The sequence below is a fragment of the Hydra vulgaris genome, chromosome 11 (assembly GCF_038396675.1).
Source record: "Hydra vulgaris chromosome 11, alternate assembly HydraT2T_AEP".
In the NCBI taxonomy this organism is placed as follows: domain Eukaryota; kingdom Metazoa; phylum Cnidaria; class Hydrozoa; order Anthoathecata; family Hydridae; genus Hydra; species Hydra vulgaris.
The window spans coordinates 31909123-31970070 of record NC_088930.1 but is presented as its reverse complement, the minus strand read 5'-3'; the positions used below and the strand labels follow the sequence as shown (position 1 = coordinate 31970070).

Here is a 60948-nt window from a genome sequence, read left to right as displayed (position 1 = left end):
ACAAACTTTAAATAAGCTTTTAAAACGAGCATGCAAATATAGTCAAAATATACGATTTTATTTACTAGAGTTCATGCTGTGAAATCTATCTTACGGTTGTTTTGAGCCCTGGTAATAAAGTTAAGCAAACAAGATGTTTTTAAGAATTAAATTTTATCCAAACTACTGATTAAAAAGTTAAAAACTTAACAACAAACCCGTTGCTATGGCGGTAACTAAGGAAGTCTGAAAACTGAGGTGCAGAGTTGTTACGACATAATATGTCTGGCAGATCTGTCGACATATTTTCAGACATATTTTCTGCCGACATAAAATATGTCCCATATATTTTCGATTGACATATTTGACATAATTTTATGTCTGAATTATTTTCTGCTGACATAAAATATGTCAGACATATTTTTTATCGACATATTTTGCAATATTTTTATGTCTGAATTATTTTCTGCTGACATAAAATATGTCAGACACATTTTCTATCGACATACTTTGACATAATTTTATGTCTGAATTATTTGCTGTTTGATATTCTTGAAGAAAAAATCAATCTAACAAATTTATTGCGCATTTCAACTTAATTTACAGAGTTAAGTAAAAATAGTTTAGCAAATTTGTTGCTTTTTTGCAATCAATTATAATTGAAGATCAACAAAAAAAAAAATTTTTTCTGGTGCCGAGCAAACAATTTGTTTTTTGGATTGCATTTCACATTTTGATTTCAAATATGCAACTCATTTTTTACCATCACGTCAAGTTGTAAAGATATTTGCGTTCAGATCTTTAATATTTGGGGTAAAGTCCCTAATATTGTTAAAAAAAAAGTTGTTCAAAAGTGTCAACTCGGGCCTCAAAAAAAGCGTATTTTAGAAGATAGTATAGAGATTTTAGAAAACATAAAAATTTTTCCTTAAAATTTTTTTGGCAAAAAAATTATTTGAAAAATGCTAAAGACTCTTAACAAAATGTCAACAAAATGTTTTTCAGCAATAATACAAAAAATACTTATTTTTATTACAACTTTTTTTTCGACAATATTAGGGACTTTACCCAAAATATTAAAGATTTGAACCCAAATATCTTTACAACTTGACATGGTGGTAAAAAATGAGTTGCATATTTGAAATCAAAATAATAAATCCTACATAAAAAACAAATTGTTTTCTTGGCACCAGAAAAAAAAATTTGTTTTTTTTGACCTGTGTTATGCTTCATAAAACTTTTATTTTAAATCTTTATACTTTAAATCTCATACTTTAAATCTTTGCAGTTTTTTCGCACATTTTTTTTTTTCGCACATTGACCATTGAACAAGCAAGACGTTTTTATAAAGCCAAAAAGTTATTTCGTATTAGATATTATTTTATTATAAAATATATAATATTATTATTTTATTATATATATATATATATATATATATATATATATATACTCGATATATTTATTATGGCAGTTACAATCGATCAAATAGAGAAAATGATGAAAAAAATGTTTAAGGAGTTTAAAAAAGAAACTGAAAGCATGATAAAACAACAAGAAAAGAATGTGTTAAACATTATAAGTAGTAGCACAAAAATATTATACGAGCGATTAGATATTGTTGAATCAAATATTAAAGAAAATTGTAAACAGATCAAAACAATAAAAAAAGAGGTTGAAGATATTAAAGTGAGTTTAAATTTTCACGAACACTTAATAGATGAAAAAATTAGGTCTGTCGTTAATTCACAAGAGAAGTGTATAACAACAAGCGCAATTCAAAGTAACGAATCAGCATTTATTAAAATTAGAGGCAAACTAAGAGAAATGGAAGATCGATCACGGTGGAACAATCTGAGAATTGACGGAGTTAAAGAAAACGATGGGGAAAGCTGGGAAGACAGCGAAATGAAGGTAAATAAAATTTTTGAAAATTATTTAGGTCTAAAAGGCATTAAAATAGAAAGAGCACACAGAACTGGCCAAAAAAACTCAGTTAAACCAAGAACAATAATAATAAAACTTCTGGACTTTAAAGATAAAATCGATATTCTTAAAAAGACCACTAAAAGGTAAAAATATCTATATAAATGAAGATTTTTGCGTTGAGACAGTGCAAATTAGGAAGAATCTACGAGAACAGATGAAAATCGAACGAGCGACAGGAAAGTTTGCAACCATCTCGTATGATAAGCTGATCATACGCGATTGGGCTTCAAAGAAAAGTAATAATTTAATATCCTAGTATTTTAATTTTTAATATCTTATTTTCGTGATTAGGAAATTATTTTATTATTTTTTCAAATTTAGCAAGTAAAATCCCAAAAAACATCACAAATTTCAAATCCTATATAAAACCAACCAATATATCTATGAAAGAAGTTAGTTTAAATATAACTGAAATGCGTAATGCGTACAATAGTCTGAAAAATAATAAATCCGCTGGCATTGATCAAAATAGCGTGAACGTAGTTAAAGCAATCTTCGATGTCATAGAACCATTTTTGTTTCATATTTTTAACCTTTCAATACAATCCGGTATTGTACCGGAGAAATTAAAAATTGCTAAAATATCACCTATTTTTAAAACTGGCGATAACACAATTATGTCGAATTATAGACCTATTTCTGTCTTACCATGCTTTTCAAAATTGTTAGAACGTATTATGCATGATAGGCTTAATAAATAATTAACCAAAAACAAAATACTGTATAATAAACAATTTGGATTCAAAAAAAAACATTCAACGGATCATTCAGTAATCGATTTAATAAATTATATATCCGATGGGTTCAATAATCATTGTTATACACTAGGAGTTTTTATTGATCTGTCAAAAGCATTTGACACAGTTGACCATGACATACTTATAGAAAAACTAAAACTCTATGGAGTATTAAACAATAACCTACTCTGGTTTAAAAATTACCTATCAAACAGGAAACAATACATAGTGTATAAAGAAAATGAAACAGGAAACAAAGTTATAACTTGTGGTGTTCCCCAGGGATCCATCCTAGGACCACTATTATTCTTGTTGTACATTAACGATTTATATTTAGCTTCAAAGACTTTAAATCTTATTTTGTTTGCTGACGACTCTAATCTTTTTTACTCAAATAAAAATATAAAAGATCTTTTTAAAATATTTAATGAAGAACTAATAAAAGTTAATGATTGAATTATTTGTAATAAACTTTCATTAAATGTACTGAAAACTAAATTTTTGTTGTTTCATAAACCTAGTAAGAGTGATCACCTCCCTCTAAAATTACCCAATCTCTTTATGAATAATTCAGTTATTAAAAGAGAATCAAATGTAAACTTCCTGGGAATAATATTAGATGAAAATATATCATGGAAATCTCATATTAAATCTATTGAAAATAAAATTTCCAAAAATATTTCTGTTCTATATAGAGTTAAACCATTTCTTAATATCAAGTCTTTAAAAATTATATATTTTTCATTTATCCATAGTTATCTATCCTATTGCAATATTGCATGGGGAAGTAGCAACTATGGAAAGCTTAAAAAAATTTATAGTAAACAAAAAATTGCATGCAAAATTATTTTTGGCGTTAAAAGAACTGCTCATGGAGAGTCTTTCTTAATGGAACTTAATGCACTCAATGTTTATAAACTTAATATATATCAAGTTATGCTGTTCATGTTTAAATCTAAACATGGTTTGTCGCCTAATATATTTCACTCTTACTTTACTAAAATTTCTCATAAGTACCCCACAAATTTTTCAAATTATAATTTTGTAGTTCCAAGATTCTATTTCAAACTCAGTTCATTCCAAATTCAATATCGTGGAGCATTTCTATGGAATGAATTTTTTCAAAAAATTAATAAAAATAACATTCTTCAAAACATATCTTTTGAACAATTCAAAATAGTATGTAAACGTTTCTTATTAGGAAAAAATTTCGATCTAAAATATTTATTTTAAAATTTGATTATAAAATAATAAAAAAATATATAAACTGAATAGGTTTTTATCTACTTTTTTTGTTTGTTTTTTTTTTGTGAAAAAGTCATAACTTATTTTTTTTTTGATCTTCTGACTTTTATTTTTCATTTAAATATGTTGTTATTGAAAACTTATGCTATTTTAATATCTTATTATAAGTTTTATAATATCTTTGTAGAAATATATATGTATATATACTTTTATGTTTAAAGTTTTTAAATTGTAATATTAACTGACGGCTTCAATGTTAACGGGGCTCGGTGATAAGACAGTATGTCTTCTTCTTGCTCCGGCCATTTATTATATATGTAAACGATTTTTCTCATTGTAAATAGTATTATACGGCAAAAAATAAATCAAAATGAATTTTTAATTTTAAATCCTATAAGCAAATATCTTTTGTTTCATAAAGGTCTTTTTCTGCCCTTTTTAGCGATGTATCATTTGATAGTAGTGACAAAGTATTTTTAGCGATGTATCATTTGAGAGTATCGACTAGTATTGATGCATCATTTGATAGTATTTGATAGTATTGATTAGTATGGATTAGTATTGGCGATTTCCCTTATTAGAATGTAAAGGCCATCTCAAGCTGAGTTTTTATTACTAAAAATGGTTTTTATTAATATGACTAAGCCTAGAATTATTCTCTTGATTAAAATAATATTTAAAAAAAACATTTTTAGTTATTTTTAATTAATAGTTGATTCGTTTAATAAATTATTCTCCATTTTTGACTTTAAACCGTAAGGAAAACGAAAAAAATAATTATTCCAATATATATTTCACTCAAAACATTTTATGCAAGTTTATGGCAGTAATTATGCTGTTATAATGCAATTGTCAATTATTTTATTGTTAAATAAATCATAACTATTATAACTAAAAGTATATTATTCGTAATTAGTTATAAATTATTACCGGTTAGTCTTCTTAATATGAATTTAATGAGCTGAATATAACTTTTGTGAAGTATTTCAAATTCTTCAGCTTAAATGAATTTAATTTGGCACGAATTTTTTGAAATTCTGTGAACCGTTTTTTTCATAGAATCTTTTGAATTCAATTTTTCATAATGAAATCTTTTTCAGGATCTACTAATAATTAAAAATAACTTTTTTATTATTATTATTTTAATCAAAGAAATGATTTTAAGTTTAGTCATACTAATAAAAACCGCTTTCAGTAATAAAAACTCAGCTTGAGATGGTTTTTATATTCTAATAAGGGAAAGCGCCAATACTAATCAATACTATCAAATACTATCAAATAATGCCTCAATACTAGTCAATATTAGTCAATACTATCAAATGATACATCGCTAAAAAGGGCAGAAAAAGACCTGATGAAACAACTGATGTTTCCTTATAGGGTTTAAAGTAAAAGTTTTATGAAGCATAATTGATTTCAAAAAAGCAACAAATTTGTTAAACTATTTTCACTTAACTCTGTAAATTAAGTTGAAATGCGCAATAAATTTGTTAGATTGATTTTTTCTTCAAGAATAACAAACAGCAAATAATTCAGATAAAAAAATATGTCAAAGTATGTCGATAGAAAATATGTCTGACTTATTTTATGTCAGCAGAAAATCATTCAGACATAAAATTATGTCAAAATATGTCGATAGAAAATATGTCTGACATATTTTATGTCAGCAGAAAATAATTCAGACATAAAAATATGTCAAAATATGTCAACAGAAAATATGTGGGACATATTTTATGTCAGCAGAAAATAATTCAGACATAAAATTATGTCAAAATATGTCGACAGAAAATATGTCTGACATATTTTATGTCAGTAGAAAATAATTCAGACATAAAAATATGTCAAAATATGTCGATAGAAAATATGTCTGACATATTTTATGTCAGCAGAAAATAATTCAGACATAAAAATATGTCAAAATATGTCGACAGAAAATATGTGGGACATATTTTATGTCAACAGAAAATCATTCAGACATAAAATTATGTCAAAATATGTCGATAGAAAATATGTCTAACATATTTTATGTCAGCAGAAAATAATTCAGACATAAAAATATGTCAAAATATGTCTACAGAAAATATGTCTGATATATTTTATGTCAGCAGAAAATAATTCAGACATAAAAATATGTCAAAATATGTCGATAGAAAATATGTCTGACATATTTTATGTCAGCAGAAAATAATTCAGACATAAAAATATGTCAAAATATGTCAACAGAAAATATGTGGGACATATTTTATGTCAGCAGAAAATAATTCAGACATAAAATTATGTCAAAATATGTCGACAGAAAATATGTCTAACATATTTTATGTCAGCAGAAAATAATTCAGACATAAAAATATGTCAAAATATGTCGACAGAAAATATGTGGGACATATTTTATGTCAACAGAAAATCATTCAGACATAAAATTATGTCAAAATATGTCGATAGAAAATATGTCTAACATATTTTATGTCAGCAGAAAATAATTCAGACATAAAAATATGTCAAAATATGTCTACAGAAAATATGTCTGATATATTTTATGTCAGCAGAAAATAATTCAGACATAAAAATATGTCAAAATATGTCGATAGAAAGTATGTCTGACATATTTTATGTCAGCAGAAAATAATTCAGAAAATAAATGTCGGCAGAAAATATGTCTCAGACATATTTGAAAGATAACAACCTTGCTGAGGTGCACTAAAACATAATTACTTAAAAAACTAAATTAAATTACAAGTAAGATTTTTCATATTACCAATCTCTGTTAAATTCTGTATCGAAATCAAATCTAAAAAATTTTTGTAAATTTTTTTGATTTTTGTGGGGTCTGCTACCTTAAACACAAAAGAATTAATTATGTTCATCTAATGGTATTCAGTTACAATATGATTTAATTAAGAATTTTCTAGCAATAGTTGTTTGAGTATTTTTTTTTGTTTGTTATTTTTTATGGATTTTCACTCACTGTGTATCATCTGAAATGCCGCTGCTGGCATTTTGTAAGCAGTCAATAGCTTGATTTTCATACGAAATGACAACAGAGTCTAGTGCACGTTGGACCGTTATTGCTTTAATCTGTTTTTTTTATGTCTGTTTTGCCTAAACTTTGAAGGAATTACAAATGAATAAAAAATCGCAGTAACTTTCATTTTTTTAAGCTTTTTTTTTCATTCGAGTACTTTTTTTTCAATTATTTTTTTTTTTATTAGAGGGTTTTTTTCAAATAGTTTTTTTTTATTAGAGGACTTTTTTTCAAGTAGGCCTCAGGAAACTACTTTTATTTTTAATTGGTATTCCGCCACTGGTTGTAGCAAAATAGTCGGCAAACTAATTAAGTAATTAATGCAACTCGCATATCGTGAATTAAAAAGTAAATAAATACAGTTTTGAAATAAGTTTTAAAAGATTTTTTGAACTGAAGATAAATTAGATTTTTAGATAAATTAGGAAATGAAAAAAAAGAATTTACTTTGTAAAACGTTGAATTTAAAAACATGAAAGTTAAAATTTAAGAAGAGTTTATCAAAATATTATTGTCTGTACTTTTATACTTCATTTTCATCGCTTTTTTTAAACCGTCAAAAGGGGTTACTTTGGCCAGCGTGGGTAACTTTGGCCACACTTCGGTAAAAAGATTATTCAGCTTATAACTCCATTAAATATATATTTTTCCCACTTTCATACATGCAAATCATAGATTACACTTTAACTTTAATTATTATGTGGGTATTTTGTTTATAATCTTTTTACCGTAGTGTGGCCAAAGTTACCCACGCTGGCCAAAGTAACCCCCTTTGACGGAATCGAAAAATGTCATTACCACCAAGGCCGTCTTGAAGGGAGAGGGCGAAGGAGTGCTCCACCTCCCCTACCTCAAAAAGCTGTTATACGTGCATTTGAGATGGCACATGGGTATACCCATGAAAATAAGGTTCCAAAAAAATAAGATCCTCGGTATTTAATATTTACCAAGTTTAAAACTTGCCAACTCAAATGCTAAATGTACCGGTACTTTTTTTTAACCTAATTTTTTTGCTGTTAATCGTTTTTGGGGCAAAAAAAAACACCCGATACCCCATCCCCATGCAAGACCTCTTCGGGATGGCCCTAATTACCACGAACATTTTGTTTTATTAAGACAAGAATCTCAATCAAACAAAATGTTTGGTGTAAAATGTTTATTGTAAAAAAACTAATGCAACAAGCGATGTTTCATTTAAAAACTTTTAACATGATTTTGTTGCGACAAATTCCGTCACAAACAAAAATGTAATTTTTAATGAATTTGTTATAATTTTCATTTAAACTGTTCAGATTTAAATACATTAAAAAGAAAATCTAAAGATTTAAAAATATTCTTTAAAAGCGGATTTTCATTGAACGACATCAATAATAAGAACATTTTTTACGATTAGTGTTATTGCGTTTTTCTTTAAATATTAGTGTTATTGCGTTTTTGCTTTTTTTTGTAAACATACGATTCAACAGCCAGCTTATAATTAACAATATTTGTACTTAGATTATTATTTATGTTTTCCATTTCATAGTGTGTCAGGTTGGCCGAGCGGTCTAAGGCGCCAGACTCAAGGTTAGAACCTTACTTTGACAAGGAGTATTCTGGTCCACGAATGTGGGCGTGGGTTCAAATCCCACATCTGACAGATATTTTAGATTTTTTTATTTATAATAGCAGTGAATAAAAAATTTACCTAAAAATTGAAATGCTTAGGCTACTTAACTTTTTGTAACGAGAGTCTTAAATAATTCTAGCCAAGAATTACATAACGATTTTTATATTCGTTTAAACGCGGTGTTTATTTTATATTATTTCGCTTAAGCGCGGTGTTTGCAAAAAAAATTAATTTTATATTTCATTTTTACAATTGCTTGAAATTCAAATTATTAGATTAGATAAAAGTTTATTAGAACAGTGATATGAGAGCAATTAAGATTTTTAAATATAAAGGATAGATCATTATTATATAACAACAATAAAGTTGGACGAAAAATGCTACCCTGTGGAACTCCACTAAGGATGCTGGTTGGATTGGATAGTGAACCTAGAACCCTTTGATATTTGTTAGATAGATGTTATTAATGCATAAGCAAAAAAAGGGAAAATCTGCTCGACCAGATGACATGTTTATGGAATCATTTACATATGGAGGACATAGACCGTCTCTATATCTAAGTATTTTTTTCAATTTATGCTTGTTGTATAGACATTTGCCATCAACATCTTGTGAAGCCACAAAAACACCTCTGGTAAAATCTAAAATTGGAGACTTAACTTAATATCTCCCGTTTGTTCTAAGTTCGATTCTTTATAATAAAATACCTTGAAGGTATCTTGAAAGAATCGAATCTCTTGAAAATGCTGATAAATCTCAGTTTGGTTTCAAGAAAAATCATTCCACAATGTCTAAAAAAGACAGTTAAATGCTATATTTCTAGGGGAAGCCATGTATTCACATGTTTTATAGATTTCAACAAAGCTTTTGATAGCGTTAATTAATGGAAACTCTTTTCTTAATTAACTGATCATGGTATTTCCAAAAATGTTGTCTGTCTACTTGCGTCTTGGTACAAGAACCAAACATTGTTTTTCAAATGGCAGAAAGTAAACCCTAATAGCTTAAACATAAGCAATGATGTACGGCAAGGTGGAATTCTTTCGCTGTTCTGGTTCATATTTTATATAAGAACACTGATTTTCAATATTACAAATATGCGTATTGGATGGAACATAGCTGGAACTTTTTTCAATCTTTTGGCATATGCTTACCTAAGCTGGATGTGAATTAGTTTTCATTGACAATTTTAAGCATGTGAGTCACATAATAGAAAATAGTTTGTTTGACAATGCTGATATAAATCGAGAGATTAAATGTCTTTCTACGCGTACAAACATATTATTCACACAATTCAAGAAATGCTCATTAAGAGTAAAAGTGCAGCTACTTAAGACCTACTGCCTTTGTTTTTATGATGTGGCTCTATAGGCTATTTTTATTGCAAATACTATGTTAAAGCTAGACTCTTGTAACAAGAAATGTGCTAAAATATTTTTTAGATATGAAAAGGATTCAAGCGCTGCAAATATGTTTATGGTACAAGGCTTGTGTAATATAGACACTTTATTGCGTAACTATAGACTTAGCCTTATAAACCAGTTAGTTTCCTGTGCAAGCAGCAATGCAGCTGTGAACAGATTAATTTTAACTTTTAATTAATTATTATTTTTTTTTTTTTATCTTAACTATGGACCTTGAACTACAGATTTTTGAAGCTTGAAAGTTGATTTAAGAAAAATTCCTAAATCAACTTTCAAAAAAGAAAACACCACCTTTATAAAGCAACAACAGATTTAACAACTTTCAAAATTTTATATATATAAAGCTTCATATGTTTCGAAACAACTTTCAAAACCCAAAACCAAAAAAAACTTTAAAAAATATCCACCACTTTCAAGTCAACTTTCAGGCTTTTTAAAAGCTTCAAAATAATAAGATAAAAAGATAATTTACAAAAACAACGACCTTTCAAAACCGTTTAAGAAAAAAAAAAACAACAACTTAAAAAACAACTAACTTTTAACTTTAAGTTTCAAAGTTAACAAAGCAACAAATAAACAATGAAGCTTCAGTATTAAGAAAGCCAAGTATTTAATTAAGCCAACTTTTATTATATCCACTTTGTTTTGCTATGTGTACGTATAACACTCAAGAAACTCAAGAGAAAATGGTAAACATAGATCTTTAATAAGAAAGATCATTACTTTCTACAATTTTCTGTAACTTATTAAAACCAAATAAAAGATATGTGGGAATTGTGCACCAGCCCTCTCATGACTCTTTTAACATGAATACGTAAGTAAAATTTAATTAAACAACCCGATTTAATATTTATATTGATTTGAAATTTTTCAAAAAACGAACCTCATTTAAAGTCAATTTGACGTTATTTATTTTATAAATAGTTTTATTGGTTTACATATTTAATTTTGTATTTAGTAGTAGAATGCAACTTTGACAGAATAGAAAACTAGAAGAATTTATCGAAAATAAAAATAAATTTTTCAAAAAAGAAAATGATTCTTTATTAAATGTATTGAAGGTTGATAATGAGAGATGAGATGATTCGAGCGAAAGTAATTGATTCATCAGCTTGCAAACATCTGAATGCACTCAAAAAAATTGCAAGTTTGATAAAAATGAAAATAAAGAAGAAAACTCTATGAAAAATTAAGTATATCCGAATCTATGTACTCCCTGAAAATTAAAGATGAATATTTGAACAGTTATGGACTCACTTCATTAAATCATGCGTTTGATTAAAGCGAGTTCGTTACTGTTTAACTATTTAGATGTCTCCTACACTTACGATGAATCTATATTTAAGCAAGACATTTACGATAGCTTCTTCATTCAAGAATTCTATGAAAATGAAGTGTTAGAAATCACTCAGACATCATACTTTTACAATTTCATAGTGGTTATTCTGTTTTCCATGTGAATAATGAAATTTAAGTTTTATGTAAATAAAGTATAAATAAATTACTTAACGTTTATACGTTTACGTAAAACATTAAACAAAAATAATAATTATTTAAACAATGTTATAATTTAAAAACTGTATATTAACCCAAAGAAAAATGATATTTTATGGCTTATAGATATATATGTTATTATAAAATTTTTAAAATGTTGTTTTTATTTAATTTTTTTACGACATATAGAAAAAAACGGAATATTTATATCAGAAGTTTTTTTTTTAGTCTAAATAGTTTCGTATATCAATAAATAAATTCAATGTACCTTTAATCGAAATGTTTCATTAATTCATTCTTGAGCAAGTATTTAATATTTCTATTCTGATTGTACAAATTTTATGCTGCTAGAACGAAATGTTAAATAAAAAATCGCCTATCTAAATAATATAATGTTAATTATGGTTTAATTTTAATGTTTTTTGTCATTCAAATCATCACTACTTAATACAAATCAACTGTAATGTTAATTCTCAGTATAATAATCACTCACTCAATTTAATTCAACTGACTTCGAATTTCCAACCAAAAAAACAGAAGCATTCAAGTGAGATGATACACTAGCCGCATTAACTGATATGATAAAATAACAATGCGTTACTCTGTATAATAATCACTCACTCAAATCAACTCAACTTACTCCGAATTCCAACCAAAAAAACAGAAGCGAACAAGGGAGATGATATACTTGCCGCATATACTGATATGATAAAATAACAATACGTTACTGAAAAAATCTCAGTCAAACATGGAGTTTCAGTCTCAACACTTAATGATCGCAAAAATAGCAACAACGAAGATTTCTACCTGCTCAAAATAAAAGTATATCAAAACTTTTTAAATCAGAATTAATTTACTAAAGAACATGATAGTTATATTTTATACTATATAAAAATTTCTAATAACAATAAGTTTTTAATTTTTTCATGTAATCCAGGAGTTTCCGTTTTAATGTTGGAGGTTGCAGCAAGAGTTTTTACTTTGAAGTCACAATTTTATTGAGACCGACGCCAATAGGGAGGCAGATGCCATTGTTGGCGGATTTTTCGACGCAAATTATTTTAGAGGCCGCTATGTGGAACTAACTAAAAATTAGGTTTTTATTAACTAAATTTGGCATAAGTACTAATATGAGGTCTGCGCTTCTTATGAAAATGATATTTTTATATTTAGTTGCTATGGATAGCTATATTTACTTAACAACAACCTATTTTTGATAGTTTGAGATTTTTATGTGTGCTATATACACTATAGTTAGTTAGCGCAATAATATGAGGTTTGCTTTTCTTATGAGGGGATTTTTTAGCTTTGGATACCTAGTTCTTTAGATTCCTAATTTGCATAGCAACAACCTATTTTGATATTTGTAGATTTTTTGCGAGTGCTATAACATTAAATTTGGTATGAGTACCAATACGACGTCGCACTTTATATTAAAGTACTGTATTAAAATAAAGTTTTTCACGTGATATTTTTATCGCGGAAAAAAATATATCATACGTTTTTGAAAAACTTCGTCCAAAAAACGCAACAAATGATTTTATGTAGGTGTCGAAGAATAAAAACCCACCCACGAAAATAAATAGGATATAAGTATATATAGATGCTATTTTTTTTAGAAAAGGCTGCACTACAATAATTTTTTTGGGGACGTCGTTTTGCTTTAGAATTGATGAAGTTATTTAATTTTAAATGTTTCAGTTTTGTTTATATACAAGTAAATTTAGCAATTCTTTCGTCCCGACATAAAAATAGATTCTGCAACTATTTATTTATTATGTCAATCAGTTTTTTATTCATTTGGTAGTCTAATATAGTGGGTGTTTTGTTTTCTAAGAGGAGATTTTTTTAAATTTCCCCCGTCTTTAGATATTTTTGAGTGCAATAGGGTAAATTTGCCGTTTCTCTTTAACTTGTCCAAAAATTTTTGCACGTGTTAAAAAGTGTGTCGGCCACTATCTAAACCTTTATGTATAACTTAAATATTTATTTCGCTGTTTTAGATGCTGTGAAAAGGCGTCAGCCGACAACATCAGTTAGTTACTTTCTGTATTCAATAGCTCAGTAGTTATTATATAGATACTATTATAATATCTATTATAATTCTATATTTATATATATATATATATATATATATATATATATATATATATATATATATATATATATATATATATATATATATATATATATATATATATATATATTGTTAATTACAAATAATTTTAAGTATGGTTTCGATTAAGAAATAGTTGCACGGTTATGTTGTGTATTGCATCTTTTATTTTTTAATATCATCTTCATCGGTTATAACGGGTAAGGTTTTTATATATATTTTCTTTCTATATGATTTTTATTTCCAAATTATTTTAAGGTTTTGCTATGTTATTTCATTTTTTCATATAAGGTTTTTCATATAAGATTATTTTATCATATATGGCTGTGCTAAAGTGTTTTATATTTTTATTTTTTAGTGCCATCATCATCTAAGCGAGTTGGTAAGGTGTAATCTGCTTTCAACATGATTGTAATTGCAAAAAAAATACAACATTTTATTTTTTATTTTAGTGCCACTCTCTTATAACCATGGATGATCATAAGAGAGTACTAATGTATCTTTTAATTTAGTGGAATATGTTTTTTACTTCTTTGTTGTTGTACTTTAAATATTCAATCAGATATTTCAAGAATTGAAACATTTTTTGATATTATGGTACTAAAACATCATCAACATATCGACAATGAGATTTACATTCATCTCCCATATTTGGTGGTTGTCTGATATGAATTTGTCTGGTATTTTATATTGTATACTAATTTTACTCATTTTAGTAAAGATATAAATATTTATAAAACCAAGTTGTTTTTGATACTAGGGTGTATCAAACCATCACCACTACACCCACCTCTATTGCCAATATACACCTCTTACATATTTTGGTGGTTTACTATAAATTTAAAACAACTTTTTTGTATATTTATATTTCTTATGTCTTTAAAAAAAACTTTTTTTCTGAAAAAAGTGTTCAGTTTCATACGGCAAAGTGGTGGTTTGGTGCCCTCTCTGTCCATCCGATACGCCCAGTGGTTAGAGTTAAACATAAAGTTGTAGCCCACTCTTACATCTATCTATGTAATATATACATACATATATATATATATATATATATATATATATATATATATATATATATATATATATATATATATATATATATATTTAAACAACTTTAAAAAGTATTCTACATAATAGAGTACTCAATGTTCTTAAAAGAACAGAGCAATTATATTAGTAGTAGTAAATCACTTAACAAAAATATTATCCATTTAACACTGTGTTTCATCAACAAAGATTCATCAGAAATGCATTTCTGATGAATCTTTGTTGATGAAACTCAGTGTAAAATGGAAAAAATTTGTGTTAAGTGATTTACTACTACTAATATATATATATATATATATATATATATATATATATATATATATATATATATATATATATATATATATATATATACACATAAGTAAAAGTCTTTGAAATAATATATTTATACATTTATTTGAAATGATGGACTGAAAATCTATATTTATTTAGATAAAATGATCAATGAAAGTATTTATGATTGGTATTTGACATTAAAAGATACATCTTATGATGCAATATATTGTAGATATTGCATGGATTTTAATGTTAAACTGTTCTGCTGCAAGAAAGCTTTAGCCAAAAAGATAAATAGATTAGTTAACACCATCAGAAAATTAAAGAAACAACCAAAACATAACAAATTAGCATTGTTATTAGGTCAGGCTTTTTTTCACCTGTGGCAAATATTTCTTATAATACAGCGAATGCATCTGAAATTCGTAAAGAAAAAAATATAATAAGCAAAAACAAAATGCTGATAAAGAAAAGAAAATTTTAAAAAGGAAAATGGAACTATGATGGATTTTAAAATGGATTATTTTACACAACTAAAAGATATTGAAGATATGTCAAACGATCTAAAATTACTTTTTTCAAAAAAACTCTCTAATTGAAGCTGAATTGAACTTTATTAAAAGGCGTTATTGTGAAAAAAAAAAAAAAGCTTATTATTATTGAAAACAAATTAGAGCTATTGAAGTCAAGAAAAAATTATTTAATATGAGAAATTTAAATTAAAAAAATAAAATATCGTGATACTCAGCTTGAAATAAAAAAGAATGAAATAAATTCGTTAAAAAATGAAACAAAATATAAAATATAATTATATAATAATTAACAAATAAAATAACAGATATTACTTCCATTCTTGAAAATTCTGATATAAACATTTCTGAATTGAAAAACAAGAAAATAAAGCTGCAAAAAAAATGAGTAGTTTAAAAATTATTTTGCAAAATAAAACCAACCATATTAATGACTACAATATCAAAAATGCTATAAGTTTAGAGAAGGAAGTTGTTTCGTTTTATATTAAGACAAACATTTTAAAAGAAGAGAATCAAGAACTTCAAAAATTGGTTTCTTTGTTGGATGATGAAGAAGTAATAAGATTTGAAGAAGGCAGATACAGTGATGATATTCGAGAAACTATCATGAAACTTTTATCAATGAACGTGAGTATGAATAGTGTCAACGGAGTCATAAAAGTAGTATTAAACAAACTCGCCAAAATGAACATATCTAGATTACCATCAGCTGCTGTAAAATGTAGGTTAATGCAGAAAGCTTTGATTTTAGGTCAATTTTAAGTTGCAGAAGCAATGCTAGAAAATAATTTGACAAATAAAAGCTCTGATATAGGAAATTGTTTGCATGGTAATGGTACTCATAAATACCATAAGTATTATCAAAACTTTCAAATTACTACAACTAGTGGGAGAACTTTCAAATTACTAAAACTAGTTGGAAAACTTTATCATTTGGTTTGTCAGAAGTGGTTGGCAAAGATGCAGCAACTGTCTTGCAAAACTTTACTAACATAGTAGATGACATTTGTGATATTGTTAGCAACTTATCTACTGAAAAAGAAATTAATTTTTAAGTTAAGTTAAAAGCATCGATTAAATCAACAATGCCTGATCTTTCTTCTGTTAATTCTTTTTTTAACTCACAGTTAAAAACATTAAGAGAAAAAATTTTGCCGATTGCAATTAATAACTGGGATTTGCTTTCTCCAAATGTCAAAGATAATATGAAGGACATCAGTTATTTTTTCTAAAAACTCTATTTGCTTGCTAATTTTGCATCTGAAAATGATAAGGTTTTGAATTCTTTTGAAAAAATTCTGCTTCAAAATGATTTTGAAACTGTTTTTGCTTTTAGTGGTAAAGAATGTGGTGCTGTAAGGTTAGTTCGTACCACATGTAAGGCATTTCATTCAAGGGGTAGTAAGGAAGCTGGTGTTTCATCATGGTTTAATTCTTTTTTTCCTCCCGTAACGATAAATCTTTTTTTGTTCCATTTATTGGAAATCGTTTTAATATTTTATATTACAATGCAGCTGCCCTATACTATCATAAGGATGCTATAACAAAATTTCTTAATGCTTGGCCTAATCCTAATAATTTATTAAAAGCGAATAAAAAAGATACCTCATATCTTGTATTCATAGCTGAAGTTTGTGCATTAGGTATTATTGACAAACTACTTACTGGTCCAATATGGCGAACTATCGAATCACTTGATAGTATTTTATTTTTAAACCCCTACCTATTTTGCTTTAAAATTAGACTTCCGTCTCTTCGTATGGATGCGTCTCTTCTTTATTGTTTGCGAATGGAAAAATTTTTGAGGATACCAATCTTCTTCATCAAGATGAGGTTTATACCAAACTTGAATGCACTCAAAATGATGAGTTTGATTCTATAACTGTGCAATCACTTGAAATTATTTTCCATACAATTCTTATTATTTTGGAGCGTCAGTGATGTAGCTGTTAAAAGCAAAAAAAAAGAATGGAAAAAATTCAGGATGCAAGACTAAACAAATTAATAGAGCAACAAAAAAACATTCCTTATCAAAGTTTGTTAATAATCCATCTGATTTCGTAGATTTTTCTATACAACATCGTGTTAGAGTAGATGATTCTCACACTGGCCCTCAACAAACTCACGAACGATAAAAATGTCAACGAAAACTGTTTGCAGATCCTTTTTATACTTTTTTTGTAGATCAAATGTCTGTTGAAATTAAAATCTTAGCTGCTCGTCCATGATTTATAACTAACTTTTAATTTAGTCATTAGTTCAAAATATATTTTTTCATCTGGCATATGGTAATAGAGAAAATTGTAAGTTCTAAAGTTGCTATTATTTATTAATTACTCAGCTTTCTGCAAAACTTTTGAAAATTATCATAAATCTACAATATGCAATAAAACCACACTTTTGCATACTATAAATCCAATCGGAGCAATTGCTAAGTGAATTAGAATCAAAAGAAGTAAAAAAATTGTTTTTGACGATATTTTTATAACTAGAAAAACGGGGTTCAAACAAATAAAAATAAAATAAATAGAAAATAAAAGTGTTATAAACATCTCGAACTAAATTCCACAACAGCTTTCATCAATCGCTCCCCATATGACACATCAGTGATTATATTAATTTGATATTGTGTCCAATACTTTAAAAGTTCTCTATGGATAGACTCTCCGGCTTGTTCAGATACAAGTCCTAATCCATAATCTGATTTCAGTTCACAAAGACATTGTTCAATGTGCTTAAGATTTACATGCATTTTGAGAGTTTCAAATCTGTTGCCTGAAACATTGTTTTCAAAACTTGCAGGTAATGAGATAAATTGTGCAAAACCTTGCAGGTAATGAGAAAAATTGTTTCAAAATAACATTTGACAACATTGTTCATTGCTTTTAGCAATTAAGCTAAAGGTAACAACAGTAATGGGCAAACTTTACCAAGGACATCAGCTTCAAGAAGCTTATCTGCATGTTGAAGAAGCTTGAGACATGCATTGCCTTCAAAGACCTCACCCTAAACAAAATATACAAATTAACTCATTTTAATCTCTAAATTTTTTTATCAAATTCTCACCTGGTAATTTTTTGAAATCAATTTTAACTTTAAGGGCCATAGCATGGGTTTTTCTCTGCCTAAAAGCGACAAAATCGTTCCAAAAAACATGATTGACGAACCCTTGTAGTAAATGTAATTCAGGAAGAGAGGGCATTTAGCTATAACTAACATAGAATCTGGATTGTTAAAAAGTAGAAGGTTCACTGTGCTCATAGTGTTTGGGGTATCTTTTTTTTTTATTCCTCCTAATAGCTGAAACCTAATAAAATACATATTAAACATATATTCAATGTTTATTATTAAACAGGTGAAAATACATTGATTAAAGAAAATTATTTAAAACATAATGTTGTAAAATTTTACTTGTCGTAGCATTTTCTCAGATCACGATATATTCGCAAACCTGCACATCTATTGTTCAAAGATTTCAAAGAAATATCTAAATTGCAGTTTTGATCGCATATATTTTTTTCTTCCTGGGTAATTAATCCTCGGAGTGACCGTTATTTAACATAGCAATATGGACAAGGATTTTTTGAAGTGGCTTTCTGCAGACCATTACCAAGAAAAAATTAATTTAAAATTAGCTGCAAAAACAAAAGGAATCCTATCTAACTTAATTAGATTGAACAGTTTCATATTTTCATAAGATTCTTTGATTTGAGGTACTATACAAAGCATTATTAATCTGTGCACACCTTTTAACTTTCCTTTTTTGCTAGCTCACCACCTTCAGAATACAAGGATCTCTTTTTTTTATAGGAAAGCTTAGTTCCTCCAAGTTTTTTAACTCTTCAGTTTCATCCTCGGTTAATTCACGATTTAGCTCTAGGTGATAACTTTCTGGTAAAATTATTGCACTAATTTTTAGAAAATCCTGGTGATACCTTAATGTATACTTTTTCATTAATCTCTCTAACTATCATCACGGCATCCACAATATCTTGTGAATCTGCCCAACAATTTTTCTCTTTGCTTTTTCTTTAGATTTACCCTCTACATCAAACATATCTTGTGTAATCTGATATAAATTTTTCAAAGATTTAGATTTTTCTGATGCCTGTTCTCTGTGATAAGCAGGAACAGGCATCAGGTCTTTTTACTTATATTGGATCTAATAAAACTAGTAAATTTCTCCATCAAATTTGAAGATACTCCAGTATTTACCTGAAAGTTACTCAAGTATTTGTTTGAAAAGTTGACTTTTTTGGCTATATCAGTTTTTAAAACGATTTGTGATTTATATCGTCATTTTGAATGAAGCTCTAAGCGGATATTTTTTTACTTGAATCTATTTGATTATCTGCCTTAGTTTTAAGTAATGAATTTAATAACTGATCTTTTTCTTTTTCTAGTAAGATTTGTTTAAAAAAAATTCAATGTTTTCTGCTGATTTAGTTTGCTTGCAATATTGGGACAGTCCCTTTCCAATTTCTGATTTGCAATACAAACAAATTATTATTGAATTTGAACCTTTATTACCTATAAAATTTAAATAAAAGTATCACTCTTTTTGTTTATTATTGTATGTATATATAAATGTAAAAACTTATAATATTAACCTGAAAAAGATTTTAAAGAAATCTTCCTAATTCCGGCAGCTGCCAGTAAGCCACTGTCTTCAGTAATGTTAGAAGTCAATCTTCTTTTAAAGCCTCTTCCTTTAACGACGGGTTGATTACCAATATACATTGCTGTGATGCATGTATAGCAATTGCACTGTCTATCTCCTCTAGTTCTAGTTTTTTTTATCAATAATTTGTCTTCATAGTTTGGCATTTTAGGCAGTTTTCTATTTTTAATATCTTTGTCTTGCTCATTTAGTGTTATTCTGCAGGTACCACATATACTAAGAGGATATTTGCTGTTTACTAGGTTAAAATCTGAATTTATATACATTTTAATTTGTTCAGCTATCTTTTCTGTGATTGCAAACTGCTGAGATTTATTTTTTGAAATTATTTTTTTTCCACATGGTGCACACACTTTTACTCTAGATTCATCATGATTTGCTGATTTGTCGGGCATATCAAAAGTAGGGGAGAACGGGGTGAGATGGGACAAAAAAATTTGCTTGCGTGCTGCGCCTTAAATTTTCCACAAAAACGATGCAAATCGGTTTAAAACTATAGTCCAATAAATTGTCATGTTAATTTATTGCAAAACCCATTATTTAACCATCAATTTAAGTTCAAGGGCTTGGTTTTTTAAAGTGACACTGTTTGTCCCATGTCATCCTATGTTGGGGTGAAATAGGACAATGGTTGGGGTGAAATGGGACAAAAATAGAAAAATAATTTTAAGCATTATTTAATTGTTTATTCTACTCCTTATAAAACATAACAATACATAAAATTTATTTATGTTTAACAAAAATAAAATACCATTCTTAATGCATTTGTAACTTTGTTCAACAGGTTGCTTGATGTATAAATTGAGTCAAAATTACGTTGATGTCTGAAAGGGTAACTTTTTTCTTTTTCTTATTTTTATCTTCTTTTTTTCTTTTACATTCTGATAAACTTTCAACTAGTTCATTTCTTGTTGGCGTGTCAGTCAATACCAGAGACCTAGAACAATTTCTTTTTGCACTTTTTCTCTTTGCTACCCTTTCACCCGCTTTTGGAAATGGCCTTATATCTCCTGCTGTCCAATGGTAGGCAAAAGAGCAGCCGTGGCGCAGTGGTTAGAGTTCTGGCTCAGAACCCAGAGGTCCTCGGTTCGACACCAGCTCTAGCCCAACAAGCGACAATGGTACGGAAGGAGGCGTGAACTTCCTGTTAAATGCTCTCCCGCGGTGCTCTGTGATAAGACCGTAAGGACTTCTGGGAGCACCTAAAATCTCTACAAAAAAAAAATGCTGATTTGCTGTTTCTTTTCATTAATAACTTCAGATACAATACACAGTGATGTGGGGATTGTTTGTTTGTCGGAATTGTCATTTTCTGGAATTGGTCGATCAGATACATAAGAACATAAAAAGTCGACATCACTGAAAACATATGGATCGTATGGGAAAATACCAGCTGCTTTAAATCCATTTTGAATGTTTTGGGAAGTAAAGACTCTCGTATAAGCTATTCCTAAATTTTCAGAAATGTCATATATCGTCATAGGACTATATGGATGTGTCTTTAACCATGAATCACATGCTAAATTGTAAAATTTTCTTTAATGGCCCAAATACTGATCTGTCAAGTGGTTCGAGTTTGTGGCTGCAATAGGGTGGCAATGTCAAGAGCACAACATTGCTTTCCTTAGCTTTATTTATCAGTTCAATCGATATATGAGTTTTGTGGTTGTCCATTATTAAAAGTAATGGATGATCCTTGCTAGGATGTCCATACTCCACAAAATGATCAAACTATTTCAAAAAAATTTCCGTATTTATCCATCCACTAGGGTTAGCATCACCTTTTGTACCTGTACTCCTTTTTGTACCTTTTGTACTCCTTTACCAGGAATCACTTTCATTGGCTTATGAACAGTTGTCAGACCTGTTTCATCAATATTGTATATGCAATCAGCAGAAAAGTTATAGCGCTTCTGCACACTGTTAAGGTTTTTGAAGAAAGTATCTACATTTGTGCGATTAAAACTAGTTGTTCAACTGAGGCTGGTAGCTTCTGGCGTACGAATGGATAATTTTGTACAATTTAAGAATAAATAAAACCATTCAGTTCCAGCTGTTTCACTCTTTTTCCAGTTTTCTGGTATTTTAATGTCATTTTTAATTGCATGTTGATATGCAAGTTGCTTTGTTTCTCTAACATCAAGTCCATAATGCATATTAGATGCTTGACGAAGATATATTGAAAGTTCATCTTCTTGTGCCTTATTAAAAAAATATTTATGTTGTTCATCAAAGCATAAGTTACTGTAAGAAGTTTCTTTATTAACCTTTATTTTCCGCTGTAAACTTGATTTTGAAATTGTATACTCTTGTGCAGCTGCTCGTAGTGATAAACTGCCAGATTCGACAGCCATCACAGCAGCTTTTATTGTACGAGCATCAGGCTTTAACCGACTTGTCACTCGTTTGCACTTTCTTGGCATCTGAAAAATTATTACTCATATTACTCACTCCATTATTAAAAAAATTTATGCTCTTTTTAATTGCATTAACCAAAATCCAGATTAGGCTATAAATTTTAAATTTATTTTAATGAAAATAAAATAGTATCACAACCTTATAAAACTTATAATGTGATTAAATTTAATAATGCTAATAGTGAAGAACTTTATTTAAACTGAACTTAAAATACAAAAATGATTGGCATTAAAACAATACTTACTGTGAAAGATGTCTTCAGGACAAAGTAACAAAGAAATCCAATATAATAATTATTATTTTCTATGATAAAAAACACTTTACTATAAAGTAAACATTGAAATCTTATCATAAACATAAACATAATTTTCTGTTCACTTGGTTTTTTACAAAATATTTATTATTAAAGTTAAAGTAAAGTAAATTTAAAAAATGATAAAATTGAACAGTGTCCCATTTCACCCCAATTCTCCTGTCCCAAGTCACCTCATCACTTGTAGGTGTGAGAAAACCTTTATTTTAAATAGTTCTCGTAGCTATATGCTAATCATATTTCTTCAGTAGTTAAATAAAACAATAGTGAATAATTAAAAACCATAAACATAAAAATATATGCAAACAACACATAAATATTTAATATTAATGATGTCTTCAAAATCCAGGAAAATTGTTAGATTTTTACATATTCGCAAATAATCCGAAAAAAAAAACTTCTGAAACTTAAAAAACACAATAATATGAAAAAGCTATTGCAAACTTATAACATATATAAAAAACTTTTGCTTTATTATATTTTTCACTGAGATATTGCCAAGTCCCATCTTACCCTATGTCCCATCTCACCCCGTTCTCCCCTATAACACTCAATACTTATTTTTAAAGATTTAATTCAAAATTTTTCAAAAAATAAAGAAGTTGTCAAAGATAAAGACTTTATACTTTTATGTATAAATAATATCATAGTTACTACTTCTCACATTTGTTGTCATTTCCGTTTATTATTACTTGATAAAAGCTTAAAACTTTATTAGTTAAGTATAATAGAGCTTTAGCTATTTAGTAACACAAAATTTTTTTAATTAAAAACCAGAAATATACACAAATGCTTTAAGTGATTTAAACTGGACAATGACGTTTTTAGGAAAAAATGGTCAAACTGGTTGAGGGCCAGTGTGTTCTCTTGAAGTATCTTGGGAACGTACGCAAGTGGTATAAATTAATCAATTAAAGGATAGAAAAACTACATACCTTGTTAAGTACGATAACGAACCTGATGAAGTATGGTCATTTACTTTATTAATTGCTTTTGAAAAAGGTGATCTTATTCTCCGTAGCTAGAATTGTGAGGTAATTTTATTTAATATAAATTTATAATTATGTTATATTATAAATTTATCTTATTTCTTTTATTATTATGTTATTTGCTTTTACTGCGTTTGAGTACAGTTTTTTTTATCTTTATAAGTGGTATGAATCATATCTGATATATTTATATGTACCAATATTGTTTAATTTAAAGATCAAGCAAAGAAAGGAATCTAGAAATGGAGGGCTAACTTTAGGCTATGTTACTATTACTTTTATATGAACTGCCTATCAAGCAAAGGAAAGAATCCAGAAACGGAGGGCTAACCTTAGGCTGAGTTACTATTACTTTTACATGAACTGCCGGAATTAGAATCACCATTCGGCAATGCCGACCTTTTTTTCTGAAGTGTCTGAGGTAGGAAATTTTTTGCTGACCTCGTTTCTATTTTTTATGGTAAAACATTTGTAAAAAATGTTGTTCCGACCTACAACAGTTTAAGGTCGGCAATTTATTGCCGCTCTTAGTTTTTCTAATTCTGAGGGTTGTATATATATATATATATATATATATATATATATATATATATTATATATATATATATATATATATATATATATATATATATATATATATATATATATATATATATATATATATATAGTTGTATATATATATAGTTGTATATATATATAGTTGTATATATATATATATATATATATATATATATATATATATATATATATATATATATATATATATATATATATATATATATATATATATATATATATATATATATATATATATATATATATATATATATATATATATATATTGTGTGTGTGTATGTGTGAACTGGTGGAGAAGGGCTGTCAAATTTTTTAAAATTATACTAAAAATCAAAGCTGCCCACTATCTTCTAATTTTTTTAACATTAGGTTACTCTTATATTAACTTTAGGCTCAAATTAAAATAAGAAAAATATATAAAAAAATATTCTTATTATCGAACTGCAATTCAAACTTCAGAGTATACTCTGAAGTTTGAATTGCAATTCGAAAAATAAAAAGTTTTTTTTAATAAATTTACCGATATAAAGTCAGCGAAGTTTTAAATGAATTTTGAGAATTGAAATTTTTGAGATCGAACCCAGGAAAAAAAGTTTTATAGAATTTTTATAAACTTTTGGAACATATGGTCTATAGAAATTCTATAGAATTCAATAAAATTTCTATAGAACCTCTGTTAATTTCTATAGAAATTCCAATAGAGCTTTTATTTCTACTTTTTATTTTATAAAAAATAAAGTTTTAAAGCAATTTCTATAAAAATTAATAGATATTCTATAGAAATTGTATAGAATTCTATAGAATTTTTATAGACTATATGTTTCAAAAGTTTATAGAAATTCTATAGAACTTTTTTTCCTGGAAATAATTCGCAACATATAGATAAATTTAACGAGTTTTTTATTCATTGTTTTTGAAAAGTTTTTATTATCATAGGTGCTGAAAATAATAAATTAGTCGAAACAGAAGACTATAAGCGGTTAAATTTTCTTTTGAATCTATAATAATACTGAAATTATTAATAAATCGTTGACTAAATTTTGTCTTATTTATGTAAAGATTAATTTTATATTTATATTTATTTTTTATGTATTTCGAAGCTTTCGTCCTTTTTTATTTCCACGTTTTTCACTTGATAATTTAATAATAAAGGTTAATTTAATTTAATAATTTTTTATTTCCACGTTTTTCACTTGATAATTTAATAATAAAGGTTAATTTAATTTAATAACTTTTTATTTCCACGTTTTTCACTTGATAATTTAATAATAAAGGTTGATTTAATTTAATAATTCTCCTCAAAGTTTTGTTACGCTTATTATTTTGCTACGCCTTACTTATTATAAATAAAAACGTTTAAAAATTTAGTTTATGGTAAACAATTTTAAAGCACATTCTATAGTTAGTTGACTATTTAATAGTATATGTTCGTTAACCTGGAAAAAAATTTATTTATGTATTGTTCAAATAATTTGGATTTACGGTTTAATTTCTAATAAAATTTTATTGTTAACGCAACTTTTTAGGCAAGAAAAAACGAAGATAAAAAAGTTTTTTTTTCAGCGCCAAAAGTTTAACGAGACCAAACTTCCTAATTAAAGTTATTTTTTTAATTAATTGCTATGGATACCTATGTTGCTTAACAACCACATACTTTTCTTAGATACACACAGATAACTGGATTGTGGAATAAATTTTTATCAGATTTTCAACCGTCCAATTTTAAATAACTATTAAATACTAATATAGCGGTAATTAATTTTAGGTAAATTAGATTTAGGTCATAAGTAATAAAAACAAAAAGTATTGCAATAAAATATTGACAATTTGACAAATTGCTAGGCTTATTTGAACATTTCCATTTCTGAAGTAATATTCACACATATTTTTAACAAGCCGTCTATAATAAAAAACTTTATTTATATTCCTCAAATCTATGTCGTGTCTATCAAGTCCTTTAATTACTTACTTTAGTTAAGTAATTTGTTAGCACAATGGATCGTCTTTTGTTTTAGATTTTGAGCATAGGTTTTTTTTATAGGATTTTTAAAGTTTTTTACTAATAAAAAAGTTAAACAATTTCTAAATTGACACAACAAAAGAAACAATATTACTAAAACAAACCAGTATCTTTAATGTAAAACAATGAAATGTTATTTGCATTAGATAACTTACACAGATATGTAACTTTGTTATTTAAAATATCTTCCTACTAAAAACTGATCGTTAGGATAAAAGAGTTTTACTTTTGTATGCTTTTTATACCATTTATATTTCTTGAATTCGGAATTTCAAATTATATTCAATAACTCGAATGAAACGGATTGAATTGTTTGCTTCCAAGAACGATAAATGTTGAGATGCCATCAAAAGTTCAATTTCCTCAGCAACAGGGATACTAAGAATTAAGCCTGCTAATTTCAAACTTATAATGTGTCTATTAAAATTCTATAGGTATTTTTTAAATTTCATTGCAAATTTCAAACCATCAATCTGTTGTAACTCAAGCAAGGTTTATTATAACTCCAGTTGAAGTGATCATCGATTGAAACAATGGGTAGTGAATGCTCTCCGCACTCTAAAAGGATATCGTATTCTTGAGGTACAATCAAATTCGTTGCGTCAACTTCATTTTCATCTAACCATTCAGCAGTTTCCGAACTCTTCTGCAAGGTGATGACTGCCAAAAAATCTGTCTGACGCTTGACAGCGATACGAACAGGTTAGACCCTTTTGATTAGAGGGAGTGCTATAGCAGAAGAATTGAAGCGTGCTTTTTCAACATAGTTTGAGAGGCAAAGTAGATATTGCACTTTTTACAGATTCTATCAGCTAGGCTAGACTGAATTGATGGACAAAACGCATCATACGGCAAAATTGGAAATCCTTTGGCAGTACGAGGAAGAATATTTTCAATGTTTGATACGATGAGCATAAAGACGGATGATGGAAACAATTCTTTTGCTCCTTCTGAGACATCTACTGCTCTGAGCCCGTCTCTCGCTTGGTCGACAGGGACAGGTGGAGGAAGAAGCCTTGCTCTAATTAGAGTAAAGTAAGAGCTTCTAATAGTCCGACAACAAGAACGATTTTCACATTTCACAGTTTGAGTAAAATATTGACTTGTACGAAGATGATTGGCAATCCAACGTTGATCTTGTAATAAAAGGCTCCTTGACTCTAGCTCTGAGTTGTCTGGATCAAAATACTCTGCAATGGTTGGATAACCGTTAAGTAGTAGATCAGACCAAATATTAGCCAAACCCTGTCCAGCAAAACCAAAGTTCTGTTTTTCTAAATTTTCATCTATTGTCCTGCCTGATTTAAAAAGGTATGTTGGTTATTATAGGTTAAAAATTATATTATTATTTTTACAAATTAACTTTTGTCAACGTAATTACCTTGAGAATCAAGATGAGTTCTGTAATGTTCGTGCAGAAGAATCACCCCAGATAATTCTTTACTTGGAGGTGCCATTCGTCGCTCAGCTCTGTTGAATGCACTGGCCTGGAGCGTTCGTCATGATGAAAAGAGCGTCAAGGTTATTCTTCAAGAAATGGTGAATCCCCATTTCAATTACTTTCTGGTATCTGGGATTTTCTTCGGGTCCTCCATTGACGCTAAACACAACGATAGGTTTAACCATATTAGTTTGATGATCTCTGGTTATAGAGTAGAATTCTTTGATATCCAAGAGCCGCTGAAAGTCTAATTCATGAGCGAAGGCGGCCAAGGATGCGTGTTTTCCTGATTGAACAGCAAGGTAGGTAGGTCCAGAATAAGTAACAGCATCTGTTTTTCCGATACAATCTTTTTTGATCGTAATTCCAGCATATACAGATGGTTTAAGCTTGTGTTTAGCAGCCACGACCCAGTCGTGGTCGGGGAGAGTTACCCGGTACTCCAAATGCATCAACAACGGCGCCTGTTTTTTGGCTGCTGTGATTCCAATTGGCACTCTAGCCTTGTTGTCTTGGCTAATGAAACACACTACATCTGGCCCTAAAATAGAACAAACTTCTTCCACATATGTTATAGTCGAACTGCAAAAGAGTCCGTCAACATGTTTTAAATGAGATTCATTCTGAGGACTGATCAATCTAACAGGGACTGTTTTGACGTGTCTTTTGCCTTCTAATGTTCCGTAACTTCTCGGAAGTAGACGAGTATAGAGGGCGCTGTTGCTGATTGCAAATCAGCAACAGCGCCCTCTATACTCGTCGAGAGTTTTAATGCTCTAAATAATAAAGAAATATATTTGGATATAATTAACTTTTTTACAAAAAACGAGATTTATTTCGTAAATTATATTCAAATCAAATCTTGAAATTAGTTGTTAACATTTCAATATTACAATAGTGCAAGTACTAATTAAGAGTAAAAATCTAACAAATACAATATTAACAAACATAGCTAAGCTATCATTACCCGAAGAACCTCTGACCGACGTCTTTCATCAGCGGACGAACCATGGAGAGCAATATCCATAATCGCCTTCAAAAGAAGAGTTCATCTACTTCTAATGACGGTCGACCAGGTTTCTTTCTGATTTTTAGTTTTTGTTTGATTTCTGGATGCTCCAAGAAGATTCTAGCTTTTTTCAGTTCTCTAGTTTTCTTCTGTTGAGCTTGATCATACTTTTTTTTGGCCATTTCTCTACTTAGATGAACTAGTTTCTTCTTTTTCTTTTTCAAACCATCCTCTTCAGCTTCAGCAATGAATCCACTTCTCTTTCTAGTCTTTATTCCAGCAACTTCACAATTTAAAGCTGCAATCTTAGAACTGAGTCAATCTTGAGTCACAGTTCTTGCATTTTTTTGATTTTTTGTGGTCAACAAACTCAAAGTTAATGCACTTAACAAAGTGCATTAACTTTGAGTTTGATCATCAATAACAGATCGCTCATTGGTGGGCTCAACAAACTGTGAGGAGTTCTTGTCAAATTCAAGTGGAGTATACGTGGGGGCAGACAGTTTTCGAGTATTGGCCCAAAATGATAACTGCTTGCTCTTAAACTTCATTGCCTTTTCATTAAGTAAATTGATTAAATACATGACTCTTGATTCAAGATCCTTATGCACCAGTTTCTCTTCTTTTAATGAATTCCAAATTTCAAAAGTTAACATCACAATCAGAATAATGATTTTGCTCATCGTTAGCGCAAGCTTTTTAAAAACTTTTCTTCAACCCACTAGGGAGAAACTAGCGTTTCGAATTTTCAATTGACTTTATGTGTTTGCATTGCATTACGTTTTACAATCAATTAGAGAGCAATTAGAGTTTCGTATTTGAAATAACGACAATTTAATTTCAAAAAATGACAAATTTATGAGTTCACTTTTATGAGTTTACTTTGAACCACATTTTATAATCCGCTAGGGAGCGAATAACGATTGTGAATTTTATATGCAAAGAGTTAATATTTCTAACATAATTTGATTCGCAGTCAAATGGTAATACATTAATAAAACGATAGTAATTTTTATTTTACGTTAGTAGTTGTTATTTATTTAATGTCTCTTTGAAACTTTTTATATTAATTTATAATATTATATTATAAATAATTTAATAAAATATAATATCAAATTCCTCGTATTTAATATTAATTTCCCCACAAACAAAACATCATTTCTATACCATTTAGTAGATGTAAATACTGTAAAATCTGCTCATAAAAACTAAAAAAATAGTTTAAATTGACATCATTTTGGCCTCAACACCCCCTCCCCATTGTCAATTAGTGTCAAACTTTCCAGCACTCCTTCCCTCCCTATATTTACTGACATCATTTATGGATGACCCCTTAACTTAGGTATATAACAGAGATCTAAAAATATGTGTTGTCGCAATGTATTACTTTATCAAAAGTATTACATTTGAGGGTATAAAACAATATGTCGAAAAAACATTTAAAAATTTTCAATTACATGGTTATGCGGAAATATAAATTAAGTTATGCGGAAATATAAATAATTTTATGCGAGTATATAAATTTTTTTATAAACTAAAAAATGCGTAAATATAAATTTTACTGTGATGCATCTCAGTATATATATGTGTTACTATTTTATTTGTTTTTATTGGATAGAATGCGTAATAAACATTTGTTTAAATTAAAAAAAATACAATTTATATTGATCATCAATTTATATATCTTATTAATGGAAAACCAGCACACACAAAAAAAAACTACTTTAGCATCTGATTTATTAATAATGATACGTGGCTTATTTGATAGAAGAAAAAAAGTTAAAGAAATAATCAAACCTTTAGATTTTCGTAGAACTGTTTTTGAAAAACACAAACAAAAACCCTCGCCAATATACTAAATTCTGAAATTAATAATAAAAAATGAAGAAAATGTTTTGAAAAATCTGCTATAAGAAACGCAATGAGCACTGTGATCAACAGAAAAAACTCACTGACACAAGCTGGAGTTTGTGAAAATCTGGCTGAGTCGGGGTTTTATTAGTCTTTGAATTTTGTTTCTAGGCAACTTAAAGTAATTAAAATAACAAGAATACGTTTATCACTCGTTCCACAAGACAGAACAATATAAGAACTCTTGATTTAAGACAGAGTTATGCAAGAGAGATTCAACATATATCAAAGTTTGTTTACTTGGATGAAATAGCCCAGCCAACATTAACAGACAGGTACCGTATGGTTTTTGTCTGGGCTTACGGGAACGGGATTTTAACGGGTAAGTGTTTTGGTTTCCGGATGGGCCCTATATGTTTAAAAAATAAAGCAAATTTGCTTGATTGGGTATTCTCCGGTTTTTATCAGGGTTGAAGGATCTGGGGATTTTGATGGGTTTTCCAAAAGGTTTAAACTGATAATTAAAACAATTGTAACTAAACTTACTCGATGGTTGCCATTTATTTGTGCAATGCATTGTGCGTGAATTTAATATCATAATATACATAATGTTATGTATAACTTAAATTACTTATATATAAGTAGCCATTCCAGACGATTTTCATATAATTCAAATAAGCATATACAATTTACATCATTGTATAGAGCTTGACTTGACTTACAAAATGAGGGGTCATTCAACCTTTGAAGTTAAGCGGATCCAAAGTTATTGATTTTTTTGTAGTGCAAAAATTGATGATTTTTTGATGAAAGGGCTTAAGTATGAAAATTTGCAGTGTTATGGCACCGAAAAAGAGAGTATTTTTGGATCATATTGACTTTTGAATAACTTTTGAACTGTTATTACATTTGACTTGAAATTTTCCATATTGATTCAACAACTTTAAGTTAATAATATACAAAAAATAATTTTTTTAATTCTGTCGGGATTGCCCAGAATCATCTATTTTACAGACTGAGGGTTTTTACTTAGTTTTGGTGTCATATTGACTCTTGAATAATTATTGAACCGTTATTACATTTGACTTGAAATTTTCCATATTGACTCATTAAATAAAAGAAAATAATATACCAAAATATTTTTATTTAATTCTGAATAGATTGTCCAGAATCGTCTATTTTACAGACTGTGGGTTTTAACTTATTTAATTAGTTTTGGTGCCATATTGACTTAAGAATAACTTTTGAACCATTATTACATCTGACTTTAAATTTTCCATAGTGATCCAACAAATATAAAAAAATAAAATACCCCAAAATTTTTTTGTTAATCGGACGAGATTTACCAGAATCATCTATTTTACGGACTGAGTTTTCACTTATTTACTTGGTTGTTGAAAATAAAATTTGGGGTTATAATATAATTACACCATACAAATATGCATAAAGGAATCATGGAATCCAAATAGTACATCATTTTGAAATTATTGTATAATTTACAGAACGGTCAGTAAATTACTACAAAAAGGCTGCACATACCAATTTGGCATATCGACTTTGAATATATTTAATATTTTTCAACCGTTATTAAATTTGACTAGAAATTTTTTATAATGATCATTTTTTTTTTTTAATCTGACGAGATTATCCAGAATTATATATTTTACAGACTGATGGTTTTCACTTATTTACTTAGTTTTGGAAAACAAAATTTGGGGTTATATTTTAATAACACCATACAAATATGCATAAACAAATCATGGAATCCAAATACTACATCGAATCCAAATACTATTTTGAAATTAAATATTTTACAGACCGGCCAGTAAATTACTGTGTAAAGGTATTGAAACATGTTGGAATTTTACGGAATGACTTATTTACAAGACAGAAGATTCTTCAATAAAGTTAAAATTTAATTTTCAATGAAAATAACATACAGCTAAAGAACTTTCTGAAATTTGGAGTACTTACAACAGCAATAGGCAGGTATAACAGCAGATACTCTACCTAAAAATGTAAAAAAATTATTATTAGAAACAAAGGTACATCATATGTTTAAAATATATTTTTAATTAATTTACAAAAATTTTATAAAGAATTAAATTTTAAAAAGGTATATATATATCTTATATATGCAGGTTGTAAGTATAATAAGTATAAAATAAGAAACTTACTCTTTGAGATTGTTTATGTGAACTATTGACAACGCTTAAGATAAAAAATTAAAATAACATTAAAAAGATATTTTATTCTAAAACTTATTTCTTGGCTTTTAGTGAATAATTAGAAGTAGCAAGTTTCAGTTACAAAACAATCTAATAATCATTTTTAACAATAGACACCAGCGAGAAGGTAAGCCAAGTTGTCTATCTACACAAAACATCACAACAATAACATCACAATCACAAAACACACTGTCCAACAGAACACAAACATACACATAATAATGACTGATATGTACATAAACACAATGAAACATATAGCGACTTACGGGTGCGTCAACACCGCTCTAGAGGTCCAACAGAACACAAACATACACATAATAATAACTGACATGTACATGAACACAATGAAACATATAGCGACTTACGGGTGCGTCAACACCGCTCCAGAGGTCCAACAGAACACAAACATACACATAATAATGACTGGCATGTACATGAAAACAATGAAACATTTGGTGACTTACGGGTGCGACAACACCGCTCCAGAGGTCCAACAGAACACAAACATACACATAATGACTAATGGGTATATAAACACAATGAAACATACAGCGACTTGTATTGCGTAAAAACAAACATACAAATAATTACTTACCGGTAGATCAACACCACTGCAGAGGTTCAACAGAAAACAAGTATAAATATAGTGACTTGCAGGTACACCTACAAAAACATACATAACTTAAAAATACGTAAACACAATGATATACATATTGACATGTCAGCACAAAAATAGAAAGCGTGACTTACCAGTATGTAACCATGGCAGCAGATGTCCAATAAAAAACAAATATACAAATAAAGATTTATGGGTCACCAACACCGCTCCAGATGACCAAAAATAATACAAATATAAATACATTAAATTGAATAATAATAACAAACATAAACATAATAAATTAAATTTGCACTGTGTCAAAGACAACATTAACAACGTCCTCCAGATAACCATCAGCCTTTTCCTCTGCCATTTTTTGAACAACGTCCTCCAGATAACCATCAGCCTTTTCCTCTGCCACAGCACATTTCGTCCTCCGCTCTTTGACCAGCTCAATATTATATTTATCTTCATGCCCATTGTATAGTATCTGAAACTCGCAGTCTTCATCAAATTCATTGTCATCTAGAACACTTACAACAAGCCCTGAATACCATAAATCCTTGCCATCATCATCTACCATTTTATGTTTAACTCTTTTTCCTAAAAACTTTGGAACCCCTTCCTTTGATGTGCCTGTTCTTATTTTTTTTCTAGTTTCCATTAATAACCTAGCGTCACCCTCTAATCTGACTTTTTTTTTTAATGTTATTAACATTTCTTGTCTTTCTTCAATCTGTCTGATAACTGAACATTTTATTGTAGTTGCGCGTTGTTCTGGAGCTTCTTTTAAAAATGTAAAAATAGATAGCATGTTAGTTTTTAATGCCTCAATACTAAACTTTTTGTAATTTTTCCCTTTTCCCTTTTCTCCTAATTGCAACCAATTTTCTGGAAATTTTTGCTGTAGTACTTTTTTTCTAAATTTTATTTGTCTTTGCAACTTCTTTACTATTTCATTTTCAGTGCCTAAAATTTTTTCTAAATCCTCCTTACACAAAATTAAACCTCCATCTATTCAGATTTCTGTTGTCAAAAACTCTTTCTCTTCGCTTGCCTTTTGTTCCTTTATTTCTTTTTCTAAGCTGCGCTTGTCTATCTCATTAATTTTGTACTGCAATATATTTGCTTTTTTCTCTCTGTACTTTCTGATATACCCTTTTCTATTTCGCCTTGCTAGTAAAACTAGCCTTTCAATGTCTTCCTGTGATTTTTTATCTAACCAAACAGCTGTTTTGTTGTTGTTAAACATGATGACACCAGCTGCAGCTACTGTTGTCATGTTAGGTTTCATTTTTAACCTGCGGTCATAGGAAGCAAAATCACGTTCAGACACAACATTAGTACACAGACAGTTTTGAGTTTCCTCAAGCACATCATCACCAGGATTGTGATATTTTCCTCCAGGCAACTGGTCTCTTAACTGACTCTGAATCATAACAGAACATGTGCAACATATAACTTCAAGACATTCTTGTGTTAAAGCATCCAAAAGTGGGTCATTACTGTTGGAAAATAAATGATCAAACACTTCATCCTTGGTGAGATATTTGACATCAAAAAATGTAGAACCACTTCATATTTTAGATGCATCAGAAGAACAACAAACAAAATAATTAAACGTTTGTGACCAAACGGTATTCAAAGAAAATATATGACCCTCCTCTTCAATAATACGAAAAAGAGGTCCTGATATTAGCTTATTAAAAATTCCCAGAGCTCTAGTTGAAGCGTGAAAAATAATGTTGTCAATATCGTGCCTAATTGACTCATGAAGGAAATTTGAACCATCAAGATTGAAAACAAATTCTTTAAGATGATGTTTATGAAAATACGCTGCTCCACCAAGTACAAATATAATGTTAAAGCGATGATGCAGAAATGAAACCATAAAATTTTTAGAAAACCTTTTACGCAAAAATGCCTTCCATTCATCAGCTTTTCCATTCTGCTGATCACCATGTTTATAGGTTGTAAGTTTTGATAGTTCATACAAAGTGCGAGAGTTTTGCGTATTTTTAAAACCACCATGAATACTACCTTCCTGCTCAACCACTCTTTCCCATTCTATGATTGCTTTTTCTGTGCATATTCCAAGATTGTGGATAACGTGATGCATTTGAGAAATTTTTAATTTTTCATTTAAAGGAAGCTTATCATAGTTTTCAACAACAAAAGGCAAAATTGCTTTTCTCCAATGTTGAAATTGGCTAAAAAAACTTGAATTAACTATAGTGCGATCTGTCATTAAAGATTTAAATGAAAAAATAAGTTTCCTAAGATCATCCTCGTAGTTTTCCTTTTCTGGAGAAAATATCAGTGAGTAAATTTTTGACATCTCTGAGACATATCAGTGAGTAAATTTTTTAGCTCTCCAAAATAAGATTGTGCTTCTCCCGAGAACATATCTTCTATCCTAAACGTGTAGCTACCAGATGATGTTGTGACTTGAAAACTACCAACCTCCCTAAAATTATACTTTGTGCCATCTGTATGAAGAACATTGTTTGTACTATTCAACATAGCCTCTCTCACTTGAGCTTTTGATAAAAGGTTCATTTCACTGAAAAATTCAGCAGCCAAAGATTTTTTTGGAAGTGCGCCACATGAAATTCCAACCATTTTTTGTAGTACAGTTCTGATAACAGATTCAACATTATTAACAGAAACATTTTTACTTAAAAGGTTGTAATATATCGAGCGAATTTCATCATTATATTTACCTTCTTTCAAAAACTTCAACTACATTTTTTTCAAAAATGTTAACTCTTTCCTTAAGCTCTTCTGTAAGATTTTCAAAGTAATTTAAACTCTCCTTTAAGATTGAATCATTCATTTCATCAGATGTTTTCAAAACAGCGTTTTCAATTTTTTTCTTTAAATACCATGCCTTTTGTCGATCTGATTGTGAGCGCTTTCTAGCCATATCAATTTCTTTTTCCAATCTTAAATTTATTTGCAACAATTGGTTAATCCTACAATCCTTTCTAGCGTCTCTTTTGTTGACATTTCTGACATTATATCTTAACAAGATTGCTTGATATTTCGTTTTAAATTCGCTACATTTTCTATTTAATTGTCTATTTTTCAATTTAAGATAATCAATTCTTCGTTTATATTTCTTTATTTTATAGGTAAAATCACAATTAGCAGAATTATTAACTAGATTTTTATGTTTTATTACTCCAATAGAAGTATTATTACTCCAATAGGGTAATACAACTTTGAAAAGCAGAAATATCTTCTGTAAAAAATTCACAAGAGTTGCTAAAAGTATTGATAGAACAATTATCATTAAGTTCAGGAACTTCAGGACAAAAAGAAAGAACAGAGCTTAAATAAGAATTCCTCAAAGTAAAATGTTTGACACGATTCAGTTTTGCAACATGGTCTTTTGATTTTTTAAGACACTTAGCAAGCATTACTCTAGTGATAGGGTATTTACAGTAGGTTGTGAAAAATACAGAGAGATTTTGCCATGTCAAATCATGTTTATCTTTTTCTTTGCAAATGTCTAAATAATGGCTATTTGTTAAGACAAAATTTGGATATTTGAGGGAAACAATGCCATCTTCAATATTTAAAAAATCCATAAGATTGTTGTAGCTATTAAATGGGTCTTCGGACAATGCTCTGGAAGCTACAATTAAAAGTAAAACTAATTAAAAGTAGGTAAAAATAAAGAAAAAAAAGAGTAAAATTTAAATAAGAGTAAAATAAGATCAATCAAATTTGGTTTCAATAAATAAAATTTTTAAAATGCAAAATGTGTGCGCTACATTGTCTTTATTTAAAAAATTAACTAGTATGAAAGTAGGACTCACTATTGTGGCTTATAGATGGAACAACATTTTGAATTGACTATTGTTAACTTGTAAACCTAAAACAAAAGAATACTCAAACATAGATTATCAGAAATCATATTACTTTCAGCAATTAAATTAAACATTTGAAAATAAATTTTACAAAAAAACTGGCCTACCCACCTATGTTATTTGGTTTTGGAAATTGGGGTATGGTGTACTGTTGTGAACTGTTGGCACAGTATGGTAACTTGTTTAAAATAAAATTGTAAGTCACGAACTAATTCATACATACATTGTATCAAAAAGTTTCTTATTAAGTAAAAATTGTATGAATACTTATTAAAAATTCTTACATATTTCCATACTTGCAAACTTTCTTTGTTTTTAATTCTTTGTTTTGAAAAAAAAGTTTAAGAAAGGCCAGTCTGTAATTACAATAGCTAGATCGTAGTCTTTGACCAAACTTTCTCTGATGAAAAATCCAGCAAGAACTCCTTTGAAATAACTAAATTTTTAATTTCTATTTTATCCAAATTTTAAAAATTTCACTTTCTATTTCATTTTCAGAATAAGAATGTAAATCATTTACTAAATGTGAGTAACTGTTATTCACATGTTATTCAAAAATTTTTAAAACAATACTTTTACAAAAATTTTAATAAATACCTTTTTTGATAAAAACCTTGTTATAAGAATTTTTATTTATTTTGACAATACTTTTGTCAAAATATTGTTTGAAAAAATTTTGAAATCAGACAAAAAGATTAAACAAAAGCAAGATTTATATTATTTAAAGCAGTTATGTATTATGTTAATAAAATTAATTTTCCTATTTGGTTTGCTAATTTAGTATAAAGAAGACATCATCAAACTTTAAAACTTATAATTTGTTAAAACTAACGAAAAATACTTTCGTATGTTTGGATTTTTGCGAAAAATCAAAACAAAAAACGTCATTAAGTAAGCGTAAAATAAACCTTATAATATATACATAATTTGTAAATAAAAATCCTAAGTATCATATTCTTAGGAAAACATAAATAAATACTTGGTTTAAAAAGTGAAAAGGCTATACTTGCCTTTTAGAGAGGGAACATTTTTTAAAAAGGCTTTTTTCCCCAATAAATCGACTCTAAAGTATTCAAATGCTGAGAACTAAGAATTTATGCATAAATTTAAAAAATGTTCCTCTTTCCATTCGATTCATGATGAATCGAATGGAAAGGGGAACATGGATGAAACTTTCCATATATAGTAAAAAAAGGATGATGAATCATTCATCATCCTATTTTTACTATATATGGAAAGTTTCAATCAAATTGGATGTGTCTGCATACTTAGGAAATCTTACCTTCTAAATCTTATTTTGAAAAAACGTTCCTGCGGCAAGTTATTTTATAAAAAGTGGCTTCAAGATATGAATAATATATAAGTGAAGCCATATAAACTTTAGTACTTTCTATATATGGTTGGAAAGAGGTTGAGTAACACTAACTGATGCTAAAAACCTCAAGGCGCTTGCTTAACCATACAAAAAGATATAAGAGAGTTTATGAAAATTACGTGTTTTTTGTCAAACGTCAAATGTTTTTTGTTAAGCCGTGGAATCGCTAATATAAGTTATTTATATATAAATATGTATAATTATATATTATTATAAATGATATCTGTAATATATTGTATGTAATACACTATATATAAAATAATTATTATATATAAAATAATATATATAATTATGTATTAATTTATATATAAGTTATTATTATTAATAATAACTTATACTTACAATTCTTATACTTTTAAAAACTTATAATACTTAACTTACAATACTGATAAAGTTCTTATTGATATGAACTTTTGCATTCAAACTTTAATAATAAAACTTTAATTTAACTTGATAACTTTAACATATATAACGATAACTAAAAAAAGTTATTATATAAATCATGACCATATGCTTATTTATTATAACTGAGTTATACTATAAAATTAAGTTAAAATTAAGTTAAAATTAAGTTATGAGAAACAAAAATAGGGTTTAACTTACTATAACTTATAGTAAGTTAAGCCCTATTTTTGTTTCCCATAACTTAATTTTAAAATGTTGGGATAAAAGTATTAAGTTCCAGGTCATAAGTCGTATATGATATGTATCTTATGTATATCTTGTATTTTGCAGCATATTTAAGAATATTTCTGTTTGGTGCACTCTGACTGTTAACAATATTTGCATACTGATATGAGTAAAAGTGACTTCAACAACCAGAATGTATTTTTGATAAATATTAGTAATGACAGGTTAGTAAATATAATTATAATAATAATCGTAATAACTTTTGTTTATTATAATTAGTGAAAGACTTATGTATGATAGAAATGCATGAATTTTGGGGGACAAATGTAATGGAGTAAATATTACCTTTGTTTATTATCACGATTAGAGTAATGTAAGAAAATATTATTTTTATCTAAAGAATATTCCGCAAAAATCAATATTTTCTTAAGTATTGAATATTATAAAAAATCATGTATTAAAAAAAACATGTATTATAAAATAAAAAAATAAGTATTCAAGTATAAAAAAAACACATGTATTATGATAAAGTATATACATCGCATTAACTATGTTGTCTGTAAGTTAAGGGTTGCAGCTGATATTTCAGCTTCAGCTTTAAACTCATTAGCTTCAAATTAAAGCTAAAGCTGATCAAGTCAGTTCAATCAGCTTGAAAGCTGATAGTAAAAGAGAATAATACTCCATAAATATTTTATATTAAAAAAATATGTCGGAAATTATTCCATGAAAGTCTAAAATAGTGACAAAATTTAAACATACATGTAAAAAATTTAAACATACATGTAAAAAATTTAAATAAAATTTGCCAAAAGTTTTTGCTGTTTATAAATGTTGCTGTCAGAGCCTTGGCCTAGGACTCGCAATTTTGGGCGACCCAAATTGGATTTTTAGAAATTTGTTTAAAAATAGGTGCCCAAAAACCTAATTCCATTTTTGATTATCTACATAATTTTTTGGTAGAGTTCAAAATTCTTCCAAAGGATAGTTTTATCTATTAAAATATTGAGTATAAAATCAATCTTGCTGTCATCATATGTGATGCACCAGCATCACATATGATAACAGGAGGAGAGTGGTGTGGCAAGATACTTTTACATATTTCATCAGGGCTTGTGATAAAGAAAATCGTCAAGCGTGTTAAATCGCGCTCGTAAAATTAGAAAATGTTTTCATCGAGCGTGATTATGTGCGCTCGAAATAACGTCGGCGAGCGCGATCATGAAAATTGCTGAAGGCGATGCTCATAAAAAGCTTTTTATTTTTTTATATCTTTTTTTATTTGTTACATAATTCTTTCGTCAAAAAATGTTTGAATTAGTATCACACTCATGAAACTACTTCAACGATGTAGATTTTTATACTTCCAAACTTCTTGTATATTGTCAGATCGCGATTTTATTTTTAACTATTTATATTAATAAAAAAATAATATCAAACAAAAACGCAACTTCTAATTGATTTAGTATTGAAGTATAATTTAGTGTTTTGATTCGTTGTTTTGATATATGCATTTTAAAATGTTACGCGGTAAACTTAATTAACGGTTAATGGTTTTTATATTTTTTGATATTTTTTATTCAAATTAATTATTTAATTTTTTTCTAAAATTTCTTTTTTAAATTACGTTTATTTAACCTTAAAAAAATAACACAAGAATAATTTGAAATAATAATAAATTAGAATAATAACTTTCCATTTAATAAATGTTGACGTTATTACTTTGTTTTCTTTTCGAATGCGATTGCCAACATTCTAAACAACAGAATCGTTTTAAATTTGAGTTAAAATAAATAATAGTTAATAAAAAAACCTATACTATAAACAAAAACTAATTTTAAAAATTACTCTATTATTAATATTTATTTTTATTATAAACGATGTGTGGAATATTACAAACAATAAATCAAATAAATCTTACTTGATATTTTCACAAGATTAAAAATACTCTAAATAGATTAAAAATAAAGTTTTAATTTTCTTATAGTGGTTTTCTAATTTTCTATTCTTATTTTATTTGCGCATTTTTGTATTCACTTTGTGTTTCCACGTGCACATTCCATAATAGAAATTAGTGACTATTAACGACTTCAAACTGCTCATTCATTACGTTAGTGCAAAAGAGAACGACGTAGTGCTTTTTATATTTTATATTAGTGCTTTGATAATAGTATATCTTTAATAAAAAATCTTTTTTAAATATTTTATGAAAATAAAAAAATAATCCCGAACTATTGGACGAGCGTTATTTCATACGCTCGTTATAAGCTGAACGAGCGTTGTTTATCGCGCCTAGAACGTTTGTAAATACCGTTTACGAGCGCGTTTTACGATCGGAGCGCGATCGCGCTCGCTTCATCACAAGCCCTGTTTCATCAATTTTAAGCACTAATTCAGATTTTTGTCATCAAAAGCATTCTGAACATCTTAGTGGTGTGATAATTGGAATTAAATTTTGACATGGTGACAAAGTTTCCTTTAGACTTTATGGGTCTAGTATGCTAAGGGGTATGCGAAGACTAATCAACTTATAGTTAAATGGCCCAAGCGTTGTAAATTGTCTCAGATTACAGTCAATACTTTATCTGGCAGATTGTTCCAGATATGTTGTTACATTCCGAAATATTAAAAAGGTATTAAAAAATGAAAAGCAACTGAACTTAGACTTTTTTTAGTATACATTAGGCCAGTTGTTTAAAGGGAATGATTTAGCCAAGAATCTATTCAAGCATTTTAGTACTTTCAGTTGGAGTTCTAATTTTAGAATATTTTATTTTGTTGAAAAAATATGTTGATTTTGCTTGTCAGTTACTAACTTATTTTGTGCAGTTATTTGGTGCACTTTATGGTAAGAATCAACTATTTTACAATGTCAACTACAAGATTAACTAGTTTACAATAGTTTAAAATTAGTTTACACGGCACAATTCTTTAATACATATAGGAAATGATACAGTTAAATTTTAAGTACTTGATAGATGTCCCTCATTCAAATACAAAACTTTTACAGATCAATTAAAAAAGCTTGTTCAAAGAACAAAGGGTTGCTCAAATAAACACCTAAAAGTATATAAACAGAAGTTTAGTATTCCTAATTTTGATTGATCAGTTACCATTGCATTGAAACACTGTTTACAATTTAAAATTATCAAGGTTTAGAATATTTTGTTTCAGCTAATGAAGGTAATAATTGTTTTGAAATTACAAATAAAAAGGTCATTTTTACAAATACAAGTTAAAAAGGTTTTAAAAAGCAGACGAATCCTGTGACCAATAGGTTATGTTTTAGGAATTTGCTTTTTAGTTGTTTATTAATTTAAATAGAACATACCTGTATTTCTAATGTAGTGAAAATATAGGTTCAAATAAAATTTAACGACTTAAGTTGAAATATCTCAAAAAAATGTTATCCAAGCGATCTAAATTTGGTGGTTGATTTCTTTCCAGCTATATAAACGTTCTTGCAAAAATAAAATAAAATTATCATTTTTATATCTTGAGTTTTTTGCATTAGTAATTATTTGGTAAACTAAAAAGATAAAAATGGGCAGAAAAGCTGTTTCAGACAAGTTACAATGGCAAATTGTAGGTCTGCTAAAAAATAAAACAAAAAGCCAATGAGAAATAGTTCAAGTGCGCAATGTTTTGCTTAAATGTGTACAAGCAACTTTGAAAAACCACGAGCTACATAATGATGTCAAAAATTTACCAATGCTTAGTAGGCCTTTAAAGCTATCTTCAAGAGACCAAAGTTATATCTATCGAAAGGTTTAACAAGACCCTAAAATTTCTTACCGCGAACTTGCTGAAGGGTTCACAAATATACCTGGTAATGTTAGTGTTAGTAGATGGACTGAAGATGAATAAGCTTAGATTGCTATTTTGCTGCTCAAAAACACCTTTTGCATGTCTTAGATTGCCTAAAAACATTAAAGTGGTGTAGAGATAGACTTCACTGGTCTGTAGAAGACTAGGCCATAGTTATTTTCAGCGACGAATCCAATATTGAGGTGATAAATTGCAAGTCAAGATTAATCATCAAGAGGCTGGCTGGTGAAAAGTTCAAAGAGTGTTTTTGTGTACCAAGGATACAAGGTGGAGGTGGATCAGTTGGAATATGGGGATGCTTCTCCCATAAAGGAACAGGGTCATGCGGCATTTATAACGGCAGAATTAATCAGTACAACTACAAAGGATCCTCGAAAGTAAACTTTTGCCAACAGCCAGAGCTTTTTACTGAAGATGACAACATAAATATATATATTTGTATATGTTGTTGACTATATATATATATATATATTGTGCGGCCGTGGCGCAGTGGTTAGAACACTTGCTTTATAAGCAGGAGATCCAGGTTCGAAACGAGCTCTGGACATATTTTCGCGTCATGGTAAGGAAGGAGGCGTGGACTTCCTGGTTAAATGCACTTCTGCGGTGCTCTGTGACAAGACCGTTAGGACTTCTTGAGGCACCAAAAAAAAAAAAAAATATCTATATATATATGTATAGTTCTATAGTTTGTTGCATTTGGGAAGCACGGAAGGAAAAAAGTGATTCTTACGCGTGTTGGATGAAAGTCAAAACCATTAATTTAATTACAAATTAATCGTTTTTTAAAAAAACCACAAAAACGCAAATTTAATTGACCAGAATGTTTTTAATTGACCAGAATGTTTTAAAAAACAAATAGCCTGACTCGCTACATCTACTATCTTTTAGCCTAACCCGTAAGGGAGTACTGCTATATCAACTGAGGGTTTGGTTGGGGCAGGCAGTCTATCAATTAATAAAAAAAAAAATTCCGATCTTGCATTTTAATTGTTACTTTTTGTCAAAAAAAAATCGAAAAAAATTTCTGACAACCCACATATAGATATATATATATATATATATATATATATATATATATATATATATATATATATATATATATATATATATATATATATATACACACACACAGGGTGTAAACCAGGAATAGATTTGATTCAGCATTTTGACGAAATTGGGAATTTGTCAAAATCTTTCCTAATCTCACCACTCCCTCCTCCTCCACCCCCTCTCAACCCCAGTTAAAAGTGCGTTTGTGGGGTCTTTTTATTTTCTTCTTTCCTTTTCTACTCCGAATAAAAAATACTGTAACATTTATCTAAGATTAATATGAAAACAACACAAAATTAAATTGGCTTCACAATGACACGGCAAATTAAACTTTGATTATCAAGAATTATATATTTTTATATTATTTTAATCAGTATATATTAATTATTATTAAGAATTGTATATTTTATTTTATTTTAACTCTAATATATCATTGCCACTTACATTTTAAGAGTATTCTTATAAATATATTTTTCTTTTTTATTGGTGGGCATTCATGTACATGCATTTCTTTTAATACAAGCGAACAGTAAAGTTAAAGAATCCATTTTCTTTGTTAAATAAATTTCTAGTACCTGTTTGTTATAATCATAAAACATTTTTTGTATTTAACTTATATTTCAGCACCATTTAAAAAAAAAAAAAAAAAGTAAATAGGTAAAAAAAGATTTTAGTCGATGCCGATAAGTAAAAAAAGATAATAGTTGATGTGATCACCTAATTCAGTTGATACAAACTACCAAACAAAAAAAAGAAAAACAATTACTTACCCTTATACTCACATTGATCAAAATTTTGTAATTATCTGACGCAAATGGCTTCTCAATATTTTGAAAAAACTTATTTGGCAAAGCACATGTACTACTTGAAATAGAATTTGCAGTAAGACTTAATAAGCAGGACCGACAACACCACCACTTTTTTTCTAAAGAACTTTTTTTTTTTAATTTTATGAGAATTTGGGAATACCACATTTGATAGGACTCACAGGGCTAGTTTACACCCTGATATATATATATATATATATATACATATATATATATATATATATATATATATATATATATATATATATATATATATATATATATATATATATATATAAATATATACACACACATATAAGCAGAGCTGTGCCTAGGGGGCTCATTTGCAAATTTAGGGGCCCTTTTACAAATGTAAGGTTTTTTATTTATTTAGTATTATTTATTAAAATAATTTTTAAGAATTTTAGGGCCCTTTTGAAGGAGGAGGTGCTTGGATCTAGTAGCCACGGCACTGTTAAAAAAGGTTTCTGATGAGTCTTAATTGATAAAATGATGAAGTTTCGCACTATTTTAAAGATTACATTTAAAAATAATCAGTCCCCAGCATGTGACATTATACTGAAAGCCTGCTTTCAGTATAATGTCACACTGCTCACCTAAATCAGCAGTGTTATATATATATATATATATATATATATATGCTGTAACTTTTTGTGGCCCTTGAAAAAATTTTTTTCAATTTACTTGAATTTATTTTTATTGGGTTTTATTTCTAAAAAAAAGTTATACAAAAAAAAATTATTCATCAATTTTCCATGCTCTTTTACGTTTGCATTTTCTATTGAGAGTATTGTAAATCCTGAAAGTCTTTCCTGTGACATTGTGGAACGCAGATAATTTGTAATTAATTTTGAATTATGAGTAATGAGTATTATTAAAATTATTTGATATACGCGATACATATATTTGGACATAATTCTTCCAAATTCCTTTCTAAAATGAATTCCTAATTCTCTATAATAGCACAATTATCTTCTAAAATCTTAAAATAGAAAGTTCTATTTTGAACTTCTCCTCTTTAACATCATTTCCTAAGTATTTGACAAGATTTGAACAATTACCATTGAATTCATTTTTAATCATAGTTTTTAGCTTTTTACTTTCGAGAAGAAAACCATTTTATTTGGTTTAAAAAACTATAAGATTCAAATCGTTCTTGCAATGAATCTTTTACTTTATCAATTAGTTTATTAAAATAAGATTCTTTAAACTTATCTTCAGCCGTTTGAGTTAGATGGTTATACTCATCATCAATTTCAGAAATGAGATCATGTATATCAATATCATCACAACATCCAATTGGATCAATCATTGTCTATTGATTCAATTTCTGCATTTGGTATTTAAGTATCGTAGTATTTCTCATTTGCTTTATTTTTATGGTCTGTATAATAACAATAGTTAGCCAATCTTTTGAGATGACGTACTCTCCGTTTTGACTAAACTAGGTTCTGGTGATTTATCAAAACAATCTTTGTTTCTACTTTATATTTGAGTATCACAAGAAGAACGCTCAGTGAGCTGTGCTATAACATCTATATCTACCGATGCTTCGTATGCTTCTTTTATAACCTGTTCAAAATTGTTAATGAAATCATCAAGAGATAATAGTCTAGCCTTTGTATGTAGTAATGCAGTATTAATTACCATATTTTTTTGCTAAAGCAATTGGCTTAAAATGTGCTTTGATAAAAAGTGATACCAAGTTGTTGTGAACACAAAAAGTTCATAAGATTTTATTTGTTTTATTAAAAATGAGTTTTACAATCTGGATGATTATTTTGAAGTTTATATAGAAAAAGACTAATTTCATTTATCTGGTATTTCACGGCTTTTATACTTTTAAAATAATATCAATAATCAGATTAATTTTTAAATATTTTACTTGAATAGCCTACCGCTTTGTTGATGCAGCAAAAACTTTATATAAATTTTTTAATGTAGTTAAAAAATTCTGACTTTTAATCGTGTTTTTAACTCAATCATTTATCACTAAAGTAATTTTATGTCTACCACACGGCGTATACCATGCTTTGTTGTTGACTTCTAAAATTTGTGTTTTCACTCTCTTATATTCTTCTTTCATATTGCTTGCGTTATCATACGACTGATCTCGGTAATCAGCAATCTTAAAGTTTAATCTTGAAAATCCACTTGAAGTTAAGCTTATCTTTATTGATGGAAACAAACGACAACAGAAGCAGAAACTTTTTCCTGTCGAGTTAAAATATAAAAGCCAATTTCTTAATTTTTTTTTACCATTTCTTATTTGTCGGTAAAAAAAGTGTCACTGAAACATCTTCCTTGAGAATTTCTTTTATAATGGATATCTTTAATACTTTTTGGTGACTGCTCTACCAAAAACATCCGTTCTTTGTTGTCGATTTCAACAGGCCATGTTGCTGGATCTATCATATCGTAATTGCATTTTGATTAACTGCCGCTCTCCGTTTGTAAATTATTACTAATTTCTGAAGTCTTGTTAGATATAAAATCCTAAATATTGACGCTATTTGATCCTGATTCACCATCTAGATTCTTGTTCTGGTTATAGAAATTTTGAAGTTCTGGCTCATTCATATTTCTTTAACATTATTGTTTTCAAATTGAAATTTACAATTTAAATTGCATATTTCGATTAAAGTAGTGTTCAAAACTGACCAACTTTCGCCTCGTTTAAAAAAATTTATCTAACGATCCAGCAAGGCTATTTAATTCTGCTACTTTCCGAATCTGTTTCGGTCTTTGGTGTGCCGCTTTCATAATATCTTTTCGACATTTGAGGTAATTAAATGTTGCATGTAAGTTTAAATTAAACGACAAGTGAATTTAAAAATGTTAACAAAACTGTTTAAAAAATAAAAAACAAAAATTTGAAAAAATAAAACAACAGAACTATTTAATATATTTGAAATATATTTAAAAAATATTATTTTTCATATTAAAGCATTATTAAATTAATCAAATTTTTTAAAGAATCGTTTAAAAGTTTGCCTAATTTCGACTGTAATTTTATTTATTTTGTTTGAAATAAACCAATAAAGTTGTATATAAATTTGCTTTTTTTGTAAATTTTAAACATTTAAACGTAGTTTTTCAAGATTTGCAATAAGTAAACCCCGTGGGACCCTTACGGGATACCCGGCAGGCATACATATATGGGCCCCAGAGGAAAACCGCGGCCAAGATCCGGCGGGTTCCCGATGGGTTCCCCGTATGGGTCCCAGTTGCAAACCCAAATGAGCCCCTTACGGTTTTAAAGTAGGGGATTTGACTGGGACCCATACAGGATACCCAGCGGGCATACCCATATGGACCCCATATTGAAACCGCGGCCAAGATCCGGCAGGATACCGATGGTCTTCCCATACGGGACCCAGTTGACGACCCGTATGGGCCCCGTACAGCACCCTTATGTCAATGTTGGCTGGGAGGGTTCAACCTCCACACCTCATCTAATTATGGATTCGATCCAATAAATACAGAAACATATTTATCGGCTTACAAAGGAAAAAATATAAGCTTGATTGCAGTTATTTTAATGACTGGGTTAATTGCGAACGAGTTAACAGATGGTGCATTTATTGGTAATCGTTTCATTGATTTTAAAAACAGAACTCTATTGCCATATTTTATTCAAAATCGAGATTTTAACAATGGATAAATGTCGGTTTCATCATCAATCTGATGTTATGAAAATTTTAAATAAGAACAACATATAAACTTCGCCCACCTTATTACTTTTAGCTTAATCCTTTTAGCAAAATCATAAAAAGCAGCTATAAAAATTTTTGTCATTTTTCTTAAAATTGTAAAGAAATAAAAAAACAGAGTTCGAGATTTTATAAAAAGCTGGAATTCTAACAATTATTATGATAGCGTTCTCGTCTATAACCTTATGCGTTGGCAAGGAATAAGTTTAATATGTTAATTAATTAGCTGATATTTTTCTTCTTATCCTTGAATTTAATATAATTTTTTTACTATTAATTATATTTTATATTTTTCCTATTTCAGACTTTTCATTTACTACAGGGTTATGCGGAATACAAGTTAAAATAAGAAAATATAAAACTAAAATAAAAAAGTTAGAAAATACTCTGTAAATTATTAAATAAACTCAATCCTTGGATTTGAAATGGCTGCTCCCTAACTTATCATTTAACTTTTTTAAATTTATATTTTCTAATTTTGACTTTCTTATTTTAATTTATATTTCCGCATAGAACAATTTATATTTCCGTATAAAATAACTTATATTTTAGCATAAAAAACTTTACAATTCCATATAAAAAAATTTCTATTTCAGAATAAAATAATCTTTATTTCAGCGTAAGTGGATTTATATTTTCGCATAACCATATATTTTAAATCACTTTGACTTTATTCGGTTAAACGTAGCAAAATGATGTTTTCCAAAATCATCTCAAACCAACTTATCTAAAAACTAATGCTTCTATAGGTAGAGTATTAGATACACATACAGTAATTTACCAAAATCACAAAAAGCACTTTTCTGGCTTGAACTTTTGTTGTAAGTTTGAGTCTTTTTGATTCTCATAACAACCAAAAAGAGTAAAACTTACAACAAATTTTCAGTAATTTTTAAATATTGTGCCCTCATTGTAAATGCTAAGTATATGTATTTACATTAAAAGCACTACATTTGAAATTAACCTCTGTTTTCTGTTTTTGAAAGAAACATAATTAGATTGCGCTTAGAAAAAATGCATGTATCATGAGCAACTTCGTAAAACATAATTTAGAAAAATCATTAAACATAATATAGCAATATAATATAATATAACAATGTAATATTTTGCTATATTTTGTTAATTGCAATATATCTAATCGCTAGTCACAGTTCTCCAGATTTCAGATTCATTTCCTCATTAAAACCTCTTAATTTCAGAATCTCTGATAATATTAGCCATAAAAATTTCTAATACATATATAAGTCATCTGATATATCATCATTTCAAACGAAATTAGATGTCAAAATGATTTTAATTTGCAATTATGTCTGAATGGAAATATTTTGTGTACTAATCATTACAATTTTTATATTCTGCAAACTTAATGTGGTCACATTCATCATTATAAAAAAAGTAAAGTTTCTTTTTAATCAAATTAATTAACAACAATAACTAATAATTTCTGGTCATTTTCTCCAAGAACGTATGTAAAGGTTATAAATTGTTCTTTATTACACTGTATATGCTATCTGAGATACCTGATATATTTTGCTAAATATGTGAGATATGACATGAATAAGTTACCTTTAATTAAACAACCCAATTTGATATTTAAATAGATAAAAAAGTTTTGGAAAAATGAACTTCATTTAGAAACAATTTGACGTCATTTATTTTATGAATAGTTTTTTTGATTTATATATTTTATTTAGTAACCAAGTTCTTCGGTAATTATTGGAGAAGTATTTTCAAAGCATGTATCGAATTGAAGAAAACAAAATTGTTGATCATGAAATATTTATTTAAGGTAAATACAACTTGTTTTTATTTTCTTATTCCAGCTAAATGCCACCACGCGTTTGTTGAATTTAATTTCTGGTTATTTAATTTAGACGATAGAGAGGCGTTTCCGAAAACTTTTTTTACAAAAAAAATGAAAAAATCTATTTAAGGGATATTTGCCCAAAAAAGTTATTATTTTGCTGTGTCATTATGAACAACAATGAAGAAGAAGAAGATTGCAGCTTAAACAGAATAGAAACACCAGAATAATTTATCGAAAATAATATTGAAAATATTACTTTCGATATTTTCTTCTGGTGAAAGAAAACGATTCTTTGTTAAAGGAATTAAAGATTGATAATGAAACATCAGATGATTATAGTAAAAGAGATTCGTTCATCAGCGTGCAAACATCTGAATGCACTCAAAAAATTTGCGACGATGGAACTAACAGTTTTGTTGAAAATAAAAATGAAGATGAAAACTCTATTGAAAAATTAAGTATATCCGAATCTATGTTTTTCAATTCTATTGAAAAATTAAGTATATCCGAATCAATGTTTTCCTTAAAAGTTGAAGATAAATGTTTAAGCAGTAACAATCTCGCTTTAATGAATCATACGATTGTCTCGCATACTGATAATGAATCTATTTTAAAGCAAGATATTTACGATAACTTTATAATTCAAGAATTTCATGAAAATGAAGAGTTGGAAATCAATCAGACATCTCACTTTTATAAGTTCATGGTAGTAGTTCTGTTTTCCATGTGTATCATGACATTTAAGTTTTATGTAAATAAAGTATAAATATCTGACATTTATACGTTTATGTAAAACAATTAACAAAAATAATAGTTGTTGAAACAATTTTATTATTTAAAAATTGTATATTAATCAAAAAAATAATGTTTTATTGCTTAAAGAAATATATTTTATTAAAAAATTTATTGTTTTGTTATTTTCATTACATTTTTTTAGGATATATAGTGGAAAACAAGGTCAAACCGTACACCATATTATTTCGTGCACTGCTTGGAATAATCAAATAAAAACTTAACGGATATAGCTATGCAAAAAGTATAAAAATAGATTCAAAAACAGAATTATTTTCTCTATTTTAATTGATAAAACTATATGCCGAATCGACTCCGTTTTTTTACCTTTTATATAAAACTTTAAGGAGGAGTCAAAATATATCAAAATATTACATATACTTCTCTAATAAGTTTGATAGAATTTTTTTTCAAGTTTTTTTTTTGACTTTCAAAAGCTGTACAAAATTTTTATAAAATTCCTCATTTTTATCTGTTTGAATTTTAATACTTTGTATACAATTTTTGTTTAACTTTGGAAGATTTCCTGAGTTCTTTGGTAATCCATGGTGACTTTAGGCTTTTTTTGTTTAAGTTAACTTTGCATTGTGGGAAGTTTACATTATTAACTTCATACTAAAGAAAAAAAAACTCATTCTAAATAATGAGTCATAAACCACATTTGCTTCCGAAGAAAAATTTTTATGTTTCCAATGTAGTTTTGATAGTTGTTCTTTAAATGATGCAATATTTACTTTACTGAAACAGCGTTTCAGTAAAGCGTTTTTTTGCTATGGATACTTATTTTAACAGAGTCCTAATTTGCATAGGAACAACCTATTTTGATATTTGCAGATATTTTACGAGTGCTATATTCACTAAATTTGGTACGAGTAAACAATACAAGGTTGAACTTTATATTAAAGTTATTTTTTTTATTTAATTGCTATGGATACCTACGTTGCTTAACAACCACTTTTCTTAGATACACACGGATAACTAAATGTTGGAATAAGATTTTATAGGATTTTTAACCGTCTTATTTTAGATAACTGTTAAATATTAAGGTAAAAAAAAACTGTTAAATATTACGCACGAAAATAAGTTTCGAAACTTAAACACAAAAATAATTGAGCTCAAACCCCCCTTTTTAAAAAAACATTTTCTAAAAAAAAGCATAAGTAATCATTTCTAAAGAATTCTTTTTATAAAACTTACAGTAGTTAAGACATTTACGACTTCCTGTATTTTAATTTTTAGTATAAATTAAAGTTTTATTTATTTGATCATTCATTTCTGATGAGTCTTTATTGATGAAACACAGTATAAAATGAAAAAATTTTTTGTTAAGTGAGATTCTACTAATATATACAGTATTGGACAAAACATTTGCAACCAACATCGAACAATGCTGAAAAGTGTTCCTAATTTTACATGTCTTAAAAACGAAACGAACTATACTACCATAGCAAACAGTTCAGGAGTCTGGAGTCATAGCATGTCATGACATGAGCAATCAGGTGACAGCACACAGGAAGAATTTCGTTGACAAGTGCCATTTTGCAGCGGACAAAACAAGTGCAATTTTTTTGGTTTGTTTCATTTTCTTAAGTCTGGTCCGTGACAACGTCACGGAAGTTTTTTAATAATTAAAGGAAGTATCCAGAAGTTTCCAGAAGAAGTATCTGGAAGCATCCAGTAGCATCCAGAAGTATCCAGAAACATTCAGAAGCATCCAGACGCATCCAGAAGCATCGAAAAGAAGCATCTAGAATCTTTCAGAACAGGTTCACACAGGTTTATTTTACTATATAAGAGACAAGCAAATCGACATATAATTCAGTCAGTATATGGAAGTCAATCAGTCAGTATTATCAAGACAGTTTATCGAAGTGAGTTTTATCAAAGTGTTTTATCGAAGAACATCAATACAAGAAGTGAAATACAACAAGTGTTTCATTACATCAATACAGTCCACATGTAACCAAGACGTTGTGTTCCACAGAGCATTATTGTATCATCACAAAGTAAATGTAACAAGGTAAGCCTTGAGAAGCGTGATTATTTATTTTTATTATTTTTATGACTTCAAGTGCAAAAATGGCTCCCGACAGTCTTGGATTGGAACTAAGAAAGAAAACTATTGGCAATTACGTAAGTGGAATGTCACAAAAAAGTATTTGTGATAAATATCGCGTGAAAAAATGGACCATATCAAGACTATGTTCCAAGTATCGTTCTGCAGGACAAAACAAAACATATCGTTCTACGGACAAAACAAGTGCAACTTTTTTGGTTTGTTTCATTTTCTTAAGTCTGGTCCGTGTCAACGCCACGGAAGTTTTTTAATAATTAAAGGAAGTATCCAGAAGTTTCCAGAAGTTTCCAGAAGCATGCAGAAGCTTCCAGAAGTTTCCAGAAGAAGCATCTGGAAGCATCCAGTAGCATCTAGAAATATCCAGAAACATTCAGAGCATCCAGACGCATCCAGAAGCTTCCAGAAGCATTGAAAAGAAGCATCTAGAATCTTCCGGAACAGGTTTACACAGGTTCATTTTACTATATAAGAGACATGTAAATCGACATATAATTCAGTCAGTATATGGAAGTCAATCAGTCAGTATTATCAAGTGAGTTTTATCAAAGTGTTTTATCAAAGAACATCAATAGAAAAAGTAAAATATAACAAGTGTTTCATTACATCAATACAGTCCACATCCAACCAAGAAGTTGTGTTCCACAGAGCATTATTGTATCATCACAGGGTAAATGTAACACAGTAAGATTGTTTTCTCGACGCCCTGCAAAGAAACCGCTGATTTCACTAAAAAACTAGAAGAAAAGACTCCTGTTTGCTACATCTCATATTGACTGGAATGTACAGAAATGGCGAACTGTCCTGTTCAGTGATGAATCGAAGTTTAACATCATTGGGAGCGATGGCATTTGCTGTGTACGTCGACCGGCCGGAAAACGCCTCGATTTACGTTACTGCCATAAGACCGTGTAGCATGGCGGAGGCAATTTAATGGTCTGGGGGGTGTTTTTCTGCTAACGGTCTAGGTCCAATACATCGAAACGATGGAACAACGGACCGTTTCATGTATAAAAATATCCTGAAATATGTTATGTTACCTCATGCTGAATGGAATATGCCAATAAAATGGGTTTTTCAGCAAGACAACAATCCGAAACACGCTGCAAAAGTAGTCAAGCAGTGGTTTCAAGACAACCACCTATCGGTGATGGATTGGCCGCCTCAATCTCCGGATCTCAACCCGATCGAGAACCTGTGGGAGATCGTCAACCGCAGAATTAATCGTGAAGGTGTTCGTAATAAGGATCAACTGTTTGAACAAATCCAAAAGGCCTGGGCAGCGATTCCACAAAGTTTCATTGATCACCTGATCAAATCTATGCCTCGAAGATGCAAGGCTGTGATCGACAACAAAGGATTCGCCACGAAATATTGATAGCGAAATACATACAAATACATTTTGTCGAGTTGCACTTGTTTTGTCCAGAAGGAAATCAACTTTTTTTAATACTTTTGATTAATTTATTAATTTTCGTGTACAAATAATGAACTTTGGGATGAATAAAACTTGAAGAACTTTGTCTCTAAACAGTTGCATAGTTATTTCTCTAAATTAAAAAATTGCAGCACTTTTATATAAAGAAACTAAATTAGCATTATTTGGTTGCACTCGTTTTGTCCGATACTGTATATATATATATATATATATATATATATATATATATATATATATATATATATATATATATATATATATATATATATATATATATATATATATATATATATATATATATATATATATATATATATATATTATAAGAGATTATCAAAAAAGGAATAACAAGGAAGGAGAATCAACAACAACCAGAACAAAATATTACACAACTAAAAAAATCAAAGGCCTATTTTTTGGGATTATCAGTGACAAATATGCGATTAAAATCTATAGCAGAAGTTAGCAAAAAAATTATATATTTGTGTCGCGTCTTGAATCCACTACTCAGAGAACGAAGTTATAAAATGCGTTTATCATAATTTGCAAGTTAAAAATAATGAATCAGTTAAGTGTCATAAACTGAAAACAAAGTAAGAAGAATATTCATCTTTCCCTGTTGCGGACACATGTATCATGTTTTAAATATTATTAATATCCCATACGGAAATATTCCATAGGTATTCCATGGAAAACCTATGGAATTCCATAAGTAAACTATGGTTTTCCATGAAAAATGGAAATTACATAGAATTTCTATGGGTGAATTTCTATGAAAATAGAAATCCCATGGAATTTCCATGGGTGAACCATGGGTTTTTTTTTCCATGGGTGAACCATGGTTTTTTTTTTCTATAGCTCATGTTGCATTGTTAATAGCTCATGTTGCGCTTTTAAAGATGCCGTCAATTCGTAGAGTTACAATTTATTTATTAACACTATAAATGCGTTATAAAATGCACATATATATATATATATATTTATTGTTTATATATTTAAATATATATTATTTATGCATATACTTATTTTAGCTATAGCTAGTAGATTTGCTTACTTTGCATAACTTACAATTGTGTTGGCTATAATATTAGCGACTTGCGTGAATACCCTTGGAGCCAATGGATTTCCATGAGTAAACCATGGTTTTTCCATGGAAAAAAGAAATTCCATGGAATTTCCTTGGGTGAATCTCCACGAAAATTAAAATCCCATGGAAGCTCCATGGGTGAACCATGTTTTTTTTTTCATATTTCATGTTGTATGGTTTGCGTTTTTTGCGCTTTTAAAATTGCCGTCTTAACTCGTAGAGTTACAACTATTTCGAACTTGATTAAAAAATATTTTCTGCATTCTTCTGCTTTTCTGTATATAATAAGATTATAAATTATATGTTTTTTATTATGCATCACATTTAATATGATTCAAACTAAACATACAAACATAAATAACATTTGCAATAGTTAGAATATGATAAATGTATCCATTTTATAATGCATCATAATATGATATTATCAGAGATGTTGGTTTCGAGACTTAAATCTTGGTCCCGAGACTCATTTAACTGTCTTGTTCTTAGTCTTGGTATTGAATCAAAATATTTTGACTTTAGTCTTCGCCTATACTGTTTTTACGTCTGTGGATATTATCATATAATAATGCTTTATAAAATGCATATATATATTTATTATTTATATATTATTTATGCATATACATTAGCTATTGCTAGTAGCTTTGCTTACTTTGCATAACTTGCAATAGTATAGGTTATACTATTGCAAGTTATGCAAAGTAAGCAAAACTACTGGCAATAGCTAAAATAAGTAGATACGCGAAAATCGCGTATCTACTTATTTTAATTTACGGAACCAATTTTTTATGCTAAAATTTTGGTTCTTATTTTTTCAACTCCTTTTTAGGCAGCGTGAGGAAGACGTAGTTTTGTGGAGTCTCTTTCGAGAAACATATAAACACATGGAAACTTTTGGAAAGAAGAAAAGCTAATCTTGATTTTTTTAAGACTTTTATGTATGGTTACTAAACTTTTTTTTTGGATATTTTGCTCTTAAATATTAGGTTGATGTTCTCTCATGAATTTGTGGTCAAAGAAATGTAGAGCCGGCTTTTTTATTATCAAAATAGTTTATTTCATGCATTTTTCAAAGTTTCTGTCGGAGAACTGCGCTAAATCTAGCTTTACTTTTAATTCATCAACCAACAACTGCAAACGAGATATTTTAGCTTTTTCACTTATTATTATTTTTCTTAAAACTATGTGTTAGTTTTTGTTATTCTTTTTTTTTAATATAAAGTTTGCTGACAGACTATTAATTTTTCTAAATATTTTATATTTAGTTTTTTTTTTAATTTAAAACTTTCATGTTTAAATAATCTGAGTAATCTGTTGTCTGAGATGAATAATAAATTTCGCACATTTTTAACACTATTTCCATTTCTGATTTATCACATGTCTTAAATTTCTTTATATCAGAAACATCGTTGATGTTAAACAAAAAAGTGCTTGTTTTACGTTTAGCTGGAAAAACAATAAACGCTTTCTCCAATATTTCAGTTATGGAATTCCAATTAATGGTTAACCTTTTTTTAAGAACCTGGATGTCTTTATAAAGCCCATTTAACTTGTTTAGATCACTTTGAACCAGTTCTATTCCAGTACGAGGGTACGAGGACTTGCACTGGGCTCTGATTCTGACTCAGGTAATTGGGACCCCAGAAAGAAACTGGGCCCCCAATCCTCAAAGAGAAAAAAATTATTTTTGTTCTATAAATTTCTATCAGCGCATTATTTACAACATTTTATTTAACTTGCCTTCACGTTCGTTTGTTTCTTTGTTTGGTGTCCGCGCAAAACAAATACTAGGTCAGCGGTAACAATAAAAGAAATACGCTAAACTTTAGTGTGGCGTATTATAAAGTAAGTTTAATTTTTTTTTATTCCAGATATATTCTAACAGTTTTAAACAAAGAAATCGTGATCATCAAGTTAATAGGTTTAAAGATGATTATGGGATATAGTCACGAGATCGTGATCTTTTTGCTTTCCTTTTGTAGACTAGTTCTGGAACATCCCTACACACAAACCAACAGTAATCTGCAAGCAAAGCCTCATTTTAACGACCTTGATATCTTTGTTCTATTACATAAATAACTTGGTGAAACCATTCCTCATGTTTATCACTAACAGCTTCAGGGGGGGGGGGGGGGGAGAAGTCCAGGTGTGAGTGGAGGAAATATATCTTGAGGGACATGTTATATCCAAGTTGATGGTATTTTTGTAGAAGTTCTAAGTTACTAATTGAATGTAGTTATAATCTCATTTTTTGCCTAAAAATCCACAAATCACTCCCTTAAGAGCTTTTCAAGTTTCCTTTTCTAGCCCCTTCAAAACTTCGTCAAATGCAGGATTCTTTATAAGATGACGTATTTTTGGCCCAACAAAAATACCCTCTTCAACTTTTGCATCACTTATTTTTGGAAATTTGTTTCTTAAAAAAAACTTTTACGGTGAATAGACGTGTTTTTATTGATCGAAGAAATTTATCATTCAAACGTGTTTTTATTGATCGAAGAAATTATTTTTTTTTTTTTTTTTTTTTTTTTTTTTTATAAAAAAAATTTAAAATTAAAAATAAAAAATGATATTAATTATTAAATATGGCAGTAACCATTAGTGAAATTCGAATAATGTTCAAGGAAATGTTTGCGGAGTACAAAAAAGATATAGTATTACTAATAAAACAACAAGAAGAAAATATTCTTAAACTCATCAGTGCGAACGCAAAAATAACGAGCGATCGACAACAAAAAGCTGAAACAAACATTAATGACAGCATGGAAAAAATTAAACGATTGGAAAAGGATGTATTTGATATAAAGGAAAGTTTAAATTTTCACGAGGAACTTATCGAAAAAAAGGTCAAAAATAATATTGAGTCTATTGAAAAAAAAAGATTTTGTAAAACCGAAGCACATAAAAACGATGAGTATATTGACTTTAAAAAAAAACTTAGGGAAATAGAGGATCGGTCACGAAGAAATAACCTTAGGATTAAAGGCATCAAAGAAAATGAAAATGAAACATGGTCTGAAAGTGAAATAAAAGTGATTAAACTTTTTGAGGAGACTCTAGGGGTGAAAAATGTGAGAATTGAACGAGCGCATCCTAGTGGACGCCGAGATGCAAAAACACCACGCACAATTATTATTAAGCTGTTAGACTACAAAGATAAGGTAGAAATTTTAAAAAATTCTTCTAAATTAAAGGGTGAAAATATCTACATAAACGAAGATTTTTGCTTCGAAACGAACTTAATAAGAAAAGACCTTAGAGAAAAAATGAAAATTGAGCGGCAGCTGGGAAAATTTGCATACATATCATATGATAAGCTGATTGTACGCGAGTGGGTGTCTAAGAAAACGAAAGAAATCCCGAAACCGTGTCAATAAGAGTTTGGTTTATTACTTTTCTTTTAACTATTCCTAACTATTTTATTAACTATTTTTGCGTTTAATTATATATGTGTTACTTTAAAATAGAGGAAAACTTTATAATTGAATTTCTAGATGAAAATGTCGCACTCAGTGACGTCGATGACTCTAATAACTTTAATCAAAAAATTGAAAGCCAATACTATACAGTTATTGAATCTTCTCAATATCTTCAAAAAAATAAAAATAGTTTTTCAATTTTAAACATTAATATTCGAAGTTTAAATAAAAATTTTGAAAATCTAAGGTTTTTGTTGGATGAATTAAAACACGATTTTAAAATTATTTGTCTAACGGAAACTTGGTGTAAGCGTGGTGAAACAAATGCCCAATTTGAACTAATTAATTACTCATCAGTTCATCAACCACGTGGTTTTGGTGTTGGTGGGGGTGTATGTATTTTTGTTCACAACTCAATTAGTTATAATTTACGTCACGATCTCTGTGTAAATGAAAAAGATTGTGAGTCATTATGCATTGAAATAATAAATAAAACCACAAAAAAAATAATTGTAAATGCCACATATAGACCTCCATCTTCTAGCTTAAAAAAATTTAAAACTCATCTTAAACCATTCTTAACAAATGTTAATAAAACCCGAAGTCATGCCTACTTAGTTGGGGATTTTAACATAGATCTAATAAACCATGCTTCAAATAATAATGTTAACAATTTTATTAATACTCTTCTTCAATATAATTTAATTCCGTCAATAAACAAGCCAACGAGAGTGACTAACAACTCTTCTACACTTCTTGATAATATAATAACTAATAACCATCTTAATAACAGTCTTTACACAGGCATAATCAAAACTGACTTATCAGATCATTTCCCAACATTTCTAGTTACTAACAATATATTATTTAACAGTATTCTTTCTCAATCCATTATATTTAGGCGACAGATCAATGAAAACTCGGAAAAAAAATTTCAAAATCTTTTAAAAGACAACGTTGATTGGAATTTGGTATTGCAGTCACATGACGTTAACAACGCATATGATCTATTTTTAAATCAATTCTGCAAGCAATATGATAAAGCATTTCCTGAAAAAAAAATAACTGTAAAAACCAAAACTGTTTTAACTCCATGGATGTCTAACGGGTTACTAAAATCTTCAAAAAGAAAACAAAAGTTATATGATAAGTACTTGAAAAAAACAACTTATAAAAACGAAATGACATATAAAAATTATAAAAATATATTTGAAAAAACAAAAAGGAACTCAAAAAAGCTTTATTATGCAAAACTATTAAGCAAAGCCACTGGAAACACTAAAAAAACATGGAGTGTAATTAAAGAAATAATAGGAAAAAAAATTTATGCGAGAAACATTCTGCCAAAAAAAATAACAATTGATAAAAACACAATTTATGATAAATCAATTATTGCTGAAAAACTAAACAGCTTCTTTACTAATACTGGTCCGAATTT

At 28.4% G+C, this 60948-nt stretch overlaps 3 protein-coding genes and 1 non-coding gene across 4 annotated transcripts in view; 3 read left to right on the top strand and 1 right to left on the bottom strand.

Annotated features, from left to right (window-relative positions):
• The first annotated feature begins 8497 nt into the window (after positions 1 to 8497).
• Positions 8498 to 8608, top strand: trnal-caa (transfer RNA leucine (anticodon CAA)). Its single transcript has 2 exons — positions 8498 to 8535; positions 8563 to 8608. It is a non-coding gene; the product is annotated as a tRNA-Leu (tRNA).
• A 24061-nt stretch (positions 8609 to 32669) lies between these two features.
• LOC136087582 (uncharacterized) lies at positions 32670 to 34601 on the bottom strand. Its single transcript, XM_065810779.1, has 4 exons — positions 33745 to 34601; positions 33590 to 33657; positions 32944 to 32977; positions 32670 to 32776 (listed from the first exon to the last, which is right to left on the bottom strand). Exon 1 carries the CDS (start codon positions 34404 to 34406, stop codon positions 33894 to 33896), a length of 513 nt encoding a protein of 170 aa, XP_065666851.1. The 5' UTR covers positions 34407 to 34601; the 3' UTR covers positions 32670 to 32776; positions 32944 to 32977; positions 33590 to 33657; positions 33745 to 33893.
• Positions 34602 to 58676: 24075 nt separating this feature from the next.
• Positions 58677 to 59468, top strand: LOC136086972 (uncharacterized). The gene has a single exon (XM_065809474.1). It carries the CDS (start codon positions 58677 to 58679, stop codon positions 59466 to 59468), a length of 792 nt encoding a protein of 263 aa, XP_065665546.1.
• Positions 59469 to 59539: 71 nt separating this feature from the next.
• Positions 59540 to 60948, top strand: part of LOC136086971 (uncharacterized) — a 1530-nt gene continuing 121 nt past the window's right edge. The window contains exon 1 of the mRNA XM_065809473.1: positions 59540 to 60948. This exon is cut by the window's right edge and continues 121 nt beyond it. Within this exon, the coding sequence (XP_065665545.1) occupies positions 59540 to 60948 (1409 nt within the window).

What these genes read in the sequence shown, in the direction of transcription:
- LOC136087582 (XM_065810779.1), bottom strand. Translation starts at nt 34,406, where the DNA reads ATGCTATCTATTTTTACATTTTTAAAAGAAGCTCCAGAACAACGCGCA.
- LOC136086972 (XM_065809474.1), top strand. Translation starts at nt 58,677, where the DNA reads ATGGCAGTAACCATTAGTGAAATTCGAATAATGTTCAAGGAAATGTTT.